We start from the raw sequence: 72089 nt of genomic DNA, 5'->3' as shown, positions 1-72089 counted from the left end.
TTCCATCCATCCATAAGCATTAGCTTATTTGAATCATCTTCTCAGGCAGAAGCTATCCCTGTTTGATTTACTGAAGATTTTTGTCACAGAAGTAGCGTATTCTCAGTCATAATGTAAAACAAAGTGGTGAACACAGCTTCTGTACTCTGCCTTTTCTGCAAGGCAATGCTCACTCACTGCACTGCTCGTATTTAGCACAGCCCAAGCAGGACTTGCGTCCCTTCTCACTGGTCTTACCTAAGATATTCTATTTTCTTTAACATAATTCTGATTTATTCTCCTTTCACTCCTGCCTGTACAGTCAGTGACACCAAAATACAGAGCTCAACAGCATTCGGTATCACACCAGATTTTCTCTAAGCAAGGTCACCGTTAGTCTTATGGGCTGCCTATACACTCTCAGACAAGCCTTATATTCCAAACACGTATTTCTTTATCTATAATTAGTCGAGGTTATCCTCCTCGATGCTGGGCATTCCCACCAGTATTTGCACCCTTTTGTAAGGACTTGAAAACTTGTTTTCTTACGTGAAGGAGGAGGCCCTCCCCTCCTTCAGTCAGATCTACTCTTCTCCTCTGCATTTTATAATCAAACAGAGAAAGAAAGCAAAACCTCCCCCATTACTTTAACTCTCATGAGTGGCTGAACTGGTAGCCCAGAGGAGCTATATAGTCTTCCATGTTAATAACATCAGCCCCTTTGAATACACAGAATAAGAAACGTGCAGTTTTCATTAGACTGCCCTTAATGCAGAAAATGTGCACATTCAAATGTGCAAGGTCGAATGGAAACCCGCCGCCATCTCTGGTGTGTCCATCGGTACAAATGAGTAAATCTGCCTCCCGTGAAAGCAAGCTGGTGACCAGAAAGATAAATACCCACTCAGTAAAACAAAACCAGCTCTAGAAAGATGCAAGGCCCTGAAGGAGGACTGAAATAGCCCCTTGAAAACAGTGAAGTAATGGGCTTACAGTTTTATGATTCATATAAAGTTTAGTGACTTCAAAATGAACACAAAGCCAAACAAGACTTGCTATCCCACTAAAATCTGTGCTGTAACTGAAGCCAGTACCCAGATGTTCTGTGGTAAAATCCGCCGCTTCACTGCATAAAAGCACCACATACCCTGACGTACAGTCCTGGCTTGCCTTTATCCAAACCTGCTTAGATTCTGGATTATTTTTCTAGCAATCTTTTAAACTGCCATGGGAAGCATAAAAGGTGGTCTCCTACAAACCCGTTTGGTACCAGCTTGAAACGTAACCATTTGCAGAAATAAATCAGGATTTCTTTTTAATAAACTGTTTATTACCAGCCTTTCGGAATGTAAATTGTAGAAGAAAAAGCAGGGTCTGAGTTTAGTAAACTTCTAATCTTTTTATACATATTAAGGCAGAACACCCTGGCACACTTCAGAGTGAAATGTTGGGCAAACAGGTCCCATCCAGCCCTTCTGAACGGCAGCCACCGCACTGCTGGAGGCTCAAAACTACATTGCGCAGCCAAGGTGAGCCCCTGCTCCCCTAGCACCAGTAACCCGCCAGTCACTGGCCTAGGGCACCTCCCAGGAAGGGCTTTATCCCTTCATTTTCAGGGGACCTCCAAGGTGGACAAACCTTAGGTGGACAAATTGGACCTGCAGACACCGTTTCTGCTTCTACACAGTTTTGGCATAGGAGCCGGGACGCTTTGGGGCAGCCTGGGCTCTCGCCGAGCCAGCCAGAAGCAGTGCGGCACCGGAGGAGGCCCAGGGCTCCAGGCCCAGGGCTCCAACGAGCAGGTCGTGGTGCAAGCGGAGCCACAGCACCAACCCTGACCGTGCTGCTGCATCCCCAGCCCAGCTCGCAGGAGGAGGAGAGGCACGCTGGAAAAACCGCGGCAGATGGGCCAGAGCTGCGTGCCGGCAGCTTTAAACATCGGATGAGTGTGGTGAAGGCATTCGAGCCGAACAGGGAAGGCAGCACAGGCGTTACGTGATTTTGAACAGCTTGCTTGACAGTTTGCACCATATTGTATTTATAAACATTGGGGAAACCTAAATGCTTTTCCTTGGTGTTTCCGAAGTAGTCATCCACAGCAAAACAGGCGTGCAGGGCGATCCTACGCAGCTCTGCCTCACCTCCGTGACAACCTTCTCAAAATTAGAAAAAGGCGCCTGTGTTAATCTCTGTGGGATATCAGCATCCCACACGTCATTCAAATTCCCTCTCCAACTGCACATCTGAGCACCCAAGCCCGAACTCCCCCCGGGGCGGGTCTGGGGCGTGAGGTGACCTGCCGGCCGATGACGCCAGCAGTACGTCACGCGTGTGCCACCGCCTGCCAGGTGTGGCTGCTGGTGCCAGGGAACAGCCAGCCCCTCTTGTGTCCCCTCGCTGGCAGGGCTGCCATGACACGCTGCGGTGCCCGCCCTCCAGAGCAGAAAAGTCTGAGTTTTCTGTCCGGGGCCACGCAGAAAAAAGGACAACGTGATGCACCCGCAGTCCTTCATCACAGAAACGTGACAAAGCTGAATGGATTTTTCAGACATACTATAAAGCTCTTTCAAATCAAGAGGGGCTCATTATCTGCTGACACAGAAAGTCCACAAAAAACAGGGATCGTTCATCTCACAACATGATGAAACACAGCCACAGGACCCCAAATACATACAGTACCCACACGTGATGCACTACTGCACACTTCTGCTTCATCACATTTTCAATGCTCGAATTAGAACGTAAGAGTCTCTCAGTGTTTTAAAAAGTCTTCTCCTCCTTAAAATATTAACCAGTTTTAAATCCCAGACATGACTCTAAGTACTCACAGAGACTTTTAGCGGTACTAGAAAGCTGACAGCGGCAGCTCCCCTCTTGCAGGTACACGTTTTGCTGTGAGGTAGGAGAGCGTGGCTGGGAGGATGAGGCATTCCTCAAAAGAAGCAATCTGAAATGCCATTCCTAAAATAGCTAAGAATCAGCGCTTTTCCAAGTAGCCTGAACAGAATCACAAAGTTTTTCTCCCTGCTCCCTCGCAGCACGGCCAAGGGTGCTGACGATGCCTAACACCCCAGAATTATTTTTACGGAAACCAGGTTATGGCCAAGCTAGCAGTGCCCCGCCAGGGTCACTAGCGTATAAATCACTCACCACCAACCGCCCAGGGAGGAATCCACCCTCATATCGCTCTTGTCTCTTCCAGTTTTACACAGATACAACTCTGCTGCCTTGACCAAGCAAGAAATCGGTACACCTAGGCTGGAAGCCCATCGAACGACGGTGCTGGATGGGGCTTCCAATGCACCCTGACGGCAGGATGCTCCGACGGAGACACAGTGCCACGCTTGTGCCACTGAACATCGCCTGGCATCTGCTCACAAACAACCAGCCAGGCCAGGGAGGTCTGTGTATTTATGCTGGGGACCTCGCCTCCCCTCTGAGCTCACCTCCTGCAGCTCAGTCAAGCCACAAGAACAGCGATACTGTTTAAGCGTTTTAATTAAAGATTGTAACTGGATGCTAACCAGATCCTTCGGTGGGGAGTGAAAGTCCAAGGGACGCTAGGAGCTTCACAACCCACGCCCCGAAACCAGCCTCGCAGAGGCTGCCGTGCCCACGGAGGTGCCCACTGGGAAGATTTCCAGAGCTGCCCAGGCAGCACTGCACGGACACGAACACGCTCAAACCTGGCACCAAGCTAACGGCTCTAAGGAAAGCAGGGCACGTTACCGCTCAAGTGATAAATACATCCAGAACAAAACCGCTCAGAGAATCACCACTTCTCAAAAATCTGCGCTAGCCTTTAACAGTGAACGTTTAAATGCATAAAAGTTATATCTGCAAGTGATTAAACAACGCTTTGTAGCCATTGTCTCTCCGCAGACGAAATAAAAAAATGACCCAAGCTGCACGTAGCAAATCTCAGCACTTACATCCCACCGTTGAGTTTTCCGTTTACTTTTTTGGGGTAGCCACTTTTTTTCTTTTTTGTTCTCACCCCCCCCCCCCCCCATCCCCCCGAAAAAACAAGTATGATGCTGGCGAAGACGGAGCCGTTGCCTACCCGGCACACACCCGCTCCGGGCGGCGGGGCGGCAGCGCAGGCTGCGGGGCACCGAAAGAGAGCAAAAACGGGTGGGGGGGAGGAAAACAAACCTCAGAAGGAAAGGGGGGACCCGGAGGCGAGTCGAGCTCCCACCGGCAGCATCCCGGCAAAAGCCGCGGCGGAGCGGGGCCGGGACGCGGGGCTGGAGGGACCGCGCCGAGGTGGCCGCTCGGTGCGGCGCGTCCCCCGCCCCGCGTTGGCCGAGGGGTCCCCGCTGCGAGGGGGGGGGGGCACCGCGCCCCCCGCCCGCCCCCGCCGCCCTGACGGCCACCGGGGGGGCTGCGCGGGCGGCCCCGCTCCCCCGGCCCGGTGCCGGTGCCTTACCTTGCGGCGTCCGGTCCCGTCCCGTCCCGTCCCGTCCTGTCCCTCCCGGGGGTGGAGGGCGGGGGGCTATTTTTTTTTTAGGGGGGCGGGTGTTTACCTAACCCCCCCGCTCCGGCGGGGACGGGCTGCAACGGGGATTGTGTCACGCACGTCCCTTCGCGCTTTATAGCCCCTTGCCTTCCCCACCCCTCCCCGCGGGAAAAAAAAAAAAAAAAAAAAAAAAAAAAGAGGAAAAACAATAAAAAGCAGGGAAAAGGAACCGGGAGCCCCCCCCCCTACCCCCCTCAGGGCACCCGCCGCTGGCCGGGACGAGGGCACGGCCCCGACTTCGCCTTCCCGGAGGAACCGCGGGGCGGTTGAGCGCCGGCAAAAGTTTGCCGGAGGGGCGCGGAGGGGCGCGCAGGGGCGCGGAGCGGCGGCGCCCGGCGCGTCTCGCTGCTGCCGCCGGGGCGGGCGGGCGGGCAGGGGGTGCCCCGCGGGCGTGGCCGCCCCGCCCCGCCACCGCGCCGCTCCGCGGAGGGGCGGGCCCGCGGGGGAGCCCCGGGGCCCCGGGGGGGAGAGGCCCCCCGCTTCCCCCAACCCCCCCCGCCCCGGCAGAGCCGCGGGGGGCAGCGCCGCGCCGCCCCGCTTTGTGCCGCGCTCGGCTCCGCCGCTGTGGCTGCGCGGCGAGAACCCGCTCAACATCCATCTTGGAAGTGGGATCCTGCCTGGAAGTGGGGCCGGGGGGACTCGGCGAGGGGACACACACACACGCACACGGGGGACGCTGTGAGAGACGGAAGGGAGGGAGGGCAGCGCTCCCGCTTTTCTTTTTCACGCAGCCGCTGCTTGAAGGGTTGCGGGAACGCTGCGGAGCATCCCAAAGGCGATGGACGCGGGAGAGAGGGCTGGAGGGCTGGTCAAGGATGCGTGAGAAACGGGACTTATTAAACCCTCCAGCAATTTAGCAAACGGGTCCCGAAGCTACATGTGCAACCTCTCACCTTCTCTCCCTCGTTAGGTTTGGATCACAGGCACATTTCAGGTTGGGGGAGCGAGGGACATTTTTCTTACTATTGCCTGGGAGCTGCAACGAAAAGGCAGAAAGTATCCTTTGCCATTTAAAAACAAACCCCCTCTTTTTTTTTTGTTTCTTTTTTTCGGCACATCAATCATAAAAACGTCAAGTGCTACACAAGCATTAAACAACTTATTAGCAATAGCAGCTGATGGGTAATTTCCCTGAAGGTAAATCAGTCCTTCCCTACTACTTCAACAGATTTGGGGAGCACAAACAAAACCAAACATCCCTTTTTGCAAGGCTGCTGAGCAAATCCGACAGCGAAGCCTCAGTGGAGGGATGCAAACTGTCATATTCTGTAGGCTGACAATCAGCTTCACTCTGTGAAGACACAGCCCCCAAAAGAGCTCATGTCTTCAGGGACACGTAGCTGTCCAGAGCTCTGCTAATTGCCATTAGTTACTGCCACTTACCTCCCACTCTGGCAGCTCACGGAGTAGCCGGGTCACTCACTGCAAGCCAGCGAGCACTCTGCCCAAGGGTCTGCTCGAAAATATAAATTCACCAAAAGAAACCAAGGATTAAGAAAAAGAGCCCCATGGGACCCCCCCATCCAGTTATCCTTCTGTTTTCACATCCCTGTTTTTTACATACTTCACAACTATATCGTTTTCGCAGAGGTTCAAGGGTAGGAGTTTGGGGAAAGGAGGAAATACACGGAAGTTTAGAATTAATTTATGCATGTTTAAGGAAAACCTAAAAATACCTGGTATTCGCACACAGCATCCCAACTTCTTCCTTTCTAGAAGATCGTTTGCCTCCAACTGCAACACCTCAATGAAAAAAAAAATCTCGGCAAACTACACGTGCCTCTCTTCTGCTGCAGAAGATGCAGAGATTCAATCATCCAAAATGGGAGAATCTGACTAAATAAGAAAGCCAAAATTAGTAAAGAAAACGCAGTGTATTCTGCCTAGTTTTTCCCCAAACCCTTGGGGCATGCAGGAGCCAGGAGAGAGGGATGTGCTCAGGTGAAGGCAGGCAGCTACCTTCGGGTACGATTCGTGGCACAACAGTACTCTGTAGAGCCTGCAAAAATGGCTGGCTCCGGTTTGAGGTCATTAGAGGTAAAATATTGCTACCCAGCCAAAGAGCTCTTGAGACTGTGTGCTTCACACACAGGCAAACCGATTATTTTTAACCCGAGGACAGTTTTAGTGCTATTGTTCTTAGAGGGTATTACTGTTTGTGATTCCAGGGGAAGCAGGATGACATCCCTGGGATATTATTTACTGAGGTATGTGAATACCAGCTCCTCTGCGTATAGATAACTCTTTTTTTTGGATGCTTGCAGTTCTACCTCTATCGCAACTGTAAATCTCTATCGTGATTTAAAGCGTAGCACAGAGCAACTCCCAGCCAGAGGAACAGTTAAAACACTTTCAGAACAAGATTCACAGTTCTCAAAATTTACAAGGTACAAAAAGTATTAAACACAGATATGGGAGGGGAATTTAGGATTCAGATGTTGAAAATTACTTGAATGTCTGGAAGCCAGTTAAATAGAAACCAAACAAAGCAAGCCCGAAAAATGGAAAATTCTTGCGGGTAGGTAATTCCTTTAAAATCCATTTAACTGTCCCAGCTACTATCACAGCATGTAGGCAATTGGTATTGGAATGCTACCCTCTGAATCCAGAAATGAGTCATGTTTGTACAATCTTTACAGGAACAGGTCCCAGGCATGGCAGCGTACAACACCCAGTGCGAGAAGTCGTTGACTGTAAAATGCTGTTCTTTATGCCAGTGTGGCAAGACTGAGAAACCAAAGGGGCAGGTGATAAGCAGACCTCTAAATGACTTGGCTCTGAGCACTCACCTTGTCCTTCCACCCTCTCAAAGGCTTCCCAAGAACTGACTTTTACCAGCAAAAATGGGTGCAAGAATTAATTTCAAGAGCTGCTAAATACTGATGCGAAACAAATTACTCGTTTGCATGCAGTCACAATCTTCGTCTGTAGCTGTGGATCATTTATGCAGGGGCTGAAACTGTTTTGACTTAAGTGAGCAAATTAATATCCAAATTTGGAACATCTGTAATTGGTTCACAAAGGCGACTGTAAACTGGGTAACAATTGCGCTCTTCACAGTTTCACCACGCTGGGAGACCCTGTTAGAATGGATGGATAGGTGCTACCAGAAAACAAGATGCATGTTATGTATTATGGAGAAAAAGAGGAGGAAATGTTTAATAAGCTAGCCAGTGAACAAATCTGAATAATAAATCTTTCCGAAACAAAAATGGAAATAGGCAGTTGGATATACTAGGAAGAGAGAAAGAGGGATAATTCATCATATAAATAATTCATTGCAAATTTTAGCACCCAGTGCTGCTGTGCATTTGGTGCAGAGGACAGATGACACTCTGTGTGCTTGCATGTGTGTGTTTAATTGCATGTATATATTGTTTTTTTCACCCAATTATGTGGTTCCCATTGTGATGCAGATCTGAAAGATGCACTATCAGTAATCCATCGTTTAACATTTGTTGTTAGGGAAAGGGTATCATTACTTATTAACCTCAGAAATGGAGATGCTAAACTGAACTTATCAATCAATTATGCCTCATAGGCCGTGATGGGTTTTAGTTATGCAGCATCACACAGTGCTCACTCTCTCAGAAGAGCAGTGGGCTGGGCAGCAAGGGCCTCGAGAGGCGTCTAGGAAGCATCTGGCTTGGTAGCTGCTGCTGTCTTCCCCAGTGGAGCAATACGTGAATGCCCAGGTGGAGCCCAAGCAGCAACAGCGAGCAGGTTAAGCGACAAGCTGAAATCATTTGCTGTGAGCACAGAGATGATGCTCCTACACTCAGCAGAAATACTGATGTTGTTTACTGTGTTTTGCTTGCCTGAGGCTGAGCTACAGATTTCATCTGAGTCAGAAGAGGTCCAGTTTTTCTTCTGCCCATTAGGCAACAAGTGGGTGCTGCTTGAAGAGTGACCTGTGTGAGAGGTGATGGCCTTTCAGGGCTGGGCAAAGCACGAGCCCGTGAGGACATCTTTCTTTCCCCGGTGCACTGCTGCTTTGCCAAGTGCAGCCTGGGCAGGCAGGCAGGCAAGGAGCAGCGCCCAGCACACTTCCACCAAAAAAACAGAGCTACCGCAACCTGCAGCACAGCAGATCAAGCATCCTGCACTCAGTCTGCCGGCTCCCTTCTCACCTCAGTTATGGTTTCTTGTTCTAATAAGAGATGTTTTCTTTACCCTATCTTGAGAAAAATCAAAAACACGTGCAGCAGTTGGCGTGCAGCTTGCCATTTAACTCAATTTTTCTCCTGTATCACTTAAAAGTGCTGGTGGGAGAAAGATAAAACAAGACACCTCAACAGCAGAGTGTGGTTAATACAATTTTGTGACACCCTGTTACATGCCCTCTAGGCTCTACCCAGCTGCAGTGTAAACTGACGCATTGCCACTGACCCCAAGAAATTACACATTTGGGTTGCCCTTAACTCATTACTTGCCCATTTTATCCAATTATGTTTTATTTCTTAAGCTAAACTTTAAAATCTCTTGGTGTTGACTGTTTTACACCTCCAGTGCATTCTTTTTAATCCTACTGTTTTATGAACTGATTAACAAGATTTTTTTGCTCCAACAGCACAAAAATAAAACACAAATCTAAACTATGGTCCAAGTAGCCAGCATTGGCATTTCCCATACCGTCATTGGAAAATACCTGCTGTTAGACACTACTCTAGCACTTGTTTTATTTTGCCACATTTGATATAGTATTATAAAAGCAGATTAATGAAGAGTGATTTTGCTGTAAAATCCCAAATCTGCATGTGAAAAATAATGACAAGAAGAGCTCTCATGCTCCAAGCATTATTTCTTAATGATAACTCTATTCTCCTGAGAAAAGAAAAATGCTGCTATTTCACGGAATTTAAATAATCTAATCTACTTTCCAGATAAAATTGTTAACAAACCACTGATTTAATCTCAAGTGCCCAACAGACCCCTTAAACTCTGATGCAAGATATCTATTCCTCTAATTAAAACAAATGAATTTAATAAAGGAGAATGGTATGATAATTAGACGTATTATTAAGTATGGGATACTTTGATCTAGAACACATACCCTTTAATTCTTAAGTGACTAGGTGTTCCCACAGACACAGCCCAGACCTAAGTTCCTGTTATATTCCTGTCTTCAAAGAATAAATGTTTTAGACATGTCACTGCAAAGTGTTTATTCAAGTCACTATTTTCAACCACAGTATTACACGCTCACACGGTGGAGCAACTAATTCTTTCCTTGGCAACAAGAATCAGCTGTTCAAAAATGGTACTTAAAAATTAACACTAACTCTTTTTAAAAGTTTTTTTCATTTAATACTTCACATGACCTAAACTTCAGCTATACATACACACACGTGGACAAATAATACATTCTGCTCCTCATAAAACCTCAGTGCAAAAGTAGTAATTGCAAGTTTTAGGGCCAATTTGAGGATGACTGAAGTACTTACTTGTGAAATACAAGAGATTTCAACTTACATGGCAAAAAACTAGAACTAATTTGAAGAACTGATTTAGGGTTTATCTGACGACAGCTGACTGAGAAGGATTTGCTTTCACACAGGACAGACAAGGAGAATTTGTAGTGTCCTAATTCCTTCCAGGTCACTGAAAAATCCACAGTATCAATTTCCTCCTCCTCTTCGTCGTCTTCTTCCTGACTCAAGGTGAAGACCAACCTTTGATATCCTCAGCTGCCATCTGAAGACCAAGACTTCTTCCCTTCTGGTTAACCAATGACAAGAGGAAAAAAAAAAAAAATTACAAACTCTGCTCAGCAGAAACACCCAAATCACCCTCATGACTACATTTTTCCCTTTGGACTTTCCCAGAAGATCCCAAGCTGAGTATAACATGGAGACGCTCAGTATTCTTAGCATTTTTGTACATCTACGGCACATAACGTTGCTGGGTGCCGTAGGCATGGTGCTCTCTTGCTAGAATAACCATGAATAAACATTGACCGATGTCACTAAGTGTATTTAATCAGCAGACCCACGATTCCTAGGAAATGGGAATATGCAATTTACTTAATAGATAGAAAATCCTGAGAAAGAAAGAACAAGAGGGAAATTGTCAGTCACTGATGAGATGATACCATTGCTGGGAGAATCTGAAATGTATCAGAGCTAAAATTAGATTCTCCATAATTATGGATGAGGACCAATGAGGAAACAACTCTTTATCCTCTGGGTAGCCTCAGGTTTTAATTTTGGTTAGATCAAGCATGGTGCAACATCTGGCTACTGTAAAACTACAACTAGCTGCCACACAGCACTTAAAGTATACATCCAGCTATGTTAACTCATGTATTCTCCTTTTTTCTTATCCAAGTCTACCCAACAGCACCCAGCAATTAGCAGTGATGTTTTGTGTGCTGGCATTCACTTATACAGAGCAGAGAAGAGCTCCAGGCAACAACAGAGTGGGATGGCAAGCTATAAAATGGTTCATCTAAAGGCATTATTGAAGGGAAGTTCATCCTACATGATTTAGAATAAAAGATTATCTGACAGTTTTTCATCTCATGAACCCAGAGATCCCATGGTACGAAGCAGTAGGCCGGCTTCATATTGTCTGAAACTCAAGGCCGAAAAATGAACGCGTTTTTCGGTTGGTTGGAGGAGCTTAATATAAATCCGATAGCCAGTGAGTCAAATTCAGCTTTACGTTACCCCCAGGAAATCCCCGGTGCCATCAGGATGGCTACGTTGCATTACGGAGAACAGAGGTGGTCTGAAATGACTTAACTGTCTCATTAGAAGGTAAAATTAGTAAGATCCATTAATTGGTCTTTCCCCAAAGAACGTGGCTTATTACTACCTCACACTGCATGGAGCAGGAACCAAATCTCATCAGTGCTCATACCACCCATGTTGATGATAAGCCTAATGCCCTCATAGCTAGAGTGTTTGTTTACATTGCTCTCTGATGTATTAGTGTAGTTGTTTGATTACAGGAATAACAAATGTGCTTCTAAAAATGTGTTTTTAAAAGCTTTTGAGGCACAAATCTGAGGGGTCACGTGCATGCCAAACCAGCATGGTCCTGGTGGCAACGGCATGTAGCTGGACCTCTGAATTCACACATTACGTCTTTCAGAAAACTTCACAGACTAAGACATGCTTAATTCTGCTTTGCCACACTCCAAAGTTTTATTAGCTGTCTTTAAGTAACTAAGTTTAAGGTTTAATACTTTTCCTTCTCACACCCCAGTCATACTTTTTTTTTTTTTTCCTCTAAACCATTAAGCAAGCTTTCCGGTGCTTTGATTTTATATGGGTTTAATAGCTAAGAGGTGTAATTATTATCATTAAATACGGGAAGCATGCTAAGGGACAGAAAGATTTGAGGGAATAAGTACTAAAACAGTTTCTGCAAAACAAGCTGGCAAAAGAAAGTAAAAACATCAGTGAAAGCTTCGAGCACTTCTAGCTGCAAGAACACGCTTCCTTTTCCAGCATCTTTAGCATCGAACGTTCCCTGTTAAAAGCCAGCGCCTGGGAAGCCAGGCTTGCTCAATTCAGCCCTGTTACGTGAAAAAATCCAATAAAAACGAGGTTTATGTCCTATTTTCTCCGCTGCTGCAGCAACCCGCCGCAGCTCTATCCCTCAAACAAGAGCTCCATCTGGTGGGCTTTCCCAAAACGTCGAAGCATCCAGCCAGCCCTCCCAGGCCAAAATTCAGGTGCCCCAACAATAGGTGGGAATTTCAGCCACGACTTACTTCAGGAGATTGATTTTGGTCCTCAGGGTAAAACCCAGAATTGCAAATTCCTCCAACAAGAACTGACAGGATCGGCCGTCCAGCATCAGCCCCTTGCCACAGAACTGGCCTTGCTTTGGTCCACCCTGAGTGTGCGTTCAGAGGACAGCTAACTGAAAGCTCACCTTGTTTAGCTGTTCAGCTCTTGCAGAGGAAAGCTGTAACCAGATTTGTGTCAGAGAGAGCCTCTGACTTTCTGTGCTCTGAAAATAACCTATGGAGTTGTCTTAAATGCAGTTTCTGATGTCAAGCCTTACAACATCCCTGTGCAACCAGTATCATGGTCTTTACTGATCGAGAAAACAAGACACAGGGAGACTAAAGGCTATGCAGTTTCCTGAAGAGGCACCTAATGCATTTCGAGACATCCCTGGGAGTCTTATTTGGCCGTAGCTGCCTGTACTGAAGGGCATAAGCCTCCCATTGCCCAGTACCGTATCTGCAGATGTTTTGGCGACCCAGTGGCACCTCAGATGGCACTAGGTGACTGTCAAACAACAAACTGAGCCAGGTGGGACTTGTGTCTGGCTGCACAGCAAACCAGTGTCAGGAGCTCTGATCCCTCAGCACCTCTTCCAGCTACTGCACCCAGCTGCATCGATGGGAATCAGCACAGTTGAGAAACAACAAAGTTCCCAAGTTTGCACTTTAGGATGTTACCATAGTTTTTAATTCTCTCTTATTAAACACTGGATCCTGTTAAAGATACTGTGCTGAGTCTAAGTAGGACATCTATTTCAAAGATCTAGAATTGTTTCCCATCTCAAGTGAATGAAGACCAATGCAGAAGATTAAAAGTTAATTGTAATAAACTGCATGAGCCAGGAAAGCAGAATTTAAAAACACACAAGATGGAAATGATACAGAATACAATTATGCAAAGCTTAAAGACCAGCATCTTATATAACAGCAGACATTTGCCTCTGACTAGAGAATACAGCATGTGGGAACGGATGTAACTTGTTTGCCTTCAGAAGCCCTCACTGTGTTGTCTGTAGTAGGAGCCTCCACAAATTGGCTAGTAGGATTCATACGGCCATGTGAACGGCTTGCACATAGCCTCAGACGTGTGTGTGAAGTCAACAGGCCTGACTAGTCAGTCTGTTTTTTCATAGCATTCAAATTTTGTAAGGAGCAAAAGGCACAACAGAGACGCTCTGTTTACAATTTTCTTGTAGCTAAGCACATCAGAGCTATTCAAAAGAAGTTATTTGTGACTCTTGATAAGCTCAAGGACTGCTTGTTAGAAGATGGGCAATTAACAGTAAAATGCAAAAAGAGAACTGAATGTCTGTGTGTGGTCCTCAGGAGAGCCCATGGGAGAGCTTGCCTCAAGACATTAACAAATCTGTGCAGATGAGCTTACTACCGAAGCTGTAAGGGCCAAGGAGGAATTGATGGGATACATTTATTTAATCTTTTCTCTCATTTTTACAACACCAGCTGGTGGAACACAGGGAAGCAACTAAATCAGAGTCAGAGTGGAAAGAGCACCCCTGAACTAAGTGGCTGGAAATACTTTCCGGGTATTACTATTCCAAATGGAATTGTTTGCTTAAAGATAATTATTTTTCTCAGCACTAGCTTTAAGGTTTTTTGTACAAGCCAATGAAATATTTTCCCATCCCAGTTTCTTCTTCCACCCCTCCACACAGAATCAGCATTTACTGTCTGTAAACACCATGACCTGCTGTGCTGGAAGGCTCTGAGGAATGTTGCTAAGATCACTGCTTAAAAAACTCCTACACTGAAGACAAGAAACATGCAGGCAAAAATTTCACAAGCTCCACGTTTCTTACAGGAATATACTTTCTCCTGGGGTCCATGGGTAGTTCTACCTTTTTATTTCCTCTTTTGCTAATGTTTCTGGAAATAATCAGAGTCCAAACTTGGAAAGGGAGGTCCCTGTGGCAAAAGTACCCCCTGAGAGAGGAAAGCGCTCCATCACACCATATACAGACTATTTGCACAGTGCTAACCAGCTAACACAGGTAGAGAGGGCAAAGTCATGCAGTGCCTTTGCATACAACCAAAAGCTGATGCTGTTAAAGGACTTCACCAGACTGTGGGTGTCTCTAGGCTTGCTTTATTAACAACTCAGGGTCAGGCCATCACCTCAGGAAGCGGCAACAGCTAACAAAAAGTGCCCTCTATGTATATAACATACCATACAAAGGATCTTTGGTGATTTTCCAGGAACTTTCAGCTCTCAATTCATCATGAATTTTAGAAGTCCACTGTATTCCACAGTTCTGACTAGTTCTTATCGTTCCGTTCCAATTCCTCTTTGGAAACCACTGCTCACTGATGCAGTCTTCGGTCATCATAGTTATTTATCTTCTGAACAATCTTCATCCTAATTCACTTTTAGACTTCTGAGAAAAGACTCAAAATATACTATTTAACATACACTTAATCTATTGCTAGCTTTTCATTACCTAGCTTTTTTAAGTTGCTTAAACTGTCAGTATTGTTCCTAGAGCACCTGTGCTCTATTAATTAAACCTATAAAACAATATATATTTATTAATTATTCCTGCTATTAATAATGGCCTAAGCGAAAAGAGTTTTCTAAAGCTTGTTCCTTTTACAGATGCTACCCATTGTTCCAAGGACAAGTCCCGAAAAATAAGGACACCCCCTACCTGGCAATAAACCCAGTGTTGCTGAGAGAACAGGTCTTTCAAGGGTGCAAGGTTGCTTTTAACATTTTAAAAAAGATTTTAAAACCAAGCAAAAGCCAAACAGAAAACATACAGCTTAGAAGCCACTCATTTTCTCCATCACCATCATAGTCTTTGAAAGCGGGATAAGGTGCAGCACATAGTTTTCAAGTGACATTTTACTCCTGTTAAGGGAGAAATGGGAATAATGGAGAACTAGAGGAGACAGCATTAGCACCAACTACAGTTTGGCACAGGAACACAGTGTCGCTTCAGTAAAGGACTGGCACTATGCACACAAGGCAGCGTCCTCAAGTGTTGCTTATTACATCTCACTTTTCCAGAGAAGATAGTGTGGTTTCTCTGTGAAACCATTAAGCTGATGATGATCATGTCCACAAAAATCCCATTGCTGAATCAAGGGAAGACCAGCATCAAAGCACTTCAGCTGTGCTAACTTCAGCCTGGCTTCATTTCCATTGACATTTCCATTTATTGAATAATTGAATAATAGATTAGCTGCCAGCCCATCAACTCATTTATCATGTACTATTTTATAAAGTTCTCCTGCTTTATTGATGACATTATAGATTTCACCTAAATTGGCCTGGATCTGGATTACAAATGTTCTACATTTTGCGTGCCCATTCCCTCTAGAGTCAGTAAAGCTCCTTCCCAGCATAAAGTCACATATGCAGTCGTTTGAAGAATTTTACGATCTGCAAAGCAGCGATGAGTCTGTACGGCAGTGACTATATTTTGATACCCTTATTCAAAGTTTCCGCTGATGAAAACAGACAGGTTGGACTCCATCTTTGGAACATGTCCTGATTTTTATACATACATACATGAATGTGCACAAATATTACTGACATTTTATGTTATTTTACTGCTTTGCTGACATACAACCTCATCAATGAATGACTACCAAAAATATAAAATATAAATGCCTCAGTTCCCTAAACAGAGGGATGCACCAGGCTTAATTTTATACATGAGGTTATGTTATTTTGGTGTGCACTCCCCTTGTGATATGTCTTCAGAGCGCTGAATGAAGATGGAGCTTTCTCTCACTGAAACACTAGTCTACAGGAAACACTGGAAAACCAACCTATCGTGTTACATGAGTGTAACTTTATGTAACCCTACCTTGTGTTACATGACAATAATGAAAATAAAGAAGATTGATCGCTCTTACCTTTTATGATAAAGCCTTTTATGGCTTTATCAGACAGCCTTCTGAAAGACAGCTGTTCCTATGCAAAATGAAAAGTATGAAATAAAACACTCCTACAGAAACAATACATAGATTAGAAAAACGTCTGTATGGTCTCTAGTTTAATCACTCATGCAGAAGGTCATCACATGCCTAACTGCAAGATTCAGATCACAGAGACTATAATATCAGGAAAAACATCATACTAATGCCATAATCATCTGAGCATACACAGTGCATAACATACACATCCCACATTTATTTGTTATGGCCTGCATCTCTCCCTCAGAAAAATCTCACCAGCTCTGCAACCTGTGGGACCAGGGATGGAGATCAAGCAGGCACCATGGCCCTGCGTCACTGAAGCTGGGCCTCCTAGGGACAGGTCTCACCTAACTAAGGTCCTGTGCAGATTCTCTGATGTCTAATCAAGCCAAGAGGTTCCCCTATCTTCTACTTGCCCACATCTAGGAAGCTAGCATCCATGAGACCTGCTGGCTTTCTATCAAATTTGACTGAAGCTGGCTAATATGACATTTCATAGATATTACAAGGTGTCTGGGAAGGCCTGGCAGACACATGCATGCACTCTCAGGTACATACATGCACGCAGGCAGCACAGCTTCATAAACACTGCTCAGTAGAAAATCAGGCAAAGAGCACAGACCTGTTCTGCCTGGGTCCCTCCCTCCCTGTGCAAGGGTAAGGCAGGGCCATACCTGTGTTTGGAAACTCCTGAAAATAATCCACCCCCTTTAACGAAGAGCTTGTGCCTTGCACAGTGAAAACCAGCTGAGTGAGGTGAGGGAATAGCCCAGGAAGCCTTTGGGGAAGCCAGTTTTTATACTGTACTTTCTCACTACAAGGGAAAGGTGTTTAAATTGCCAGGAGTGGTTTTTCAGCCTTGTCTAAAATGATGTAATTTTAGACAAATCCAGCCTTCCTCTTGGCTGCGAGCACAGCTCCACTGGAGTGGCACTGACCTTCTCCCTCCTGCTGGAACACCACGCGTGGCTAGGTGAAGGAGGCCGAGGAGCGGCAAGGTGTCTGCTGCCCATCGCTGCTCCAACAACGCTCACAGAGGTGCACACAAGTCGTGCCACCGCCTGCGGGCAGAGAGGAGATCGTTGTTTAGCTCTGGAGGCCCCTCATCCCGAAAGAAAACAGAAGTGGAACAACCGTATGCTTTTGTGAGCAGGACAGACTGCTTCAGAGCCCAATTAAACTGTTCTAGTAAAATACTCATATAAAAGAGTAAATAAAAACCAATGGAAATGCACTTTTCCCGCACCAGTGTATAAACAGAAAGCCGGTGCTGAGAAAGCAAGCATGGTGGCAGGGACCAGATTCTGCCAGCCCTGGATACAATGCGTTGTTAACACAAGCAAAGCTTCTCAGCCTGGAAAGGCTTAAAAATTAGAGCCTGGTGAAGCAAGAGCTCCAGGTTGAAAAGAAATCTTCATTTTCTCCTACTACAATGCTCCCCCCCTGGGGACACAGCATACTGACTCTTGTTATATGGCCAGGTTAAAAGTTTTAGCAATCCTGCTATATTTCTTTCCTAGAGGAAAAAGCATGAATATTTATATTTTTGCTCTTACACTCAAACCTTCATAGCTGAACACTTATTTTCTGTATGTATAAGTACGCACATAACGACAAACTGGGATGTGTTCATGTGGGCATGAGTGTCACCACCTGCATGTACAGCCCTTAGACCACCTGGAAGAACCTGAATTATCTACACACATTTTTCCTCTAGAGCAAGGAAAACCCATGTAATTTAGCAAAGCCAGAATCAGTCTGGCTCTGCGGAGCCCCACTGGGTTTCTGGGGACATTAGAGGCAGAAAGTCTGCAGAATTTCAGGGACTAATCTGTAGAAATTTAAAGTAGCCTGAAGAATTTAATGGAGATTTAGATGCCTGCAACCGAAATGTAATATTTTTGAGAATGATTGACCAAGATGAATGGCATCTGCTTAGCAGTCATGAAACATCATGTCAGTGTTATGCCCTACATAAATCAAGGTGCAATGTTTGCATAATTTTCTTCTGAGATTAAGAAAGGCTTACAGGCTTCATAAGATTAAACTGTTCTAAAACCAAAATGAAATACTGCTTGTAAACAGTGGTGATGTTTACATACAGAAGCCTAACAAAATTGGGCAGAATAGGCCAAATGAATCATAGCAAACAAGAAACTCATAAGGGATGTTCCTTTCTTATTAATATCCTCCCCCTCCCTGGTACTACGCAGAGTTTTTTTGTTTGCCTTTCCCACATCTCTTATCTGTTCTTTCAGATACAGAGAGCCTCTCAACATGTTACAGCTTGAATGTTTGCATTCATCAAAGTGAAAACTTCTATTAATAAGAATTCAATTATTTGGAAAAGTTCCCCGGCAGTATAGCACCATCTTTCTAAATTCACTTCCAATGGGAATTTTACTTTCCATAAACCTCGTTTGCCTCATAAAATACAAATAGATGGTTTGCTGTGATTCCAAAGTAAAGGACTTCAGAGGAATGAAAAGTGGAGCCTGTCACAAGCATCTGTGGAACAGTAGGAAGTTATGGTAAGCTTGTGAATAGTAGCACTGTCTAAGGCTCCCCACGGGAATACTATTAAATTAACAGCACATTCAGATTAATTGCCTTTTTTTTTTTTTTCCTGGGGATTTTTTTTTCAGTTGCCCAACAGGTATCTTGTAATGCAGAATTGTGGTTCATAGAGGTCACCCTGTAACAGTGGGTTTGATTTGGCGGTGAGGTTTTCTGGTTTTGCAGCTTTTTCTTAGCTGCGTTTCAACATCCCAAGTTATTAATTTATCAGACAGAAACAGAAAACCAGCTACAGAGCCCTGCCCCAACCACACCCAAATCCTCAGGGAAGTCAACGTCTCTTCAGAAGTCATGAACAGTGAGATAACAACATCACACACACGCTTTGAATTTTAATTGTAATTTAAGGATTAGGAACAATCCCTGTGAGCAACCAATTTTGCTGGGATTACTGAGCCAGGCTCAAGCCTGCTTTTAGTTAACTGTAATGCAATATTCATGCCTCAAAGCTGATTTTAGCAAGTTCCCTTCCCTTCTAGAGCAAGTACATCACTGGAGGCTCCAAGTCCCCTGTTTGGTATCCCCACCCTCTCTAACTCTTCACCACAGGGGAATTATAACAGGGAATAAAGTAATCCCTGCCTTGCTACTGCCAATGTAAGAGAATATTGTTATACTATTTCATAAGTGATCGTTTTTTCTCTTGTACGGCCATAATGTTCCTTCCTAAAAGAAGGCTGAAAATATGGGGAGACTGACAGCCCCTCCAAAACTGTTTTGGTGTCTGAACAGGTTATTAACACAAAAAGAATTTTATTTGAAATATCCTGCTCTTTGGTGTTCATGACCATGTTTTTCTGGTATCACTGCTAGTCCTTCCATTCAGCACAACTAGGATTGTTTCTTCTGACACTTTATTTCTACAGATTCTGTGCTGGGTCATGACTACAAAGGACAGGCTGCAAATCTGGCATTGCGGAGAAAGAGGGGAAAAACAGTAGGAATTACAAAAGGACCAGCTCTTAGTTCAATCTTCAGAAAATGCAAGTCTTTGCCAACTTTTAGCATGGGGAAATAATCTGACTGGTGCTTTCTGCCTAGCCTTAAGTAACAGTTTTAAGTGAGTGTTATATTTAGTCAGAGATAGCCGATTTTGTAAATAATTTGCAAAGGACCTATTCATGCGCCAGCTCTACAGGGTAATGCCATTGCCTTAAATGGATTAATTTGGGATTTACATGACTAAGGGCTGAGATACAGGATGCCTAAACACAGGAAGGCACAAAATGAAAACATCCTCCAGGAAAATTAAAACATATCTCTCTCTCTCTTCTCACCTAAATCAAATAATTAAAGAAACCAACCTGATAATGAAAATTCTAACAAAGGAGCTTTAGTCTTTGTCAAAACTGAAACTTCTCTCTTAATCAGGTCATGTGATACAAACATTAGCAGCACAGGTCCTGGTTTTGCTCCACAAGATTTCCCTTCTCCAAATGCTTTCCCTTGGCCATGGGAAGAGCCCCAGACCCTCCTTGGGGGGTCCCATTAGACCTCCCATTAGGCCAACAAAGTTGCAACCTATGGTCTCAGTCTTGAAAGATCTTAACTCCTACAGTGATCAACAGATTGTATCAGAACTGTGCCCCATCATGTACCCTACCTGCCTGCCCTCATTGCCCTCAGCCCTGCTCTCACCACCACCAGCCCATTTCACGGTCGGTGGCCAGAGTGGACCCTTTGCTCTCTCATAAGCAGCCCTTGAACAGGAAGCACCTGGGTGTTCCCTATTTATAGGGCAGGTGGAAGTGAGGCTGTCGCTGCCGTAAGTGAAAACACAGCATTAGCCAACATCCTGGCTCCTGGTGGGAAAGTGTTTTATTAATCAAAAAAATACTTTCCACCCTGTGGTGTCTTGCAGACCTTTAAACCTGCATCTGCAAAAATCAGAGAAATTCTTCTGTCATTCTCACAACAAAGTTAAAATACAGAAACCATTTTTAAAACTTGAGGATTTTTATTTTAAACAAGAGGGGGATCTTCAACCTGATTAGAAATACTCTCCAAGCTCAGCACAGGGTGGTATGGGCAAGGCAGAATTTCCAGCTCATTAGGGCAAGGCTGCATTCCCAGCCTATTTTAGGGGGAAGAGTAGGAGGAGCTGGAACAGCTGAGCTTGCCTGACCAAAAGGTATCATCACACACCACTGACCAAAAGGTATCATCACACACCACCAGCTTTTCTCATGCTATTCTAGACTACAGAAAGGGAGACGGGGATGAAGACCAGAAATTTTGGACATCTAATAATCCTACTTCTCCCAAAACATATTGTCATGTAAAGTGAAATGCTGACAGAGCAGTGACTGGTAGGAGGCTGGTAGTATCAAGTAGAGTTAATGAAGTATAAGTCTTTTGGTGCTGGTAAACAGAGCCAAAGCGTACAGTGCATCTTTCATCCACATCATTCACCATGCATTTCTAGCTCTACTATTTATATAATTTGTTTCATCTCAGGAGAAAATATTTCCATTGCTGTGTTCTTACTATAAATCATGAAACTATATGTAACCACGTAACGCTTTGCATTGCAGTGGATAACACATTAATTCCTTTTACAAGATTGTAGAATGGCATTCTTTGCCAGTGGATCTAGAAAACAAAACCCTGATGTTCTCCTAGATATTATTAAAAGACAAACAAGAATGGTATGCCAGAATTTGACAGCCCATTGCAAGTAAAGAAGGTTTAGAAATTAATCATGGAGAGAAGTTGCAAAGTGGGGTTACAGGAGAGATTTGAAGGAAGACAGAAGTGTTTCTGACAGGCAGAAGCTGAAGACTCCAACAGCAACATCATTTTTATATAGGACACAAAAGAAGTGCTCTGGAAGGCAAGAGGAAAGATAAGAAACTGGGAGAGCCTGAGAGTGTGAAATGTGACATGGGAGAGGAATGCGATATGAAGGTTTATTATTTGGACAAGAAATCTAATATTGGATGCCATAAAAGATAAAAAACTAGTGAATGAATTCAATGAGAAAAGTAATGTGATCCAGGATTTTGCCTGTAATCCATCAAATCATCCTCAGCTGCAATATCTAGCTTTCCTATTATAGGATAGCATAGGTGTGTATTTGGGGCATCCCATGTGCTTTGCCTACAGCATTATCATGAACCACTTCCTCTTGTATCCAGAGTTTCTAATGCAAATTAAAAAGCTTCCAGCTTTTACCAGCAATTTCAAAGTAACAATTTTTCCTTGCTAAAACAAATGACAGTTTGAGACTAACGAGCGATGCTACTTAGTGACAGACAACTTACCACCAATTAAATCTTCATGCCACACATTATCTATGTATAAGAGTAGAAAGAAATATCTATAGAAATAGAATAGAATAAGCATTGGTATAACTGTCACCAATAGCACTTCAGGTCTTCAAACGAGAAAGACAATCTTAAAAAAACATACATTTCTGACAAAACACAGAGCTTAAAATACCTGGGAAGTAAAGTAGTGGTGAATCAAAACAAAAAACTTCAAGCCAGCAAAAGGCTGATGTCCCATCTGTTAGCTCCACAAAAGAAAGACAGAAAGAAAGACAGAAAGAAAGACAGAAAGAAAGAAAGAAAGAAAGAAAGAAAGAAAGAAAGAAAACATGGCACAAAAATTCCCCAAAGACTCCAAGCTTTTAAGTACCTCATTCGTATTAATGACTCCGTGAGTTCAAATGTGTTCCTATTCTAACGTTGGTAATTACTGTTACGGTAATCAAAACATCATTTAGTGAATCCAGTGTATCGTGTTGAAAATAATATAAAGTAATATTGTAAGCAGATAATTTAACTTCACATATGAAGACTTGCTCTCATTCACAGAAATCAAAATTTCTCCACAAGTTTAGTATATAACACTGCAACCAATGGAAAAAGTTCAGTTTAGAAGAAAAGTCGACAGAAACCCATGCCAAAGCATGCATAAAATGTTCTCCAGAATTTGTTATTTAATAAAATTTTGTGTGTCTATTAGATGTCAAAACTTGCCATTCAGAATCTGTACAAACTTATGTCAACATGCATGCTCCCACCAAAACTAATGAGGCTTTCCAAGGGCTGATGGCAGCACATGCCCAGACCCCCTCAGCATTTTAACATGCTGAGCCTCATTAGGAGTCACTTCCTTATCGTATACCTAAAAGTTCATCACCTTGGAAGCATTTTTAATACTGCAGTTGATATAAATATATGATCCTTATATATGATATATATATCCTTATAACACAGTTGCACAGGGATATGAGTCAGGCGCTCCTGATACATCTCGCCTGGTAGGCAGGCTGGCCAGCATTGATGCAGGACACACTGGTCTTTCTGCTAGACAAGTGAAAACATCCCCTTAAACTGCTGAAAAGTTTTGGCAGAAAATCACTTTATGCTTGGCTTGTTTCCCCAAGTCACTGTGAGAGAGGAAATCGGGGGGCACAACCTGAGGGTGTAGCTCATTACTGCTGTTACAGGTTTGGGTATTCAAATAAGTGCCTGGTCTGGTACGAAAAGAAAGTTACTCTCTATATATGAACTGTTCCTCTTTCAATGTGTATAGAAATTTCAGTATTCCCAAACCCTGAGCAGCTCCTGCAAGAAAATTAAGGAAAAAATAAGAGGCCTTTCACAAACACATTAGCTCTTACTGTGAAATTGGTCCGCTCACTACTGATACACAGAAATAATGGAGAAAGATAAATAGAAAGAAACAGATTGGAAAATTTGGCAGGTGTTTGGAAAATGAAATATGTAAGAAAGACTGGAAAATGCCAGAAGGTTCTTTAAAAGGCCAGAGGAAGAACTGGGAGTGCTTATTCCACAAAGCTCGAAGAAGGAAAAATGCCTGAGTACTGCAGTTGGTTTTAACTAACATGACTCACCCCCTCAGACTTGTCTGGGTTACTGCAGAAAGTGTATCATTTGGGGGTGTTTGAGTCTGACAATGCTAACTCAAACAGATGACGGCACCTGCGTTTGGGAAATATATATCATTACAAGAATATCAAGAGGAAAATCAATAGTACAGGCATTTTATATTCGTTTTAAGTGATACAAATTCTCTATCATATCATACAAGGAATACCCCACACTTAGCATAATAAGGATCTGTGTGAGTCAAGGTTTACAGTCTTGTGCCCAAGACAGCCAAACATTAAAAGCCTGTGACTAAACAGAGGAAAAAAATATAGCCCTGCAAACTCTATTTTCTTACCATGAATGGCTCATGTTGAATCATCCGCTTGGGCCGGATAATGCTTACACAAGTTGTGAGATAATGAGTTAAGCACCACAAATGGAAGGCACAAACCTTCGTGGTTTACTTGGGGAAAACAGTGGCAATGAATGAAACGGGGGTTTGTTGCCTCTGCTACCAACCACACAGAAGCTCGTCTGTTTTAAGGATTCACAACATCTTTGAGTGCGGGGTGCTCTGCCCACAGCACCGGTCACCTGCTGAGAGCTCGCATTGAATTAGGTTACATTATAATTGGATTTTCCAAAGGCACCGCATTAGCATTTTCTGTGATCTCACCCTTATTAGCCAAATCACTAACCAGGAGTAGTGCGGATGTATTGTTTTCTAGTTAAACTATCTGCTGCTATAGTGTCTGTAAGCCAGCTTCAAATTCATGCAGAGAGAAAAATTCCTCTCTCTAACAGAGACTCAGGAGTTTATTCTGTACCTAATGTTAGTCAAACTCTAATTTTCAATAGTTCATGAAAAAGCATTTTCTCTCCAGAGGCCAGTTCACTCGGTGCTTTGCTTGTGCTCTTCTTGAGTCCATACTGTGAGTTAGGAGTGTCGTCTCTTTCATCAGCGTAGGCAAAATCAGAAAAATCCTTTCCCATGGACTGTCCCCCATTGTGTCCAAAATCAAATGCTGAACATGTTTAATCCTGTAAGGTTATTATTTTAATGCACAGGCCTTTGTATATTGACAGAAATGGAAATATCCGTTCTAAAAGAAGAAATGACACAGGCAGGCGATCTCGCAACTGATGACTCTGTCTTTGTACAGCCCAAAAAGCTGTTTGTGTGAGAACTTGAACTCAGATTAACTACCTCTGAACTACAAGGAAAGCACACAGGACATCTTATGTGGCCTTATGGTGCAAAAATCTCACTTCTTTCAGGTGGAATCCCTGTAGATTCGGGTACCTGTCTCCCAACAGCTGCCCTCTTAAAAGCCTGAAAGAAACAGACAATCTTGCAAGTAGATTATCAAGTAATGCTTGATGAACACCCATTCACCACAATTTTCTGGAAATATTTCATGGTCTAAATACAATTTCATTTAAAAATCCAGGTTTTATTCTCAGGTTAGAGGTTACACAATGATGTTCAGATTCATTACAAGAATAATTTGGAAATATAAAGCCATTTTCACTGAGAAGTTAAACCCATTGAATATTTCTACTAAAATTCTTCTGATACAAATAAGTAAGTACACACAGGAAAAAAAAAAAAAAAAGTGATTACATTTTTTATATATTTCTGGGGCCAAAACAAAAGGATAGCTTGCCTTGACTCAAAAAGGGGAGTAGGCACCTTCTACCTGGCGTGGCATCAGTGGTACCCTGCTTATAATTACACAGATGTGTTAAAACAATGAAACACATTTCCTTTTTACTAAACGATCAAGAAAGAGTACAGAATTCAAGATGGTATATCAACAAATCATTCCCTGGAATCAAATAAAAAATAAAAAAAAAAAGACTATGACTCTCAAACAAAAAAATATCACAACATTATTGGGCTTATAAGCTCTTGAATTCAAACCAGATGTGACTTGTCTCCGAATCCCCGGCAATAGCCACATCTTTTCTCATAAGGCTTTTTAACAGATTCTCATAGGCAGCACAAACAGCATCTTCAGAACAAAGGGCAAAAATGCTTCCCAGCAGAGTTTAACTGGATCCTGAGGATCACTAGCCTGTATGATCTGCTTTTCTATTGTCCTCGCAGGGATTTCACCAGGCATAAATAACATGCACTGAAGAGATAAGGAGCCAGGGGCAAAAAAAGCCCAGAAATAAAGCAGAGTAACAAAGTTGCAAGACTAGCTTGCAGCCTTCGGTCAACACTTCTCCAGGTCATAGGCTGTCAGTGATGGGCTCCCTTCTCTGAAGATGAATCTGCAAAAATAAATCAATACAAATTATTTTGACATTGAGAAATGCAACTTGCTTATGATTAATTTCCCTATATTTTGTAACACATACACATGCACCCCCGGAGCCAATACTGTACATCATTACAAGTCTGTAATCAATCCAATACAAATGGCAATACATGTGAAGAAGCAAAAGAGGGTAGGGTATCATACAGTGCACTAGTAGTCTCTCTCTCTCAACATTAATCTAGTCCTGATTGTCAGTAAGAACAAACAGTAGGGTCTAATGACCTAAAGACCCGATGTAAAATCTTTCAGGACCTCTACAAAGAACAGCTGATATTCAACAGTGCTCATAGGTATACATCAGCATTAGGTGCACCCAAGAGGGTAGGTAAGTATGACAGAGGAAAGAATTAGGTAGTAGTACCTACAGCCAAGTAGGTGTCTGTGGTTCAAAGATGTGTTTGATAGTAACTCACTCGAGCTAGGAAAACAAAATAAAATTGAAGAAAGCTGTAACACAGACTTCCTTCCTGAAGTTTCAAAAGATTCTGGAAATGCTGTAACACATCGCTAGTAGCACACACAAGTGCACACAGTATTTTGCTTACAAGAAAAACATTAAGAGTGAAATATTTCCAGCAGGGCTTTGAATTTGCCTATGAGAATTGCTCTGCAGCTGCTACACAGTAACCCCATCATTCACTTCCAAACCCACAGTGCTGATGATATCCAAATGTATATGAAAGAAAACTTGATCCAAAAGGTCCACATTTGTAGAAAGCAGCAGTACCATGAATCATAGATTTTGGTGACACCTTTTCCTTGCAGGTAGCATCAGAGCTAAAATTCATGTTATTTGTTCACAAAATCCAGGAATAGCAACAGTTAGCAGACTGGTTCTCTGTACAAGGTAGATAAATACAGATATTTGTGTGTCTGCTTCATTTCATGCAAATAGCCCCTTACAACAAAAAAAACAGTAGAAAAAAACTTTTCTAACAAGAAATGTGCTTCCAAGCTTCACATCAAATGTTGACATTCATACAACAATATAATTTAGAAAAAGGAAAGAGAAGACTTGGATATTCAGACATCTCAAGCAGCTATACAGTGGGGATATCCTTCAATTATTTCTGTTCCTTCCCAGTTCTAAGTCCCACTGGGACAACATTGAGATCATCCTGCTTATGACAAGATGCTTTTGTCTCCTAAAGTTCTTGCCCAGTTGGTGCAAACCAGCAGATACCACTGCACTGCAGGCATAGTCTGCCAGAGAAGAAAAGCTAACATGATAATATGTAGTTCCCCAAAACAAAGAATGCCTTTCACCTAGGACAGCATTAACCATCCATTTGAGCAGGCTTCAGAGCCCAGCACAGAATCACAGAATCGTTCAGGTTGGAAAAGCCCCTTGGGATCATCGAGTCCATCCATCAGCCCTACTCTGCAAAGTTCTCCCCTACACCATATCCCCCAACATCTCACCCAAATGACCCTTAAACACATCCAGGGATGGTGACTCCACCACCTCCCTGGGCAGCCTGTTCCACTGTCTGACCACTCTTTCTGTGAAATATTTTTTCCTAATGTCCAGTCTGAACCTCCCCTGTTGCAGTTTAAAGCCATTCCCTCCTGTTCTGTCACTAATCACCTGTGAGAAGAGACCAGCTCCAACCTCTCTGCAATGTCCTTTCAGGTTTCAGGTTTCTACTTTCAGGTAGAGAGTGATGAGGTCTCCTCTCAGCCTTCTTCAAACTGAACAGTCCCAGCTCCTTCAATCTCTCCTCAGGATTTGTTCTCCAGGCCCTTCAGCAGCTTCGTTGCCCTCCTCTGCACTCGCTCCAGCACCTCGAGATCTCTCCTGTATTGAGGTGCCCCAAACTGGACACAATACTCCAGGTGTGGCCTCACACACACACACTATAACAACAGTGCAGGGGGACTGTCACCTCCCTACTTCTGCTGGTTGCACTATTTCTAACCAAGTCAGGATGCCGTTGGCTTACTTGGCCACCTGGGCACACTGCTGGCTCACGTTCAGCTGCTTGTCAGTTAGAACCCCCAGATCCTTTTCTTCCACACAGCTCTCCAGCCACAGCTCCTCAAGCCTGTAGCCATGCAGGGGGTTGTTGTGGCCCAAGTGCAGGACCTGGCACTTGGCCTTGTTCATGCCGTTAATGTTGGCCCACCGATCCAATCTATCCAAGTCATATACTTGGATAGATACTCCCAGAGTACTTTTACACTTAAAACACATATAACAGGCAAAGGTAAGCGGACTCCATGTAACATGGGTAGGTGGCACTTCACTGCTACTTTAAAAAGCAAATGGCATGGAGTGAATTTTTACATTGGTTCCTTAGATGATCAGTGAGGAACTAAGGATACTTCCAGATACCAGACAGATGTTTCATCAAGCCACCAGGAAAGAGAATGTTTTAATGAAAACAGCCACCATGTCACCTAGCACCAGAAGACCACCATCAACGTCCCCTTAAAATGCTTTGATTCTTCCCTATGTTTCAATCTCAAAGGAAAAAAAAATGCCAGTGTGTGTGAAGCCATTTAAAATATAACAGGGACCGAATGATGAATTTTGATACACTGTTTCATAGAAATAAAATTATCAAATCATGCAGCTGTTTAAATTACATATCCTGTTCTTCACATGAGATTTTTCTGTCTGGTAGTCTGAAAAACTACAATGTATTCTGTGATCTTTAGCTCAAGCTGACTTATAAAAGCAACACATTTCTAAAAAAGTCAACTTCTCGTGTTCTGGAGTTAGAAATTAAAGGTGTGCTAATGGCCTTTTTGTTACACTGCATCAGCAGAAATCAAGTTGTATCAGTAAAAATCCTGAAAATAATCACATTTTCATTCCCAGTGGGGATGGCAAGCTGCTAATTAAATCTGTCTTGACTAGCTGGGAGCACTGATAATTTCTGATGTAATGTATACACTGAGAACACGCTAATACCAAAAATGTTTAGGATCTGGGATTTTTTCCAGGAAAATTAAGATGTCAGTTAATTGACTTTTTTCCTGTCTGGTTTTCATTGAAGACCTCCACAAATCCATTTTTTCAGTTTTTCATTTTTTCCCCCCTCCCTACAGATGTCATTATTTTCAGTGGAAAACCGCACACTTCTCCCCCCTCTTCTTCAATTAGCCGTAATTATAACAACATTAGCAGCAAAGTAGGTACCTTGAGGGCAAAAATCTGGAAAGCAGCAGAGTATGGGAGGAAACAAGAAAGGATACTATAATGAAAGTATGTGGACACACCATGCTTCTTCTGGGCATGTGTTCATCTGGGCATCCTTAGGGCTTTGCAGGTTGATTTCTGCTTTCCCTAGGCATGCCAAGACAAGGTGGTGACCAGCTGCTGTCACCTCTCCCTCCAGAGCTACCCCTTGAACTGAGAAGTATGCAAAGGGCTTCCCCCTGTGCCTGGCAGAGCTGAACCCAAACCAAAACCATACAGTTTAGGTCTAAGAAATCCAGTAGTTATATCTGATATTCTGAAGGAGTAACAGGGGTTCTTAAATGCATGTACCGAGAAGCTTTCTGCCAAGAAAAAAAATACTGTAAGATTAGTTTTGGAAGTGAAAAAGGCAATACATGCCAGCAGTTGTGGCATGCAAAAGGGTTCTTGCTCTGAGTAGGCTTTGAGCAATAAACCTCTTTTCCAGAGAATTTTTCATTAAAAAACTGGGTTCAGGGAAAATCTCCAAAATCAATCTTTTTTTCAACTGTCTTTTCAATTTTTCACAGTTGGATAAGGAAGGAAGTCAACATAGCTTGGCAAATAAAGCGATATTAAGTACACTTGCTGGAAATCTTTCTGCCTTGCTCTTGAAAAAGATTTTAAAAATAAAAAATTTTAAAAACAAACCAAACAACAAAAAACAAACCAAAAAAACCCCACAACCAAGAACGAAAAGACTGGAAACCAGTTCCAGGAGCACTGAGTGACAGAGCACTGAGAGACTTAGGAGCTAATATCCCTCCAAAGGAGCACTGCTGGTCAAACAAGGCTAAGCTGTCGGAATTTAAGCACAGTTTAGGACTAGACTTTCTGCACAGCAAAGTACCTGGGGAGGGAGCAGCCCAGAGGTAGGCAGAAAGTTATTCTCTTGGAAATACATTGCCAGTGCAGTGAGACAATCTCTCACCTCACCATCTTAACCTCGACCTGCCTCCCATTGCTTACCTTTCCACATTGCCCTTCTCTCTTTATTGTGACCTTCAAGGAAACCCCTTTAGTTTTTTGGAAGCCTGATGATTTCCCCTAACCCTCTTCTGCAGACAGGCGGTTGTCCTGTGAGGACTACCTGAGTGGTCTTTCCCTGACAGACTGTTCTCCATTATAGCCCACCTGCAGAGCATGGCTGGACACAAAATGCTCCTGCCCATCTCTTCACCCTGACTGCTTTCAGCTGGAGTATTCCATGTTTGGGGAGATAGGGAGAAGACATACTTATGTTCACAGACAAGCTGAACTCTGGTATGAGTTATCTGAGTTCTTAAGCAGTTTAACAAGAGGTGCTACATGAAACTTTCTGGATACAAATGGGAAGAAAATGCTAGTAAAATCAGACCAATAAACCTGAATACAGCCCACACCCTCGTATTTGCAAACCGCCTGTTGAATATTTCTGGATTAAGTTCAGATCCCAGTGGTGACGTGGAAAACTGAACTCTTGATTAGATTGCAGCATGAAAGAGCAGGAGGAGAGGAACCAAGTTAAACCCTCTCCTTCCTGTGGCCATGCAGATGTACAGATGGCAGGCAGCTGCATCCTGCCATGCAGCCTGGCAGGAAAGCCACCCCAAACCATGAGCATGCCTTTAGCACCTGTTGCACTGCGCATGAGCAAGGGTGTGGAATACACGGACTCACTAAACACATCATCAAGGACAGAATTTATTTTCCCATCCTTTTTTGGAAAATTATATTTTATGTGGTTACTAGTTCTTCACTGTCCCATACAACCCCTGACAAGTCAAAGTTGCCTCCATGCCTACCAATAGAGAGGCTGTTTTTTTAACCTATGAAACCTACTAAAACTGGTTCTAAGGTCCCAAAGTCATAGGGGCCTGAATGGTTCTTTGTTAACTTTGAAGTAAACTCCCTAAAGGCAGAGATAGGTTTTTAAAAACAATCTGAGTGGGCTTTATGCAGCCAGGGGGATCATCAACTTCTGGTTAAAGAAAGCAATTCAACAATAACTATGGGCAACTGTGGACAAATAAAAGAGTCGATAAAATAATTTAAATCTTGATTACTGAATCAAAAATATAAAGAAAGGCCAAGTCTTATCCACAGAATATCTTCCTGGATGCCAGATGTGTACATAGAGCCAGTAGGTTTTATTTTATTTATTTAGGCAAACAGAGAAGTAAAAAAGTTAAGTAAATATAATCAAACACACATATGAGGCTTGCTAGTCATGTTTGGTCACCTCCACATATTCCTACACACAGACTCCTACAATCACATTTCCATGCCCTACATGAACCACGGCAGGGATAAGATACTCGAGCATGCTGTTGCATCACACTCCGAACTCTGTGTTTGAAGGGCATGCTAATGTGATTTCACAGCTGAGGACAGATCTCTCAAGCCACGAAAGTCAGCCTGTGGCAGCTCTGGGAATAGCTGTCTCTCTCTCCAGAGCATGTTCAGCCTTATGCACCACAAGGTCTACAAGGCCCTTCTCTTCATTCAGATTCTTAACTGATCCATAGATACTTAACTGTAAAACAGAGACGTATATCACTAAAACCAACGCCTTATGGTCTTTTCAGTAGGACTAAATCCTTAAATGGCCCCTAGATACTCTAGCTACAAATCAGAGACACACAGATTACTTAAACAAGAAGCATAGGGTAGCTCTGAGGTGTTTTAGTCAAAGAACTGCTCAGCACATGGCTGAACCTCAATTAACTAGCAAATTTCTTGAGAAAAAGGGAGCTGACGTAGCCCTGATAAGTAACAAGTGGTGTTCACTACTCCAAACTCTGAACAGAAACATAAGGTTTTTGCATAAAGCCATACTTCATAGCTGTAATCTTAGCAGCCCCCTTGAGCTTCACTCTCTTTATAAAGCTAAATTGCAAGGATTTCCTTTAGATAATTACCATTGTCTTGCTACTGTGGAACATCTCTTGTTCATTCTCAGTTTGGAAAGAAAGGCTTAATGGAAAATAGAAGAGTTTTGGTTTTGTTTGTTTGGCTTTTTTTGTTCATTTTGCCCCCCTATTCCTCTCATCCTCCCTGTATTCTGATGAAGTTGTTTCCAGGCTAATTAGAAAGGGTTCAAACCAAAAAGTCCCAGATCCAAACCATCACACTATCATGAAAGTTCAGTTCTGGAGGCAACATTGCTCCTCAGACTTGTGCATAAGTAATCCTCTGCCAACTACCAAATCACAGAAGTGTGGGGAAAATGAGAGACTGGAGTAGGAACTTTAGAAAATAGGATCAAATAGGATTGATCAAATTTCTGCAGCAGATTTTATTTTTAATTTTAAAAATATTTCAGTGGTCATCCTATTTCTGTAGATAAAGGCAAAGACATGTTTCTTACAGAAAACAGAAAGACAAACTAGGCTTCACAGAAGCAGCAGTCCTTTAAGACAGCCTTTGAACACAGGAGCAGCTAAGAAAAGTGGTGCCAGTCAGAAGTACAGATACGGTTACACAAGAAACAGAAAGTAGGAGATTACAGCTGGTTACAGAAGGACCTGCAGAACCTAAGTCAAATGGCAAAGCACCTGGGTGCAAACAACTTTCTCCCTCACAAAGGAGGCGAGAGAGGGAGGAAAACACAGACTGGGTACATCTATACAAAGCTGCAGAAAAAATTCATAATTCCAACCTGGTGACAATATACCTCTGCAGTTCCAATGACATTATAGCAAAGTAGCTAGAGTTAATGTAGAGACTCTCATAGATTTCAGATATCTTTAAAACAGGCTTTTTCTGATGGCATATCATAAAAAATACCAGTTTTCTGATTCATTTCACTTGTGTTCAGCTCTAAATTTACAACCTGTGACCTGTATTTTTCAATTATTCTTTAAGAAAAAATACCCAGCGTCAAAGGAAAATTTGTTCAGTTAAGGAAAACTTAAGGGTTTTCCCTAGAAACATCAATCTACTGAAATAGCATTCCTAAAGAAAACTGCTTCATGCCTAAAAGTTGCTGCACTGCTGTTTTGTTTTTCTATAATGAAGCCCTATCTCAGAAGAGATAAGATTTATTGGTCAGTTTATCACCTAATGAGGAAACGAAAGAGGAGAAATGAGACTCAGGAACTGCTGCACATACTAGCTCAATTAAACCCACCATTGTAATTAGCACTTGTACAAAACAGAACAAAGAAATTGGAACATCAAGAATAATTTCACCACATATTCTTGGAGTTCTATCTTTGAAACCTTTCTCAAAACACTTAAATGCAGATTTAATATAGATGCCTGTATATAATATATAGACCCAGGCCAGTGCCTTTTAATAGTAGAAGTTGGACTTCTGTCTGATTAATGGCTACTAAAATAACCTTTGTCTTAACAAAGATTAAAAAAGTAAGAGCCCCAAAGATGTTAAAGCAGACATCCTACACAGCGTTATGATGGGACTCATTGTGAATTCCCCTTTATGGGGACTGAAGAAAAAGAGGGAAGGGAAAAGTCTCCAAGTGTCCTACTCACTATCCCGTTGAGAAGAAGGCATTTGGATGTTCTGGACAAGGAAAAGTAATAGAAAGACAGAGCATGGATTTTAAAAAAAGCTTTTTCAGGGAGCCAGAAGTCAAGCCATATAATCAAGCAGGATGAAAGAGCAACTCTTTTTCTTCAGATCCCCTAAGTGCTCTGCCCTGGACCACAGCTGCAGTTGGTGGCCGGACTCGTTTCATTCACTGTTATAAACATCCTCCCTGTGTTCTCTGGTGCAGTAAATCACTCTGAATTTAAGTGGGAGGAACTACAAAATTAATCTCCTGTCCTCTCTTGCAGTCACAGCACCACTTTCCCTACAACCACATCAGAACCCTCCAAACAGACACCATGTAATTACGGGAAGCTCATCCTCCATTTCGGCAAGCTACGTTCCCACCCTGCCCTCTCTTCTGTGCAAATGTGGATGACAATAAAAAATAGAACGATTCCTCTGTAGCCATCATCTTCTAGATGTTACAAAACAGCTTTTGGTGATGAGTCCCTGCCACCCCATATGGTACCCACTTGCCCTGTGAAATGGCAGACCCACAAAGCACACAATCCCACAGTGCTCACCAGCAAACTTCGCTGGTCCCACTGCAGCCCAGGATGATGTTATCATTCATCTGAGATGGTATGTCCACAAAAGAGCCACGAGACATGAGAACAGAGCAAAACACAAAAATTTAGGTGTCATAATTCTCAACCACTTTTCAGAGAAAAAAGGTGGCTTAGGGGAGTTTGTGAAGGAGAGGATCTGGAGGGGCAGATTCCTACCCAGAACAATGTCCCTTTTTCCTTGTGCTCTCTGGCATTCATTTTTTGAGTGGTCTGAAATAAGCACTTCAAAACACTCTGGAACTTGTCATGATTTCAAATCCAGGAACAACCAGGTGGCACTCCTGGTTTCCAAAAGATAGTTTGCACTGACACTTGGGCAACTAGTTAACTTTGTCCATTTACATGGGTTTATTTTCAGAACAGGCACCTTGAACTATCAGAGCAGGTCAAGAATAGCAAAGGGCATTTTACCTTTAAGGTGAAACAACACCCTAAAGCCTGTATTGTGTTACCAAGGGCTTCTAAAATCTGCCCCATCTTGGCCCCCAGGTTTGGCACATCCTTTAATTTAGTCTTAGCTGGAGCAACAGAAGCTGTAAGGACAACTTTGAGAATATATTTTCTTTAGGACTATTACTAGGTGTTTAATGAGGCAAATGTGTTATCCTATAATGTGTAAGAGAGACATTTTATGAATTGCAACAAAGTTGAAAGCTGTAATATAGATGGTATTATATTAGAAACCTCACCTGTGTCACACATACACCAACCTCGGCTCTCCGAGGCAAAGCTGTCATGTAAGCACTCAACAGATAAATAACAAGGTTTATTCTACATCCCTCAAAGACCCCCACTTTAAAAAAGTGTATTTAAAATATGCTCTGTACAGCTGTTGTCTTACCATTTGCCTTGTGCTGCACATCTGGCGGAAACTGGTCAGGAGCATACCACTGATAGTCTGGCTGCACAGAACAATAAAACATTATTACAGCAATATGGACTTCATAGACACTTCAAACAAAAGAATAGTGACATGATAAGAATATAATTGTGCTGTGAAGGTTTTTTATTAGTCATAAAAAAGAGGTTTACAAAAAATCTTCTATTTGGCTTTATATTTCCACTGCTCAAGTCTTTCAGCTTGCTTCCTCTTTTATGACATGTTGATTAGATGTTGCACTGATTAGAAATATTGGTGTAAACCTTTCTAGATGCCACAAATCAAAAGAAGTATTAACGGAAACAAATCAGATTTTAAAGGGGCTAAGGAAAAGTGCACCAGAAGACACTAGCAGGCATCACATCCCCAGTACCAAAGAACTGCAGAGAAACCTGGTACACATCGACCTGACAGGTGAAGCTGTTCCAGTCTGAATACACGTAACATCTGTAACATGTTTCAGTGTGACAGGAATAACCCATTTAATAAAGTTCTCTCCCCTCCTTCCTTCCCCACAGGTTAGCACTGTGTTACTATAACATTAGCTGTTATCAAATAACTTCTTGAAAATTCTGTGGATGGGAAAAATTCCCACCTTTCTTATAAGAGGAAGTATTGGGAAGGTTATGTCCATGCAAATATAGTTTTGTCTAGGGAAATCCTGGAAGAAAGAAATACTGTATTATAGTTTATACCACACACTGTGGTAAATGAGTAGCAAATTACCACCAGAGAAAATAATTTTAGGACCAGACATTTCAGCTGAAACTATATTAAACTGTCAATCTGGTTTAAGTAGTACATGCAAGCTTGTCAAATTCCAGGTAATTGCTGCTTAAAATTAGTTAAACTGGGAAAATAATTCTTGTTTTGCAGAAACTACTCTGACAAAATCACGAGTAGTCCCAAGGAGACTCTTAGAGATTTCAAGTTGTAGGGAAGAAATTTTGTAGACTTCTAAAGAAGCTTTGCCTAAATTGCGATGGCAGGATGAAGCTGTAGATTCAGAAAATAGATTTAACTTTTATGTATGGTGGCATTCGTAAGTTACATAACAGTAATCACTCTCATACACTGTCAGGAAAAAAGGAGGTAGCCTATTTTCACTTAAATTATACTATCCACATCCACAGGTATTATTTACTAATTCTGTGCTTGTGAGCAAACAAAATAGGCTTTGATACAAAGCAAGACTGCTTTGGTTTAAGTACAGGTAGTTTTTCCACTTATGGCTCAAAATACACTTATTTGCACTGCTTTTCTGAGATTCTAATGATTTTTCTGTTCTCCGATCTACTCTTCTCTTTCACATGTACTTACACTATGCAGACTTGAATGAATTTCAGAAAAGAGGTTTATTTCATGTCAGACTAAACAAAATGTTTCTACTAACAATGTAAAAAGGAATGAAAAGGTGTAAGATATTAAAAGAATGAAAAAGCAAAAGCACAGACTAAACACACAGGATTACGTACTTTAACTCAGGACACTCATTAAATTCTAACACCTTTCTTCATTGCTAACAAATTGCTCAGGGAGGTATCAAAAGCTCAGAGCAGCAACACTGCACTCACACAAAGAATTTCAAAGAAAACTCCGAATGAAACTGGGAGTTACAAAGCAACCAGTCAAACTGACCCCAGCACTCCAGCAGGAATGGCAAAGTTGTAAACCCAGTGATCCCTCGCAGAATTAGAAACCCAGATGATGAAAGTTCAGGGAGAAGAGCCAAAATAATCTGGGACAGAGTCCAAATTGCAGTGAAAAACATTCTGCAATACTTCCAACTCTGATAAATAGGCAGATAAGCACACTCCTGAAGCATAGAAATGACTTGTTCGACCACAGCTTTTCTGCTGGATTGCTACAGTCTGAAAGACTTCTATGCATTTTGCAAAAATTCAGCTCTAATTTCTCAAATAATGAGCATCTTTCCACATGTGACAGCTTTATAACCAGAAACAGATATTGTGTATTTAAAATTACATTCACCATGTTTAAATGTATTCTCACTAGATTTGAATAGGCACAGCTCACTCATATAACCCAAAGCACTTCAAAAATATTATTCTTTGAAGCAGTATTTTCCTTGAAATGGGTAACTCCCCCTCACACAACCTGCCCTAGAGCAAAACTATTCTTCAGGTGGAGCAAGACAGGACCCTGTTGTGTGCCAGGAAAAGAGGAAAATTTCCCATTGTGTTAGCCACACTCAGATACACTTCCACTTCTATTGATTATTTTTATTTTTTTTTTCAATACACAGGCTTGCTTGCGAAAATTGCATTCCTAAAGAATTCACAGTCAAATGTCCTAACTCTCAGCAGAACCTTATGCCTTACGTAATCCTGTTTCACAGTAGCACACCAGAAGAAAGATACTACTGGGTACGAGCAACAGCATCTGGGATTTCACCCCCACAGTTTAATAGCAACGTTGTGAATCCTGCCCATAGCTTGTCTGCCTGCCCCAGATGGAAACCTGGGATAGTGCAGTCTGGCCTCAGCAGCATTGCCTGATGGCAGGACAGTTACACTACTTATGAATACAGAAGCCATGAGTGAAGAAGGAAAGTCATTTTCCAAAGACAGGGCCGGAGAAAGAAATACCCAGTGTAAGGCATGGAAATGAGACACATTAGTGAACAAGCTTTCTTAGACTGAATAGAAGGAAGAGACCAGAATAATGCTGACACAGCTATGTTTTCATTTTTGTCACTACCATTTGTATTGAAGGTCCACAACTGGGATCCAGAGAGCAGATCCATATTTATGAATTTGGGTAACTACATAGATACAAAAGGCTCTGAATGTGTATTGTGCAAGTAAATTAATCTAAGAAATCATCAAGAGTCTAATCAAACAACCTTATTTTTTTAATTAAGAAATGACCACCAGTATCACTGAAAACAAATGTGAAATAATCCCCTTTTTCTTCTTAGTGGTATTGTAGATAACTAGTATTTGCCAAAGTATAAGTATATAATTAAAGTATAACTCATCAGCCACACATTTAAATTTCTGCAATTTTTCCTCTTTATGATCAGATTTCTGTTGGTTATGCTTTGATTTGCACGTGGCAGCACTCTGCAATTCAGTACCAAGGACCCTGGAACAGCAAGGAAGAAACAAACAAAACTATCAAGAGAAAATTCAGCATTTTGGGGCAGGTAGTAAGGGAAGTAAGACTGTACAGAGATTACCAAGACTGTTCCAGACTAGGGCTAATTCTAAACCCAGCACAAAATCTTGATCTGGAACCAACAATGAACTAGGAAACAATAAATATGGTTACTGGTGAGGATGGCGCTGTGATAGCGCGAGGTTATTCTCCTGTGGTCACCATGCTGTGAGAAAATCACTGCCCTTGTGAAATGAGAGACAGTGGGAACCTTACTGAGTGCTGTTGTTGCTCATGTGCTCTGCGAGATGCTGGATGTACTCGAGGATCTTGATAGTGAAGAACCAACCCACAACGCCCATAATTAATGCATGGTGAGAGGAAGAATGGAGGTGGGTAGCTGGGCCTCTCAGACTGTACTGGGAGGTCTTTTGTCTGTCAAAAAATAAGAAAAGCAAGAATAAATGCATTAGCAGTGGGATATGATGACCAACAGGATATTCATGTACAAATTCACCAGTAAAAAGCAATGGGGAAGCAACCCTCCTCTCTCAGCACTGGTCGCAATGCTGCTCGTTTAGCCCCTTCAAACTGTTCATGATTTAAAAAATTATGTAAGAAAACTGACTTGTGCCACACCAGTCTTTTACATTTTTTGTGAGAAAATACTGGTGTCAAGATATGGCAAGCACTTTTCTGGGTGTTTTCTATTTTCAAAAAACATTACTCACAGTAGCTTTCAATAATTTGAAGCAGAATTACATGGACAGGCACTTGCATAACAAGAAAAAAAAATAATTTTGGTAAAGGACCAAACTTGATGGCCTCAAGATTTGGGTATGCCTTTTCTTAGACCCATTGTGTCCCAGCAGAGTCAACAGGAATTTGCCTAAGGACAGAGCAAGGAGGGGTAAAAGCTGACTAACGTTCTATGATTCTATTCTGAGTCTATGAGTCACAACTAAATAATTTGACTTAAGAAAACAAACTAATAAATATTCTATACGGCTCCTCTCAAGTTTAAAATCCTTCACAAGCTCTGCCTAATGAAATCCCAAGGCAGAAAGAGACAAATAAGATCCTCTCTAGTGTAAACTGCCAGTGCAATGCAGGGACAGTCAAGCTGTATATATTACACAGCACTTGTACAGCCCCTTGGGCGTGTTGTACATCTGCCGTGCTGTTGGCATTCCTCTTAGTTCAGAGCAGCCGGGGAGGAGTGGGAAAGGCCTTTTAGCCCCATTTGTAGTCCCCCTTTTCACTGTCACTGCTGGGAGAGGTTCTCACAGCACCCATTGACTGGTTGGGGTTGTGCAAGAAATGTATGTAGTCTTTTACAATCTCTAGGCAACGCAAAAATACATAGGAAGAAGGTGTGTTTGAGTACTCTGTCTCCTACAAAAGGATTTCTTTACCTCACTGACTCAGGAGTGGGCTGGTGGGTGGGGGAAATATACCTGAAAGTTACCGCATGCAGTGCTAACAGATTTGTCCAAGGTATTTCTATATGCTTGGGATGGCCTGAGTGGCAAATCATGGCATTCCCTCTGGCATTACTATTTTTACACTTGCATGAAATGCTTCCAAGCACCCGTAAAAGCACTGACAAGTCTGGGGCCATACTGCAGCAGGGCCCAGCACTGGCCAGGATGCCCAACCTGCTCTCCACTCCCACTGAAGCTGATGGGAGTGAGGGGTGCTTGAGAGCATCTTGCCTCTGGTACTATTGCAAGACCCTACTAGTATTGATGCATAGGTTGGTTGAGAGTAAGCTAATACTGAAGTTTCTGTTTCACAACAGTGTTGGGGAGGACAATAAATCATCACAGAACATTTTGGTAATCGGCCATTCTTCTAAAACATTGCACAATTTTGTCAAGACAGGAAACCTCAAAATTTCATCATTTTTAAATGGGCATTGAGAAAGCTCAGAGTTTTGCACGCCATGATTTTACTATGGCTTCCTGAATGTCTGTGAACAGAATACTGACACTACTGTGGAAAGATAAAAAGGATGTTGCAACAAAAAATTATTGCAGCGACTGTTCAGCTAATTTGGATGGAGACAATTTTTTCCCTCAGTGATATTAACATTACTCTGTAATTCCACTGCAGAGGTCAGGATTAATTACAGAAGCTTTTTATTTCAAAAGTTGGTTTGATGTTAGAACTCTTATATCAAGTGCCAGTGAAACAATCAACAGCTCCCTGGATTTGTTTTTGGTTCAGCCCCCTCCATTTCAAGATACATTTAAAGAGTTTTCGCAATAAATACTCCCTTCATCTACTTAATTTGGAAGTCATCTCTAATCATTTCTCATCTTCTTACTGCATTACTTCAGAATGATTTCATCCCAGGTGGTGACCTTATATAAAATCCAATGTCAATTAATGGAAGCCAGAAAGCCTTGGGTTGCATGGAAAGTGAGAAAATAAAAATAGAATACACATGTTCTGGCAATGGTAACTTTCTTTTGATTCATACCTGAGAGTTTAGTTTATTCAGTTGTGACTGTAATCTCTCATTAATTTTCTGCAATTCTTCCTTCTCCTCATTAAGTCTTTCTCTGTCAGATCTCTCCTTTCTGAAGTCTTCTTCATATATTTGTACCTGCAATCATTATAACCAAGCATGTGTATTTCAGTAGAACCACAATGGAAATTTTCATCTGCTTTGTTGTTTCATTGCTTTTTAAACACTGGCCAAGCAGCAGGGTGCTTTCCAAAGGGATCCGTCCTCTTCACAATCCTGCAATCAAAAGTTTCCCTCATCTTTTTGTGACAAACACAAAATGACAAGCAATGGCTATTCTCCAATGGCACCCATCAATCAAAGCTGTCTACAGCTTCAGTATTCATAGATCTTTGTAATTTAAAAGGTGGATATCGGTTTTAAGTATTATAAATAAGAGAGCAAATACTAAAGACATCAACCTTTTTAAGAGATAACCAGGTGCAGGACAAACACTTTACCAACATTTTAACCTAATTTCTCTTCAATTATGAGCACTTTTAACTCCCTCCTGTATCTCAGATGCAAGCAGTTAGCATCCTGGTGGAGATGGGAGGTGCTAGCACAGTACAAAAAACTGACTTCTAGCATGCAGTCTGACAGAACGTTATCACCTTATCCAACCTAAAGATGAGCCACTATCATGAAATAGCGCGCTGCCTTTTCATAGCCCACTGAACACAGTTGGCCTTGAGCCTGCTTTGCTTTACGCCTTGTCATAGTTGTCTGCAGCTTTACCTTACCCGCTGTTAGGTGTCTAACCAAGGTGTGGCCCAAAGGACTAATCTGTGAAGAACAAGTGATAGTATTTAGAGCTGTGGACACATAGTAATGACCAGAAGCCTTGGACTAGTCAGGACTGTCAAGGAATTTGGACCTTAACTAGAGCACTGTAGAAGAAAAAAAAAAAACCTGTAGGAGGCTATTGTGCCCCAGAAGTTAGCAGCTGTCTGTGAAAAAAATAATTGGCCCATGTGCCTTTTGTCTGCAATATAGGATCTCTAACTCATCCTCTCAAACTGCAGCCAAAAGAACCTATCCGCCCCAGTGTAGAGGCAGAGGGGAATGTTACACACACAATTCAAAACGGAAATACAGAGGTTTGACCTTGTTCCTAGAAGATAAACTGCCTTTCAAATATTAAAGAATGCAGTGGCTTAGCTCTTTTTACATCGCCAGGAATCATAATGCTTCATCCCATCAAAAAATATCTGACCACCCCAGGCACAGGCACTGAGCGCACAGATTCAGAAGCAAAACAGAAGTCTGTAAATTAATTGGTGCTAAGCTAACTGGCTTAAGTCTTCAGCTAATGGGCAGGCATCCACCTGGTAAGAAGTTCATGGCACTTCTACTGACAAATATCAGCAAAAGCACTTTGAGGTGGGAACCGCCACCACAACTTTCAGAAGTCCTTTCATGTCCTCTTGGTCGGTCACTAAATCCCGCTGACACTCTATTCCCAAAGAACTTGCTTGCTATGGCTTATGTGGCCCATCATACAGATCTAGTTTTCCTTTTGCTGGCAGCAGCACTATGACTTCATAGGACTAAAGAAACGTTAATACCTCAGGGGAAGAAAAAAACCCGACGCAAAGTTCTATAAATTATTTTTGCAACTTGCCTGTTGCAGCTAATTTTTGCAAGGGTTTTTTGGACCCGTCAGTGTTCCACCCTATATATAACCCTCTTCCTGAATAACACTGTGTAGAAGGAGAAAAGGCTTTCTGTGTGGCCATGTGGGGACTCAGCTCCTGACCTTCTGAAGCAGAGGCAAAGCTGTCACTTGCAGAAATCTAGGCCACTTGTATCCCTGTCCACCTACACACTTCTCTCCTCAGTATTTCCTCATTTCTTCCCTCCTAATACCCTCTCTCCTGTCCCACCTCCCTCCCACTCCCCAGCTGCACGATCTGCTGAAGCTGCAAGGGAACCACTTTGTCACACTTTTGCCATATATTCTTGTTGTCCTGAGAAAGAGGGAGACACCTCCCAAGGAATGAATGCCTTCATCTCTTCTGTCGTGGCCAGGGATGGGCTGATGACAGCCAAGCTCTGGTGAGCCTCTGTCACATCACTGTTTGTCCCAAGAGTCCCTCCTCTGTACAGTTAGAGCCTTCTGCTCCATTTCGTGCAGAAGGAAGTCTGGACTCACTGTACTGATTTATGCAACTAGAAAAAGACATTCATAAAATGGATACCCCATGAGAATTCTGAAAAAAAAATTGGTTTACTCTATTTTATTGTGTAGAATGAAATAACTCATTACTGTACAATCAAGTGCAGGATTTTATTCTCCAGCATGTGGCAAGCATTACATTAGAGAGCAAAATCTGGCTCTGCTGTCAAACGTGACAGAAACAAGTATTTTATTCCCATTGAATAAAATTCCCATTCTGATCACATCCATTTGTGTGTCAATAATGTTAACCCTAACACTGTCCAGGATGACAGACCTAAAATGTAAAATTATCTGAAAAGTATCATGTTTTTAAACAGATTCTTTCATATGGAAAGAAAAAAAGTGCACAAAACACTTGAACTGCTCACAACAAAGATTTTTAAAAAATAAATACACTTCTCTATAATGATTGGTATGCAGGTTACGGATGCAAATGTTTTACCTCACTTTGAAAAACTGCAATGCCAACACTAGTTTTCCAAGACTAGGATTCTTAGATAATTCACTAAACTTTCAACTTCTGAGAAAAAAAGGAGCAGAAGACACAATCAGTAACTCATAAAATTTAGCATTCCCTCTGGATGAAATTCAGCCCCTAGCAGAGAGCTGACAGGGCATCTTCAAGAGTCAGAAGAGACATTCTGCTACTTCGAGTCCTACACAAGTCCTTGCTCCAGTCCTTTGGAAGGACTCAGTTTCACTTCATGGACACTGTTGTGATGACAACATCTTAGGAAACACCATTTGAATGGGCTACGGCTAAATTGGTTCTTCCTTTCAAAAGCTCTACATAGGAAGTCTACCAGGCACAATTCTTGGGACAGAGGGCAAAATAATGCTGTATAAAAGCCACCCAGGCTTACTTCCAGCTGTTCTCACCTGTTGTCTGAGAACTTCGAGTTGGGTTCTCATGTCCTCAAGGCTGTTCCTGTCACCCTTCTCTGGAGGAGTCCCAAGAACCAGTGAATGCTGCTTTTTCAACACATCCACAAGGGCCTGCAATGTCAAAAAGCAAAATTACTCAACAGAGATTCACTATCTAAAAAAAAAATCCTCTAAAATTAATAGAATGTTTGCTCTCTAAAAAACAGATTAGAGTGAGTCACAAACTTGGGGAGGGGTTCCCTTCACTTGCAAATGCTTCAATTATATACACTGGATATAAAGCCCACGGATAACACATATGCATGACTAGGTCCAAATTTTCAGAGTCCACACTACATCCATGAATTTGAGACAGTGCTTTTACTCATAACCATGACCAACATCTACCTATGGAAATCACAGCTGCAATTCCCATTCACAAACACCATTTCCCTGTGCAAGTCAGAATTTGAGAAAACAAAAGACAGGTGTCTGAAGTCAGCTGAGGCCAAAACCAAGCAAACAAAAAATCCAAGAACATAACATCAATATTCAAAGATGCCCAAAAAATGTGACTACAGTGAAGTCTGACTGAAACTTTTTTTGCACTAAGAGTACAAATTTCTTCAACTGGAACTGAAGTAAACCCTCTGATTGAGAGTTATGTAGTCTCTATAGCTTGTCACTAGAGGGAGTTATGAATACATACTAGACTGGCAACGTTCTTACTCTATTTCTCAATTTCTGCCATAGTTCTTTGCAGATTTTATTATTTTTAACAGTATTACACAGCTCTCCCTTGGAATGGAATAATTTTTAAATCACTCTTACACCTCTCTGTCTATAATCATACACTACACATATATACATTTTTTTACTCTAGAACAAATACCATTCAGTACTTTTAAATGTCTCTCACATAAGATTCAGACTCATCTAACTTCATCCATTTTATAAAGTTCGATTCCTGCTAATGATCCTCAGCTCTCCCTTGCTGTCACACTCTATTCATGCCAAAAGGGAAAAAGGGAAGATAATCTGGGGGCAGAAGACGCAGAGGGGGAAGTGGCCAAGCAGAAGAGCCAGTATTTAAAGTAACCCAAGAATTAGTATTAATTATCAGGCCAACAAAAAAATAAGAAAAAAATTAGCACTTTCTATAAAGAGCGCAGAAGAGAAAAAATGGAGGCTTTTAATCTGATGAACTACTGTCCCTAAGAATTACACAGAAGAGAAATTGATGTAATAGTGACAAAGTTCATGTGCCATGTCACTACATAAGTAAGGTTGAACATAAACACGTGAGGATGAAAATACAGATGCCTTACTGATTAATCCTTTTGACCCTTTGAGCCACTGCTAATCTGTTTTAGGTTATGACTTTGCAGTGCTCTGCACAAACAGTAAAACAGTAAAAATGAGTTTCACATCGGCATTTAGATTGGGCATGGATCACCAGCGGCATCAGGAGTCAGTGAAGTCTGACAATATCGTGGTACGTACGATACGTTCCTTGGCTGACTGCAACCCAGATCCTTTCCCAGGCACGTGGTTTTTTAAGTGTACCGCTGAGGTCAAAGATGAGTGAAACACGCTTTTCTTCTTCTCCCTGTCTATTCAAGACACATCTCAATCTTGCTGACAACCACAGAATCACGAGACTCATTTGGGTGGCAGGGGAACTCTGGAGCTCCAAGTCCTTGCTCAGAGCCCTGTCAGGAAGATCAGCTTGCTCAGGGCCTGTCAACTGAGTATTGAGCACCTCCAAGGAGGGTGATTTCATGGCCTGTCCAGACAGCTACTTCTAATATTTGACCACCCTCAAAAACAAAGGGCTTCAGACGCCCTTAATCAAAGATAACGGAGTGTTCTTCTTCCTTCACAACATGCAATTTTCCCAGTCATCTGCTGCACCCACTTCTTATATGGATCGGTCTTCTGTTAAAACTCTTTCACTAGGACATATCATGGCCACCCTGACGTTAACATATGGTAATGCACCTTTACAATTTAAGTATGTATATTCTTAAGCTGTTGATGCTTCTCCTAATTCTTGAACAAATGACACTATATTGACTATTTTTCTTGCAGCTCACTTCCTAGAATCACATCATGATATAGACATTAGGCAATTCTTCAGGTTTTTTTTATTTGATTGGGTTTTTTATGATTTTTTTAAACTGCATTTGGAAGCAATACTGTGAGACCCCATTTTATCATTTCAAATAAAGTAAGAAACTTCAGTATGAACAAAGCTGAATTGGTTTAGGGTCATACTAAAACCAGATCAAAATCTTTGAGTAAAGATTGTAAGAGACATTCTGAGAAGTGCTAGGTAAGAAGGGTGGGGGTGGGGGGTGGGGAGAAACATTTTGTAATGTTGCTATTAGATCAATAGCAAATTTTTGAGAATTACGTCATTATAGGAGATTTGGGTTCCCAAGTATAAGATGGAGACTAGACACTACTAAAGCTAATACTCAAAGATATAACTGGAGTATTTTTCTTTCAAAATTCCCATCACTCTGAAATGACAAAAGGTGGGGCTGTTTTAGAGTCATCTATAGAAGAAATTAAGATATTACTGTTCCACTGGTTTTAAAAAACAACTGAGAATAAAGTGATCATGAGACACTTGAAATTTAAAGTAAATAAGCTATTTAAAATATGTGACTAAGATTGTAATTTCAAATTAGAAAATCTGAGAAATGACAAAGAATTTATAGGCAACTTCTATAATTGGTCCTGTACACAATTTTTTCAGATCATTTGGTTGTTCCTGCTTCATTAAAAGTCAAAGTATAAAAAACCCCAACCAAACAAACCACTCCCCTGCCCCGCAGAAAATCATATCTGAAGGAAGCTGAAAAAATTGTATAGGAAAATGCTCAAGCGACAGCTAGATGAATAATTTCAAGAAGAAAAATTAAAATGCCTTTAGGGACTGGAGAAAGGATTTCATCCAAACAAAAGCTACCACTGTGGCAGTAGCAGGATGGCTAACAGCAAGGAAGATGTACCAGTGAGAAAGAAGTCACAGCTCACTGAGTTAAACTGATCTCAACTTAATGTGGTGTTAAATAGCATTCATTCAGAAATACTGAGAACTGAAACCTGAAATTGCAAGACAAGGAGCACAGAGGTTTTCTGAATTTTTCAACATCAAAAATGGAACTGTATGACTGAAAAATAACACTGCTTGGTTTCCAAAGCTATGAAAAGGGTAAGTGGTTCATGCACCTAGAAACCTCTTAATCTAACCTCAGGAGTGTGTTAGGCTTGGGAGGAAATTTTGAAGAGAATTGCCTTATAGACATAAGAAATGGGATTAAGTAAAGCACTTTTTAATCTGATGTCTTTCATAAAAAACAGACTTTCTTTTCAGAGGAAATACATTAGAGCTTATTAGTCTATGTTTAAATAACAATTGAGATGGCACTGCAGCAAAGTTATGAAATAAATCTGAAATTTGGCTTGTACTTGAACTCTATAGTGAACAAGGAAACAGCAAGGAAAGCCAATAATCTTGGGATACAGGGTTGCAAACTATTACAGCATTGCAACATCCCTTTCATGCTGCAGACATCAAAGTAGTATCAGATCAGACTCCATACTTTGGATACTGTGGGTATTGGATGAAGCCAAAAGTAAAAAGGTCAATGTACTTAAAGTAAAAAGGTTAATGTACTTAGAAACAAGTAATAGTATCTTCCATAAACTGAGAACTAAGCGATTTAAAATAACCGAGATGAAAAAACATGCACATTAGTAGGCATAGTTGTATTTTAAAAGACCAGAAGAGCTGGGTCAACTTCGCTAAATTGTCCTCCAGTGAAAATGCAATTGCGTTCTGTACCTATAGGGAAAGAGCAAACTCCCCTGAGAGCAATTGTATTTTCACTAGAGAACAGTTCTACTTCACGCAAGGAGTGAAGCAAATCTGTTCGACACTACTACCAGAAGAACAAATGACTATCATCTGGCCAGAATAAATTCAGCCCAACTGAAACAGATGAAAGCATCTAATGAAAGAGGGATTTCAATTCCAGAACAGCCTTCCAACAGAAACACAGTAGAAGGAGCTTAAGTATTTTTAAAGAAAAAGTTGTTTGATTTCAGAGAATTTGTAAGAACTTCAAGTCACTGAACTTGCAATAGCAGGGGACTGTACTTAAAAAGGCACGGAGGGTCCCTTCCAGTCTTACGTGCATTCATGATACAAAATTTGAAGGATGCAAATACACAGAAGATCAGTAAATTACTCATGGGAAAGATTGTTATATGAAGTTGATGTTTCATTTAAAAGAATGGTTTATTTACCCATCTGAATTAGTTCCAACCACGTCATAAGACAGCAAAATAAAATACTGAAATAAGTCGTTTTACAAACAGGACCCTGAATGAAAGTTACACTGAGGGTTTGAGCAAGTTCTGTCAATGCATTTCAAAAAGAGCTAGAGATCATATGGTTTTGTCAGATTTTTTAATATGGCAACATCACTGTTTTGCCTTGACTTTAGCACATCATGGCCCTTTAGCTTGTGCATCAAAAAGTTACACAGCAATGGTAACTGCAGTGCATTTCCTCAGGAAGTGTTTGTGGTTCACCATGAAATACAAAATTGTTAGAAAACACCCACTGCTTTATGTGATCTTTTGATTAAACAAAGTTACATTTATTACTTTCCCTTGTTAAAAAAAACAACAAAAACAACAAAAAAAAAAAAAAAAAAAAAAAACAACAAAAAACAAATCCCATTTAGCTACTTTATGGCAATTTCCTCAATGAGACATATATACACATAAAACTTATATATGTATATAAAAAGATGAGAGTATGTCTTGTGAAGAGAAGCTATTATTCTCAAACACAGAATATATGTAAAACAACAGTTTTTAAACTGTCTGAATTTTTTTTAATCACAGTGTTTCACTGGATGCAGATGAAAGCATCTCTGTACCATTTCCCTTTTGTTCTAAGGAGGGAGAATGTACAAAGAGCTTAGCACAGAGAGGTTTCACAGGAGAAGCCGAAGACCTTCTTAACTTTTCTCTTGACAATGCAACCCTACTACCTGCCCAGAACTGCATGCACAGGTATTAGCTAAAGTCAGTTCTTGCTTGTTTCCCCAGCTCCCGAATGGTGATCATGAGTTTGCTACCATGGACAGGTTGTTCACCCAGGATTGAAAAAATGGGCAGCTGGTAGTGTCACTGCTTGACAACAGAGACCTTAGAATTAAAGGAAGAGGTCCTGCTCAGTGTCTCACTCTTGTTCATACCTTATTGAGACGGCTTATTTCACACTCATAGTGTTCTTTCTTTCTGATCATTGAGGCGTTCTTCTGCTTCAGGAGCTTGTTCTCTTCCTTCATTTCCTGGAGAGCTTCCCTAAGGGCCTTTGTTTCTTTCTGGGATGCAAAAATACAGAGAGATGCTGCTGAAATGCAGATGGAACCATTTTTCAAGAACAATTTTCAGAGTATCCGCTGTCTGGCAGATGTGGTGCTTTTTTGTTGTCCCAAACACAGCTGGGAAGGGAGGCAACAGGAAGGCGGATGGTTAGTAAAACCCAGATATGATAAAGTCTGCTGAATTCATTTTGACCACTCACCATATGATGAGACAGAGACAACATATCAGACTAAATCTCAGCTTTCTAGTCTGCAGTTGCACAAAGGCATGAGAAAGCTGGCAGGCCAAGTAGGTCAGTACCATACAGATGATTAGCCCAGACCTGCATTACTCTTATGTACTCCTAGTGTAAGGCCGGAGCTCAATGCTGGAGGGGCCCCAGTCATTCCCAGTGTCAGACAACATGAAAGACAAAACCACATCTCAGTACCACATAATTTGAGGGCCTTTTCTACTACACAAAAGACTGAGGCAGGTCTCAGCCTGCTCAAGAATTACCAAACCACAAACCAAGGCCTGAAAATCCAATTTCTTTGACCCCATCACAGTTGTTGTTGACTTGAGCTTGACCCTTCATGGTGCATGTGCCTACATCATTGGCAGCCCATCAAACTACCAGAAAGATGTCCCTACTTGCAACAGGATTTACACAGTAGTCTTTCAAGATGGTGCTATAGGAAGAATTAGGACAGGTTGGCCAAACTTTAAGTTTGATTCTCTTCTATCGCTTTCAGCATGGCTATTTTCAATTTAATGAATCAGACCCTGAAGCAAATGGCATTGTGTAAGGTTCTCTCACAGGGTAATGCATTCCTCACTAACCCGCTTTTGCCAGACTTAGACCAAAGTTCTCTAACCATATGAAACAGAATGGCCTATTCTACCAAAAAAAAAAAAAATATTTCATATATTCTTCTGCAGCTGCTTTATAGGATTAAAAAAACAAGATCCAACAATCACACGCACAGGACACCATATGAATCCTTTTTTCTTCTGTGCAACAGCCATATCTCCATGCAGTCAGCTACTAGGCATTTGTGGTTTGAGCTCATGAGAAGCACATCACCCGTGTGCTGAGCCAGTGAACAACACTCAAAAAACTGTTGCTTAGACATGAGGTAGCTTTATTTTAATTTGTTCTAAGTTAGTTGGAACATTCAATTTTCTCCAAAAATTAGGCAAGACTAGCAGGGTATCTCTGCATTAAGTATAGAAACTCACTCTGAAGCTAGCTCAGGCTGGCATGTGCATGTATATTTTTAAGATATTAAAGAAAAACAAAACAAAACACTAAAATACAAATAGGCTTTTAGCTATGCTCTTCTCACCTTTGCCATCATCTTTTCCTAGTTCTGGCACACATTCTTTTTCTTGGAGGTTGACACCTCCAGGAACATGACCATTTATAACTAAAAAATTCCATTTTGTTCAGGTTTTTGAACCATCTGAATTTTTTATGTCTTATTGCTTCTTATTTGACACTGAATCTTAGGTGTTATGGCACCTAGACTTTCCAGTGACTGGGTTGGTCTTCGATTCCTGTCTATGGGTATATAGTCATGCCCAGATGGAACAAAAAAAAAAAAAAAAAAAAAAAAAATCACCAAAACAGTCAGTTTTGCTCTGTGAGCCATGAAGGACATGGAGACAGATAAACACAACATTATCATTCTGTGAGAGCCATACCTCCAGATGCATTTAAAAAAAAAAAAAAAAAAAAAAAAAGGCAGCTGTGTAAGACTGCAGCAGCATGTAATCTGTCTTAGGGTTGTCTGGTGCTACTGGTTTTCCTAAATGGCTCAGCAAAGCACCCAGAGAACTGCCACTCTGAGTAAGCAAATTTAAAAGGTACTGTCAGGCTGCTGGACTAGATAAGCAAGTAGAGAACAAAGATCTTAGCACTTTGCTTTGATAATTGTTCTGTACAGCCCATTCCAGCTCCACGGCTATGGGCGGGGTAACTAAAACATTTTAAAAAGAAAGAGTTGTTACCTTTCAAGAAAAAAAGAAAAAAAGAAATGTATACACACACACATACATAAAACCAAATGCAGGTAATGAGGAATGTTAGTTGCTGCACAAAAAAAAAACCAAACCAAACAAAAAACAACAAAAACAAACCCAACAAAATATAAAGCCCTAAAAATCTAATCTCGGTAGATCTGTCATCATGGGCCTCTTCCGTATCTGCTGAACTTTAAAGCAACAAGCCTGCTCACATGCTTTCAAGCTGAATGTATATCTTTATGTATTTTTCTGAATCATCCCTGGGTACTGTCCTTCCTACATCCTGCTCCATGGGCAGCATAGGATAACCTGAGTTAGCACAGCTGCCGATATGGGCACTACAATCCTTGTTGCTCATCCAAAAATCTATACTTTCAGGAGTTACCTATGCAAAGGTGTAGATCTCCTGCATTCCAGCATGACATCCAAAAAGGAAAGGAATTCAGCATAAATAGAAGCACTTACTGGCTGAGTCTATAACTTGTAAAGAATTACTGATCTAAGGCTGAAGTTCCATGTAGGTTAACCTGTCCCCATAAGAGATTTTTGGATTATACAGTTAATTAGTTCGTTATTCATGAATGTAGTAAAAAAAACCTGGAAGTGTACTGCTCATCCTTACCTTTTCAACAAGGTAACTAGGGCTATTTTTCACAGCTACTGTATATTAAAGAGCAGGCAGTAAAAACCTTAGTAACATGAATAGGAGGATGGATTGTCTTGCATCAAATCCACACTTGGAGCAAATATAGGCAGTGATTCAGAAAATACATAACAACATCATTTGCTTTATAACACGTAAATGGTCCTATTGGTTGGAAACCGAGCACGTGCTTAGCTAAGACCATACCGTAATGGATAAGTAAGATGAATGTTCTGCTTATGAAGATAAAAGCTAAGGGCTTTGCATTTCTTTTCCTGTAGCAGCTAACTTCCAGGCTCAGATAAGATGTGATGCAATTGCCACTCGATTTCAGCTTTGTTTGACGTTATCAAGTGAATAGAGAAGCCTGGCTTCAGGTGTCAGAGCACCATCCAGAAACTCTTTACAAGAGTTTATGACGTGTGTGATACCACGAGGCAGAATGAGAAGAGGAAACACCACTCTAGTGCTTGGAAAACAGCGCACAAAGTTTTGTGTATATGTTGGGCATACATATGCCAGTCACTCAGGCTGGTGGTTTTACTGTAGTGGCATTTTAGCTTTCGGATCTAACTGCGAATGCCTACACAAGAACCAGGGCCTAAGGAGTCCTGAGAGAAGTGCCGAACCACTCTCAGGGTGAGGTGAACGCTGCTCTAGAGCGGCTGATCAGTCCAGGTACTTTCAGCCCTAATAACTGCACCAACTACATCACTAATATTTGTGGGGGAGCTGAGATGGCTAGCACACGTATAAAAGCCTATACTGTCAATACCAAAATGTGGGTGTCTGGAGGTGAACTCATTCCCTCAAACATTTATTGTCAAGCACTTCGTATAGCATCTGCAATGACATTCCCATTCCATTTGAAATCACCACAGCATTTTTGTTCACAAAGGAGTTCACCCAAACTGAACAGCAAGGAAGGAAATCTCTGCAGTATTCATATCAATCTGCTCTTTACTCCCCCATGCACACTAATGCTGTGCTCTCTGCCAATTTCTATTGAAATGACTCACTCTGTATGCATAGTTCTCTGATCAGACAGATCAGCCACTGCCTTGGGGACAATATTCAAGAGCACTCAACACCACAATCTCATCTCTCGGCTGTGCGACAACCCACGCCCTGCCGTTTGCGAGAAGAGAAAGAGGAAAGGCAAGACAGCGTTCAACACCGAGCACAAACGGGGTAACAGAGTGCACCCTCTTACCATTTCCTGCAACGGCCTCTCTCTGCCCAGGACTGGCAACCTCTCATCTTCTGGACACTGTCGATGTTTCTCTTCCTCAAGCTCACTGACTCTTCTCTCTGACATGTCCAGTTTTGCTTTCATTTCTGCCAGCTGAAAAGCAAGCGACAGACCACGGTGGGCTGACTGGGGATCCTCGAAAGTGCCTTCAAATCCTTTCAGCTCTCAGCAGACTGGTGTAAATGAGTGGATCTGGCTGTGTGTAAAGTCCCCAGCCACTGACTTTCCCCTCCCCACCTCCAGGCTCCACTGCTCTGTCTACAGTGGACACTTTTGACGATCCTGGGCAAATTCTCTGTTGGTGTTAACCCAGTTGGGTCTCACACCGCTTTGCTGCCAAAGGACAGCTACCATGGGTCTGTCCCTCAACATTAATTTTTCCATTTTAATGCTTTTTCTTTTTTTCCTTTTGAAATTTGGACCCCCTCTGCAGTAGTGCACATCCCATTGATCTAGCCAGAGCCATAAAACAGTCCTATATTAAATGAGGAAGAGCTATTTCAATTCTTCTCTCTGGGGAAAGAATCAAAAAGAAATCCAAGAAATTATCCAGATCTCAGTAAAGCTTACTGGAAAATATTAGACAGAAAATTTTCCTGATAAGCACATAAGATCATTCTGCAACTTCCTTTTCATAGAAGGAAACAGGAGACGAGTAGTGTTAATCAATGAACCAACTTGGGTTTTGGAATACCAGTGAAGCAGCCAGCTTCACTAGGTAGCTGATTATGTCTGCAGCAAGGATACCACACAGCCACAAGCAAGGAATGAAAGTTATGCCAATGGGATCTTGACAAAAAAGGAAATAAAAAGTATTTATTTACTTTTTTTTTTTTAATAAGAGGTTCTGTAGAGAGCAGTTTCTCAAAAGCAAAAAAGACTTCCTGCTTATAGAAGCCAGCATTCATGGAGGATTTATGTGAGAGCTCCCCCATTACAGGGAGCCCCAGTAAGCTTCAGGGCTTCACAATCCAGCCACAAGAGATGGGACAAGAATCAAGAGATATGTGATAATGCAGATCAGCGGCTGGGCACACCAGGAACTCCAGGCTAATTTTCAATTAACTGTGCTCTGAAGTATGAGCAATTTTTATTACCTCATGTAGGGCATGAAGATCTCTGCTGTCATGTCCACCCTGATCCCTACCATTTTAGAGATGCTCTGCTTCTCCAGCTATTTTGTCCCACTAAAGACTGTACACAAGTTAGCATCACTTTTATGTGATGAAGCTTTTTTAAATTTGTGAGCTAAAGACAAAGGAAACATGATGCTTTCTCCCCCTAAGATATTTAGTATAGCTATGGCTGGTTGGTATTTATGCACAGACTTAACTATCAGCAGGTGGCATACATACTCCAACAGAACTAGCCAACATTGTTACCTGTTTTTCATAAAGCTGTTTCATACTTCTAAATTGATGATCCCATTGCTTGTTCACCTCCAGAAGCTGTAATTATCAGGAAGTCACAGTAAATAACCCCTATTTCAACACTGTCCATAAATTAAAAAATACACTGGCATTCTAATCCTCTAGTTATGAGTGTTCATAACCTCTTCATTATCTGGCCAGTTCATTTCAGAAAAAGCAAGTTTAAGGTTTGGCAAGCTTTACAGCCCATCTGCCAGCACTTTTGTATTTCACTTAAAGCACATGAATGTACAGGAAATGGTCAAGAAACATGCAAATACACAATAAACTACAGGTGAATCACTTGCAACGCTGTACTAATCCCGAGCTGCAACTCCTAAATGGCCAAGGACTTTCTCGTTAGTTCCATAAATGTATTTCCAATTAGAAAGTCTCTGACTTCAAACAAATGAATTGAAGACTCCCATTGGCTGCGAGTACTACTGGGTGCAAAGCCCGCTTGCCTTTCTGAGTACCACTAAACTGAGTGTAGTCATGCAAGATGGGAAGATCGGCTAACACCACACATGTTAAGTGGTAGGAGTGAAGTCAGCATGCATGTATTTTTATCGGAGAGCACCAGATAGGTCCCTCTGAAGCACTTTGCTTTGCAGGATATAGGGTTACTCTTTAGGATGCTCAGCAAAATAACAACTTCCAGCTTGCTGCTACCTCTGACCAAGACACCACTGGGTAGTACTCAAAGTGGTTCCCTGACCTATACAATAGTGATCATTAAGAAAATTTGCCCTTTGTCCCAGATAAATCTCTGCTATTTTAGAGTCACAACCACATTACAATAAGTCATCGTCTGTTTTTAGGAACAGTTCTCCAAATATAACTCTGCCTAGCTCGGTAGAGAGAAGTATGACTATAGGAACTAGTTCAAACATAATTTTAAGTGCTTGCACACTTTGGGCTCTGAAGAAATGCAAAGCAGTAATCATCCTACAAGAGTGCAGGATGAGATTCCCACAGGAAAAATATAGGCCTTGTAGACTAGACAGTAGAACCAACTGTAGCTTAAACACAGTGTAAGTGATAACACAGTGATTTCCTGCCCTGGACATATTACTGATATCGTAATGTCTGTCTTTGAGGTTGTATCTGTAAAGGTTAAACTTAAGATTACCTCTCGTTTCTGCCTTTCCAGTGAGAGGATCTGTTGTTCCTGAGAACTGGCTGACACGGTCTTCTTTTTGGTCAGTAATATGTGCCTTAACTGGAGAAAAGAAATGTCCAAAACTGAATGCTTTCAGCATCCTCTCTTCAAGTCCTGATTATCATATAAAACTTCCATTCACCCTGCCACGTGCATGCAAAGAAACTGAAACAGCAACATTTTCTTACATTGTATTTATATTTCAATACCTTTACACCTGCTGACAGCAGATTCTGAAGTGTACATCTGCTTTAACCCTGCTTAGTCTGTTTTAATTGAAGCATTACGCAAATGGACACTGAAATAAAAAAAAATATGTCTATTTGTACCATCTGAGACATAGAACACAAAATAGGATTTTAATTACCTAACATATGGTAATACAAACTAGTACAAGCCACAGAAGTTGAGCATAAGTTGAAGTGGGCGTAAGTAATTCCCTTCATTTACAAGCACGAGAATAATTAGTAGCATTGCCCCTGGTAAGTGCTTGCAGGCCCAAGGCAATAAACTTTAGCACAATGGGTTCAAAACAAGCAATACAGAAAATGAATAGGCCATTTGGAGAAATTAGGAAACCAGTCTGCAATTGTTCCATTTTTTAAAGTATGGAGTTTTGCCCATGCAGGACAACAGCAGCTAAAACCAGTCATTCTTATAATGGCAACGTTGTATATCATAATTCCCAAGAAGTTTCTATGGATTGTCACGAAAACAAACATGATCTGTGAGAGAGAGAGAGAGAGAGAGAGAGAGAGAACTGTACTGGAAAAAAATACATGCTCATAAAACTAAAACATACTGTTTTCAGAAACCTGGTGAGGGATTTTTTTTTTTTCTCCCTAAATTCTCAACCAATATATAAGAAACTAGAATAAAAGTGTGGGCACTTCTGAGGTCTTAAATCTAAAATAAATCTATTTTCTTCTTTATTTTCTAGATTTAAAGCCAAATACCAATGAAGAAGATCAAAGAATATTTTTGTTGAGTCTTTTCACAGGCAAAAATCCTGACCATGTAATTGTCACATGGCCAGTCCTGCTGAGCTCTGATGTGGAGCAGTTGACTTTCATGCCAAAAAACACTTAATCCCTCTTCTGTAGAAGTTCATCAACATGTTTAACTTAAAGTATCTGAAGCAATTACCTTGCAGTCAATGGAGTCATTCATGTGTTGAATTGTTTTCAAAATCTGGGCCTTAGGCATGTACTTAAGTACATATGTAAAAAGTCCTATTGAAGGGAATAGGACACCTCACAAATCTAACAGCTATACATACACTTGGCACCAACTGATCCGAATACTGCTTACAGACGTTATTGGGTCAGTAAAATGAACCACTTTCTACCCTTTGTTTAACAAATTAAAAAATGACCAGATACTTCGGGGTGGGGCTGGGGGGGTGGGTGAACCTGCTAGGGAAGGTTTTCTTTCTAAGAATGCCATATCTAAAAATATTTCTAACATTTCCTTCTACTCTTAAATAGCATAAATCATTCAGACACATCTACCGGAACACACAAATGAGCCCATAATTGTCACTCTACAGAGTGAAACGCATGATACCTCCACCAACTCAAGCCATTGCTGTTAATCAGACAGCACTTCAGAGGACAGCCAAAACAGTCACTTACTTCCAGGGGGTCTGCTGGGGCTTCCATGTCACTCACACCTGCCCACATGCATCCAAGACGGCCTTCAGCATTTGTTTCACCACAGGTCTTTGGAAGAAGAAGGACAATAAAAGAGAAATTTTATGCTGGCTAAAGGAACGGGAAGATTGTATTAAGACCCAGAACATCCACAAGCGCTGCCTGTGGAAGCAGCCGAGGTTCAGAAATAAGCAGTGGAATTTTGATTTTAACCTTTTCCTTCTTCCTGGCCGGGGCTTCCCAGAAGGGCTGAAGCACACTGCCTATGACTAATATGCCGGGCAAGGCAGTACTCTGCTTAGTGTGCATGTAAATCACAATCAACTGGCCAGTTTACCCCAAGAGAGGAAGTTGCATGTATAAGGGAAGAAAGGGCATGTTTTTTTCAGTAAATAAGAAGACAGGGTTTTCTATCCCTGCTTCCAGTTATAAAAAAGGACTTACCTAAGTATGACAAATATTAAGTGACACTAAGACAGTGTGAACTATCCTGATAGAAAAATTAGTGAGACATGCTTATAAAGGAGTAACAGCAAAGCCTGTTAACAGCTATGGGGAAGAGCACACCCGTACAAACCCCAAGATATTTAGGGGAAAACCATAGCTGGAAAACTGATTTACTTCCCCTGAAAAAATGCTGCACAAAGATGAAGAATGACAGGTGTTGTTATTCTTCTCCTAAGGACACTGTATTTGCAGTTCTAGTACTTACCTTATCTAAGCATGGATCTAGCTTCAAGCTACTCAAGTCTTTGCTTGAGTACTCAAGAGACCCAACATTACAAACTTGTGTCTTAGTTTCCTGTTTGGAAAAAGAGGTTAACCTTACCAAGTTAAACTCACAGGAAAGACTAACAAAGAAAAGGTTTCCACATACTTTACATACAAAGTCAGGATGAAACAGAAAAGTGCAAAGTACTGTCATCTTTAGTCTTGGAATTCTGAATGATGGAGAAGGAAGCATGAAAGAAAAATCATTTTCCTTACTGTGGAAAGATCCCTGTGTCTGAGGCTTTTTGAGTGAGGGCAGAGGTCACTTATTTCCTTTTCAAGGAATGGAATGAAAACTAGACTGTAAAATTTGATACACAATAATATAAATCTCTGGGAGTTCTTTCAATTTCCAAAAAGAGATTTAGATAAAGTAAAGGAATCCTGTGAAATGCTGGAGTTTAACAGCCACATTCCAGATCTCTGTTTCATAATGTGTGACTAAGCAACTCCTCTCCTGCAAGATAGAAAACACAATTTGGAAGAAAACTACCACTTTATATTTGCATATGAAACATATCCTCCCTGCCCTGAGGTTCTTTTTATTTTTTCCTGGTTTATGGAGCGGCTGAAAAACTTGTGGGGTATAAAGAGAGAAATTTAAAAAAAAAAAAAGTTATTTTAATAAAGACATTTTAGATTCTATGTAAGAGTCATCCTACCCATCAAAAAATATAAGAATTTCATCTGTACCTATACCAAAACTAGTCCTTGAGCATGCCAGGTACACACCTGCCAGGTACAGCATTAGTCTAAAGAGGAAAGAACTACTGGCTGATAACACCACAGCAATTTCCACAATTGCATTTCTTGATCTTTCTATAGTGATTAAAATATTGTAAGAAATACAAGCCAGTAACTCTCATGCAATGAAACAAAATAAGCCTCTGTACCACCAAATCAAGGTTGAGTGAAACAGGAGGCCATCCTTCAGAAAATAGACATTCAAGAAGACCAACTTCAAAAATGAATAAACATACTGTGCTACCTGCAGTAATAGTTAAAACTGCAAAATCCCCATAGTGGAGAAGGAATAGTAAGTACCAAACACTTTAGAAATAAGACCAAGTATTATAATATTATTAAATGTTTATGTCAAATGAAAGCCTATACCTAATGACTTCAAAGATCTTTGCAGAAGTAGGCAATAACCCTGTGATACACGTAGGGAAACAGACCAACTGAATGCTAAAGGTCATCCAGATGTTAGTGTCAGATCAGAGAATGATGACGTCTCCTTTCACCCACAGTCTGTCCAGCTGTGTCACAGTCGCATCTGCGGCATGCATTAGCAGGCTGTCACTGCATAATTTTGTGATCTGACTGTACTAAGTTAGGGCACATGAAGAGTCAAAAGTCAGCTGCTGAAGGAGAGGGCACACTAGCCACAAATGACCCTAACGGCAATAATCTATCACCTTCTTACAATGTCCTACTACCTTGTGCTGGCCTGCCACAGTCCTATAGATTATAAACAGAGAACGGAGTCTGTCTCTGTCTATAAAGTAGCAACACTGCTCATCTGATTCATAAAATTACAGTCAGAAAACTTCCACCCTCCTTGTCTGCTCTTGAGGGCAATGATTCTCAAGCACAGACACCTTCCCTTACCCCACCTCCAATGCTCAGCAGTCCCATCCCCATTCCAGCAGCAGCTAAGCTTTGGGATAAAGCTGAGGTTGAACAGCTGCTTCTTTTGGTCTGGCCTGCTAAGGTAAACCAGCCCCAGTTTCTTGTTTCCTCACAACAGCATGCAGTCCCTGCAGCAGGGACAGAAGAGCGAACCCCAGGCACAGCCCTACTCATGAATCACAGCTTCCACTTGAAAGATCAGTGCTCAAATTACTTTGAAGAGAGGATGAGGCTAAGACCCTGGAGTACACAAAGTTGTTACCATGATTTAGTTCAAAACAGTTTCCTGGAAAACTGAGTAGTTTCCTGAAAAGCTGGGCAGGTACTAGGACACCAAGTCCTTTGTTGTTGGTATCTTAATGACCATATTAACGACTGAAAGGGAATAATTCTCTCTTGAACTGGAGGATTTGAAAGTGACATTTATAGGGATTTTAACTAGCTGCCAAACAGTTCCTTCCCCCCCCAGTATGACACTGTGAGAGCTGCAGAGAACTGAGGGAAAAGGTGAAGCTCCTAGAAGGGTAGAGGCTAGAACAGCAACAGCATCTCCATGTCTCCCCACTTCCATGCTAAAATGACCTGCACACTTGTCCATTTTCACTCTCTGTGAGCCTACCAGAGTGACTGAGCAGCAGTAGCCATTGCCCTTCCCCACACTAAGGCTATGCATAAGAGTTTTGAGTCAGGTTTAGCCGTTTGCTGAAATAGCTGTTGTGTGCATGCAGTCTGGTACTGTCAGTGAATGTCATTTATACTGGACTCCTTTACTGGGCAAATCTTTCACCTAACATTACCATCCTGTTTGCAAGACACATTTCATTGCTCCCTGCTAACAATCAATAAGCTCTGAGCTAGACATGCTTGTGCGGAAGCTCTTAGATTTGTTACTGGCCTTCCACCAAATTTTCTTGCACTATCTTAGCTATTGCTCTTCCCTACAAGTATTTTATACAAAATATGATGGAATAGAAATGACATTAAGTACTCTTCAGTGCCTAGCCAGGCAAACTTAGCATTCATACAGATAATGCTGCTGATGCCCCTTTGCACAGTGCCTAAAATCAGAAAATATATCTCTAGGAAATACAAGCATTAACGAAAGCAAGTGCTCCCCAGGAGCTGCCTGAGCCACTCTTGCAGCCAGGGACTGAAATGGCACCTCAGATGTGGCAGTACTCCTGACTGCATACATGCTGGACACTGCCATGCAAATTAGCACCATCTCTAATGCTGCAGTAAAGGGCTTGTGGGGAAAATCTAGTCACTCTCTTGTCAAAGAATTAAAAATCAGATTTCACCACGGTGAAATCACACTTAATTTAGCCACTAACGTGCAAAATCAAGACTTGCTAAATGTGATGTGACAAACTGGTCAGCAAGTTTTATGAATCTCAGTCTAATGCTTGGATGAATCTTAGTTTTGCTATTTCATCTCTTCCTCTTCTTTAAATTAACAAGTCAGTCTGTGTCATGGTATTTACTGGTCACACTAAAAAAAGAAATCATGAGAAAACAGATTGTAGGGAATAGTCTCTGAGTGGAGAAATAGAAACTTGGTAATCTCTTACAGTAGAACTGCTTCTGACTTCTCCATAAATTCACGTAAAACCATGTCACAGTCTGCAGTGGACAGTCATGTTGCTTTTCATAGCCTCCCTAAAATATACAGACATACAGGCTTTTATCTAGCTGAGGTCCATCACACATTTTAGAGAAAAAGTGTAAGTAACTCACGTTATCATTTCATTCATTTCTCATCCCTTACTTCCAATCTCTCTCCAGAAAGTCACTGCCTTTGCGCATTCCTTCTATCCATCCCAAAAGAGGAAACATAACGTCATTACTCCTGCTGCTGGGCTGTGACATGTAATTGTAGCATCAGCCACCACTGACTATAACTAAACTCTTCTTTACATTCGAGCATAGTTCAAGTAAACATGGAAAACAAAGGGGAGAACCGAGCAGATTCTGCTCTCCAGAAGAGCAAATGAAGTTCACCAGCTTAAGAAAGTGAAGTTAATACAAGAATGAACACTTTCTGTCTTTGGAGAGCTTATCAGATCTGGCTCCTCTGACAAGAGTGGTTGCTAATTTCTCTTTTATGTGTATCATAAAAATACTTCCTTAATATCCACATGAGCCCTTCTGTTCATTGGCTTCCACTGCTCTATCTTTATTACAGTGATTGATCAAAACATGATTAAATGTATTCAGAAAATATTAGTGAAGAAACCTGCACTTGCAAGTTTGACTACTAGTCTGAAAAGTTCAGTAATGTCTGTGAATCATAATTTAACGCATTTAAATTCTCTTAATCAGCATGAATTCTTAGTAAGACTTTTACCCAACTTTCTCTCACTCTTCACACTCCTTTTTTTCTCCCCATTCATGCTCATATACTTAGCCTGTGAAGCATTATCCCTGGTATTTATCATCTTTGTCCATGCTATCGCAATGGTGACAACGGAGAATCAGCCACGTATTCTTCAAAACTCGTCACGCAGCTCTGATCACTATGACAGATGGTAACCTGTTTTATCTTTCATTTTTGTTCACAGCTGTCTTGTATTACTTTAAAGGCTGAGGTGAAGGGGGAAACATCATCTTCCATGGCAATCAGTTTGAGCACACTCAGGAAAGAAAGTTTCAAATAGCTGGGAGCATGGCTGCCAGGAATTCCTGGCAGGGAGCTGGGAGGCAGAAGCTTCTATAGAGACTGCTGTGTTCTTGCTCCAGCCCGTCATCCACCAGACATGCAAAAACCTTCCCAGGAAGTAAATGGGACCAGGCAGTATTTGTTGCCCCTCAGAACTCACTGAGTTAACTCGCAAGTGGCAGCATACAACCCTGCCTGCAAGGGCAAAAGTGGGCTGAACCGCTTAGAAGCCTTTTATTAACATCTATTCTATTTCTATCATACGCTGTAATTTCTATGAGTAGCAGCTTTAAGGTTGGGATTTTTTTCCCCTGTTTTAAAATAAGAATTAGTTTGTATTCTAGGAAGACCTGGCCATTCTGAGTGTAAAAGCTTTTTAGTCATCTTTGGAAGCATGCAACAGGAGAAAAATTAAAGCCTTGGAGCTGCAGCCAACACTGAATTCTCTCAAAAGCATGAGCACCACAGGAAGATAAAAGTTTTCATTTTCAGAGTGCTGGATCTTTATTCTGGAAGAGGCTTCTGTTACAGTATTACAAAATAGGCACTCACAAATTAAGATAATGAAAGCCACTTGTCACTTCTGAAAATTCCGTCTGTTCAGTGACTGCAGTGAAATCAAGAATCATTAAAATGCTTGGTTCAAGTAAAAGTGAATCTTTCCTTGATGATGACAAAATCCTCAAATAATCTTTTTTCTTTTTCTTCCTAGCCAACTAGGTATCTATTGTGAGATTTGTTGGGGGGGTGGTGTTGTTTGTTTGTTTGTTTGTACTGTTCAGTTGCAGAATTGTAGAAGCTACATTTATTCTGAGATTATTTGTGTTAAAATTTGGTGGCTTTCTAGGGAGCCTCCTGTTTGCTTACAGTTAGGTTGAGCTTTACTTTTGGCTTTATTCCTGAAGCTGTTCTTATGCCAGCAGTGCTTGCTACAATATTCATTGCAATCCCTTTTCTCATTCTGGTGCACATGGTGAAATGGTAAAAAGCGAGATATTTTAGTCAAAGAATAAAATCAGCTCTTAAACCAGAATAATCTACCTCTTCCTGTCTAACCTGGTCCACATGCTTCACCGCAAGAAGTGTGCTAGAAAGGGATTTTCCCTTAAGTAAGTATGTCAGCCTCAACCTTTTGTGCTGCTCAGTTAGGTACTCACTCTGACAGAAAAATATGCGCAGATGCAAATGTGTGCTTTAATATGTGGGAAACAGATAAAATTAGAACAAGATGTGGTTTCAGAGGAAGTAAAATATAGCACAGGCTTCTGTTTCAGGATTTCCTTTATCCACTGTTTTCCATCATCGTCAATGAGACTAATCGTTAAGGGCATGGCTATTCGAGTACCTAAGTATATTTGCAAACTCAGGACTGATGATGAAAATCCCAGTTTCATGGAAAATAATTGGATGATAATTTGTAACTGTAGCAAATAGACTTTCTGAGTTTTACAACATAATTGTTGCAAGTACAGAGAAAATTTTCATTTAAGGGCTATCTTTCTCACTTCACACCCAAACCAGTTTATTGTGGGTTTTTTACTAATTGATCTCATAAAATATATCATCTGTCAACTTTATGTTGACACACCATTAATTATTTTAGTTACTATTCTTCCTTTCCTATTTGATACTTTTATCCATCCTCACACACACACACCCCCCCCCCCCCCCGGAAAACATCCTTCTTGAGTGTAAAAACTTAATGAAGCCCTAAACATACTGAAAACACTCTGCATGAGTACTTTTTAGTAATATTTGTATTTCGATTAATAATATTTAGTCTAGCTTGTCCCAGTTGAATGTAATCAGCTTTATTCTCAAATTTGAAAAAGGAAGCTGCTTTTTTTATGGTAAGAAGTATGTTTCTTCAGTTTCTTATATTAAAATAGCAAATTGCTTGATCCTTCCAGCCTTCAGTTTCTCCCTCTGTAGAAGACAGAACAAGGAACCCTTCCTTTCCTGAGGCACGTTTTGAGGACAGGCATTTTCACAGACTATGGCCTCTGTAGGACTGGGGCTTGCAATCCTTCTTGTTCACATAGACTCCTGCTGCACATCGCAGCAATAAGTGATGTTGCAGGACACAGGGGAACACATAAGTAGATGTGAATTAGAAATTATCAATTGTTCTAATCAGTAAAAGTTTTAATTGTACATTTCCCTTTTTTGGTCAATGTCGCTAGCATAAATAAACACATTACATTAAATGTGCAAGTTAAATTTAAGAGCTTAAATCTGTGTAAAATAATGGTGGCACACTAATGTGTCACCTCTCATTTCGGCCTAACACTTACAAAAACCACAGACAGTTTGCTCACCTAGACAAACTACATGCAGGGAACAGACACTAAAGTCTTTTATATTAGATCAGTGAATGACATGTGGGTGTCAGGGACCTGAGTACATCAACAGGGTCTAACTGCTGTGACCTCCCTGTAAGGATGTTTCTCTGTAATCTCCTCCCTCTCCTCCCTCTTGCAGAGCAGGGGACATAGCATCGTGAGGAACTGCAATTAAAGTACTACAGATCAAGTAATCACAGGCTGCAGGATGTGTTGAGAATTAGTTCATTCTGCAGACCTACATTTTCAACCTCTCAAATATTAGCCTTTAAAACCACAATTATATGTTTTTATGGAAAAAATTCCTGGTGAAAAAGGGAATTTGTTTCCAGATGCCAGTCTCAAAAATAAATTCAGAAGGAAATGTCATTTTGCAGCATGCAATTTATACTCTTCAGAAAGTAAAAGTTACAGAATAAAAATGACTTGTTGGGTCTGCCAAATAACCTCCTGATGAACAACCAACACTACAGGGAAAGGTACACTTTTGTTTCATTATTAACTTTTTCCTAATTTTCCTGATCCCTAAATACAGAATTTCCCCTTAATTTTAAATCGTTAAGTATAAGTCAGTCTTTCATTTCACAAACTGACATTTTCTGTTTGTCTTTTTAATATTTTATAACATTCATAAATGAAAGTATACTAGTCTTTTTTTAAATACTACCTCCTTTTCCAAAACACGCAATCCAATACACATACTTCTAGCATCTTCTACTGCAACTGCTGTTCTGCCCCGTAATTTCATAGCTCAGTGCTACTTGATTCTGCACTGACTTCTGTTTCACCATGCTTATCCCTCCCCTGGGGCTGGGAATCCCCGTTCCCTCCTGTGGCTTCTCTCTCACTGTTTCTAATCCTACTAGTCTCACCCTGGGACATCTCCTCAGGCTCAGCTCAGCTTCATGCCCCAAGGCCATGAGTCATTTTGGAGATGGCGGTTTACATGTGAAAGGAGCTATGTGTAATTTCAGATTTCATAGAAGAGTCATCTCTAGTTTACCTCCTCACCAATTTCCTGCATCATGCCTGGGGTGCAGCCTTCAGAGGTTTCTTTCCCCCACCCCATAGTGGAGTCTCACAGTCAGGTGTGTCATCCCTTGCAGTTGGATGGCATTCATGGCTTAATCACTTAACTCCTCTGCACATCTCTCTTCCCTTTCCCAGTTTGCAGAAAACAGGAATTCCCTTTTGTCCTCCTACTGCATGATAAAAAGCAGCTTGCTATTTCAGGGGACAGGAGGGAAACTGAGAAGGAAACCTACAACAAGTTTCTGTCATGCTTGTTAACCGCTGCTTCACTGCAAGTAAAGACAACCATCGTGGCAGGTGGCTTACAATTTTCTGTTTGTAATACCACAGAAGTGTGGGTTTGAATCATCTTTTTTTTTTTCTTCTTTCTTCCTATTTATCTAAAAGCCTTTCTGACACTCCCAAAGATCTTTGTCTCCCCCACCTCCGCTCATCCCCAATTAAATCAGAACTACCAAACACAAGAACCTAAAGAAATGTCAGTGCTCTTGGGGTATACAGTTTTGTGGCTCTGTGTTATCCAAAACGCATAGCTGGCTACAGAGGGTGGCACTTTGGATAATCAGTGGGTTTAGCTGACCTTTTAAAGCACTATAAAACATACCTTCTCACCCAGTCTTCCTCATAAGAGAAAACAGCTGTATTGGGAAAAAAACATGCATGTAGCAAGTTCATTGCATCATTTCAGAAATCAAAAAGTTTCATGCACAATCCAGTCACCCAGGGAACACGGCCTGAACGTTCTTTCCTGGCAGATAAATGTTGCAAAAGCAGACTGCATTTACCTTAAGGGAACACGAAGTTTTCTGAGAGTTTGGACTCTCTTGGGCAACAGGTTTGGGGTCCTTGCATGACTGGTAAGTGTTATTCTTCTCTATCAGGTTCCTTATTTCAACATCAAGCTCTTTGCTTTCACACCTGCTTAGAAAGAAATAGCAATTTTAAACTTTACATCAAAACTTGAAGCACAGAGAAGGTAAATTTTGTCAGCTGTCTTCTGAATGTGACAATGCAGACAGCAGAGCTCGTCCTGCACTGAGCTCCTCCTGCACTGAGCTCCTGCTACCTTCCTTCCTGGTATGCAGAGAGCACTAGAGCATTGTCACACAAGCAATCTCCAAGTGTTTTGTGGCAGAAATTAATTTAAAATATCTAAACAAGCAGTGTTTATGAATTTTACTACCTTCTGTCTACAAAATTCAAGTCAACCTTTTGTGGGATTATATGAAGATTGCCATGTGCTCTCAACTGCACCCACCCACCTGCAGTTTCAAGAATTTTATATTCAACTTTAACAAAAATGCAATCAAAATGTTTAAATTGGTTTCGAACTCCAAAACCCCAAAATCAGATGCTCAGGTCACAAAGTTTTTTGATGGCATATTTTGTTTTCTGCAACACTTCATAATAGATACCTGACGTGTATTTTCAATTCTTTTTTCCTGAAAGTTCCTTTTAAAAATATTCGTATCTTGTAAAAATTGCTGTTGTGAACACTAAAATTATATTTGTTTGGTGGGAAAATTCTTCTCTTTCAGTCTCTCTGCTAAGGACACACAGGACTCACATGCACTTAAGGACTTGCTCCAAATTCCAAAGTCACAGGACTTGCTCCAAATTCACATTCACTAACAATCAATTAGGGCTGTTCACCTGATACCTTGTAACGGTGGAACGTGACATTCAGAGAATGCACTGAGGCAGAATTAAAACAAACCCCAAAAGCCCTATACCCAACCCAAGTCTTCAACAAATACTCATGTCTTTTGCAAACTCAGACCTTCATTTCCTAATCAGCTTAAACAAACTCGAAATATAAGTAATGCATGCCCAGAAAGCAAACTGCAAGGCTCAAAAGTATTACCAACCTGTTACAGCAAGATTACTTCTTGATTTAGTCAGAAAATACTAAACTCTTCATTTTGACTACCAGAAAACTGAAAGCAGTAAGAATTTATCAGTTATTGCAGTTTACACAGACAATCCACAGGGATTGCACTGCAGGTTCTGAGGAAAGTCTTGAAGGGCAATTGATAAAGTTATCGAATAAACAAACCCATCTATCCTAATCATAGGAGTAAATAAGCGTGGTGAATTTTGTGCTAATAACATAAAATGATTCATTTTATTCTCATTATTTACAACACAGACTATAACAGAAATGTAATTTCATTACGCATGAACGCAAAATCATTTGCAGAGGTTCTACAATAAAATACCAACGATAGCAAATAAGAACAACTAAAACTCAAGAGCTTTTTTTTGACTTGATACCTAGTAGTTCAACAAGCTGGAATTTCATGGAAGTTTCAGAGCTGCCATGAAGTCTACCTGCACCAAAAAAAAAAGTTTCATGGCCGAAACAAGATATTTGGATGTGTTTTGAGAGCTAAGCCTATGGCACAGGAATAGGTCTTTTACACAAGGAATCAAGACCAAGGGATTTTAGCACTGGAAGGTCCTGAAGCACTAGAATACATCACATGATTTTTTTCTATGCAGAAAGATATTGCTTCATATTAACGTTTTGCCTTTTTTTTTTTTTTTTTTTTTAATAACCAATATAGCAACTAGTGCAAGTTCAAAGAAACAGAGTACCCAACTGAAGAGAGTGATCTTTTGTTAGACCACTTTAACCGGCCATAACTCCCTTTCAAAGCCATGACTATTTAAGAGGAAGACCTTCTCGCTGCACATCTTCATCAACCTCAAGGCGGTGCAGCAGGCTGCAGCTGCTCTGAATACTCGTGGCAGTTTTCAAAGCCTCAGCTGCGTGTGGGTGGCAGGTGAGCCCCAGCAGCACAGGCACCGCAGGACAGCTTGTGAAGAAATCTACAGAAGGAAAACAGCTTGCGAAAGAAATCCAGTCCTTTTCTGTCTCGATAGATATTGCAAAATCCTGGATAGACCAGTGTGAGTGGCACTTTTTTAAGCAATTCTGTGTTAAGGTTCCCAGACAATAAATTCTCAGGCAGCAGTATGACCAAGCGCTCTGCTAGCAGCCTTCATTTTTAATCAGCTACGTAATGCAAACTTTGCACGATAAGTAGCAACACCCCTTTTCTCCCAAGTGCACTTCCCTAGAAAACAGCATCTTCAGCTCATTTGGACTCCTCTGCCCAACCCAGCCTGAGATTGCTTTGTATAACAGAACGGGATATACACTCTGCAGAGCACTCGGTGCTTTTGAGGATGCTTGGAAGAACTGAAAAATCACAGCACATAAACAGTCATTCATGGTGCAGTTTTAGGTAAAGTGCATGCAATTATATTTGCTCAGTAAAGGAGAAATTATTGCTGCAGCCTCCTTAGAGCCCCCAGAAATTCAACGAAAGGAAGGGAGGGGTTAAGTAAAGTGAGGTGAAACATTACTGAGATATATTGAAGTATTTTGGACAGAGCTGCTAAAACCGCAGGCCAATACTTTCAGCCTGAGTTTTCAAAATTTCAGGTTTTTTATCTGTGCTTGGGCAACCAACCAAAGGTAGGCTAGTTGTTCTCCTCTTTTCTTGCTCCACACACCTCCTTTGTGAGATCAGAAGAGCAATCAGCTTACTGCTTAGCTGAGAAAAAAAACCCTCTGGCCTACAAGTGACTTCTGGTAAAGGGTATTCTGCTCATTGCTCAGGCTAGCAGTCACACATCCTGCTCCAGCTGCAGCAAAGCCAGCAAGAGATTAACTCCTCTACAGCCCCAACCACTTTCCATCTTCACTACCTCTCTACTGCAAATTACTATCCCCAGCTGCCAGCACAACTCACTCACCTGGCCTTGTCAAAGTAGTCAAGGGTTCTTAAAATCTTTTAAGTCAAATAAAGCATCTTAGACTAAAACAACTGTTCAAAATAAAGGAGCAGTGTCTAGGTGCAGTCCTGAGGGCAGTAAAATACGGGCAGCAATCTCTGGCAGGAGTGCAGCGGCAAATATTTAGGCAGCCTGCATTCATATCTGCTGCTGGTTCAGCCACAGTGAGAGGAGATGTATGACCACAGACTCCTGAGATCAGAGCATGAATCAAGCTGGAAAATACCCCCTAAAGACGGTGGATTGGCTTTAAATATTTCTTTTCAGCCAGGAAGTGTTCATTCCTCTGCTCCCCACAGTTTGTGTAGTGCTGTGTAAATGATGTTCACCTCTGGCTGCTTCCACCCTGTCTCTCTGCATTCTCCTTTCTGGGTTTAGGAGAATCTGGACAAGAGCAGGAGCCAGCTGTACTTGGGTAAAAGAAAGGGAACTGCAAAAGACTCAAATCCCTACAAATTAATTGCTGCTCCATAATATCTGTGTTTTGACATCATCATGAAAGTAAAAAAATTACTTCATTGACTGGATTTCTCCATGCATTTGGTTCTCTCTCAGTTTTTAAGACTCAGGTCTTCAACCAGAAACTATTACTCTGTTTATCTGTATTTTAATATTAGCCACTTTGTTAACTGGAAGGATATATTTATTGTGACATAAAACTTTAATCATACCCGGTGCATAGATCCATTTTACAGTCCAGACTTTCAGAGCACACAGATGATCCGAGTGCTTGAATATGTCTTCAAGATACTGGTGATTAGGAGCTACCCCAGGACAAGACAGTTCTTGATGATTACCTGAGCTTCCCCTGGTGAGCTCTAGAGGGCACACAGCATTTAGCTTCTGCAGAAAGCAATTTTTTTCACAACTACTTTTGGTTTTGTGAAGTTCACGGGTATGTTTCTGCACCATTAATATCCTTACTGTTCTACGCTGTTGCCAACATTTTCTAAAATTAGGTATTTTGGGCTTTAATAATTAAATTATGCAAATAGGTAATCCCTGCAGAGAAAAAAAAAATCAGAAAAATTAAATCCATTCAAATTTGTGAGATAGTTTTTTATGTTTTGTAAGATTAAGCATCAGAGACTACTAAAAGCATTTTCATGTGGTCATGTGCAAAAGCTTTCTAAATATATGAAGGTATAAAACCCACACAACTCATCCTACTTATATGGCATACTATGATTAATGCAGAAGCCAGTAAAAGATTAGAATATCAACTCATCTTTGTAAACTTTGATTTAGTTGCTAAATTTCCTTTTTTTTTTTTGAAAATTAGGATATTTCACTTGGAAGCAGAACCTACAGATGTAAAGAGCGAAACTGGTCTCCCAGCATAAATTTTATCAGCTTTCAGATAGAGGAGAGATCCCAACCTTATGCAATTTCTATGTCATATCTGAAAAGTAGCAGCCAATATTCTTGTAGCCATGTCATCCAAGAATAAGAAATTAGGTTTGTTTGCTTTGGTTTGCAAGCTGCCATATCCATGCAAGATTTCATTGCTAGAGACTAAGTGTGCGCCTCGTTAAAGAGATTTTCATTTCTCCCATATATTCACCTAGCTGCCTTTAAAATGGTTTTCATTTTTTGCTCCTTGGTATATCCTGCACCATTTCAATTTCTAGGTTCTATCGGCTTTTTATAGTTAATTATTTATAAATGGTTGCATGCTTTTTACAGCAATTCAGTTTTTCAGCTGGGAGCCAGAACAAAAATTGTGCGCAGCACATGCTTTGTATGTGAATGGGACTGAAATTCCCACACAGATCAATCCCACGCAGCTAAATAAACCATGCTGGTCTGTCTGTCCTCACAGGGTTAGGCAATGAAGTGCCGGTTGTACATGCACAGAGAATTGCGTGTAACTGAAACAAAGCAAAACCTAGTTTTGGCCCCAAACTATCCCTAAAGCCAGAATATGATGGCACCAGAAAGGAAGTGTAAGGTGTGGACACCAGTGGCTTCTAATAGCATCAGGGCCCCCTCCTTACAGTCCATCTCTTCCTGGTCAGGAGAAGAAGCAGAGAACAGAACAACTCCCACCAATACACACTTTCATAATGGTGCAGCAACCAGTTCAGCTCCTGATGGCCTGCCCCATGTTCTTTTGACGAGCCACACACTTTGGGCTTGTAGCAGCATAGATTGATGACCAAGAAATACATGTTTATCAAATAGCCACATACTAGCCCCAGGCAGAGTCCCTGCTCTGCAGCTGGTACCATTTGTGAGCTCTTGGCTCTCCTTGGCTTTCACTGGAAACTGGCATTATTACTTACTAATAGCAGTTATGTGGCAACTATGGACATACCTACATGTCCCAAGGCATTTATTGCAAAATGTTAGTACCAAAGGCATATAACTCTGTTTGAAATAATCATTTCAAGGCTGTTGTGCTGGGATCATTCTGCTGTTATTGGTGAAAGCACAAATACACACCATAAACAATTGTGAAAAGATTTTAAGCCAGGATTTACAGCCAGACGCCAACACCACAGAGTCATATTTTGTTGGGAAATGAATTCCAGA

At 41.3% G+C, this 72089-nt stretch overlaps 2 protein-coding genes across 6 annotated transcripts in view; both read right to left on the bottom strand.

Moving 5' to 3' along the window:
• Window positions 1-6536, bottom strand: part of NDNF (neuron derived neurotrophic factor) — a 26472-nt gene extending 19936 nt beyond the window's left edge. Inside the window, exons 1-2 of one of the 5 annotated variants that reach the window (XM_074905148.1) lie at window positions 6458-6536; window positions 6175-6334 (exon numbers count right to left, since the gene is read on the bottom strand). In XM_074905148.1, the coding sequence (XP_074761249.1) occupies window positions 6175-6194 (20 nt within the window). In that variant the 5' untranslated portion in view covers window positions 6195-6334; window positions 6458-6536. Of the gene's footprint in view, window positions 1-3129; window positions 3391-4408; window positions 4590-5881; window positions 5952-6174 lie in introns of those variants that run through there. The other 4 variants (XM_074905150.1, XM_074905146.1, XM_074905149.1 and 1 more) reach the window with 4 other exon arrangements.
• Window positions 6537-25271: 18735 nt separating this feature from the next.
• TNIP3 (TNFAIP3 interacting protein 3) lies at window positions 25272-67433 on the bottom strand. The gene is made up of 13 exons (XM_074904393.1): window positions 67411-67433; window positions 66536-66668; window positions 57297-57383; window positions 55633-55722; window positions 54474-54539; window positions 53053-53184; window positions 49057-49185; window positions 43790-43906; window positions 40702-40827; window positions 38493-38651; window positions 35058-35118; window positions 34172-34221; window positions 25272-25879 (listed from the first exon to the last, which is right to left on the bottom strand). Exons 1-12 carry the CDS (start codon window positions 67431-67433, stop codon window positions 34214-34216), a joined length of 1131 nt encoding a protein of 376 aa, XP_074760494.1. The 3' UTR covers window positions 25272-25879; window positions 34172-34213.
• Window positions 67434-72089: the final 4656 nt, after the last annotated feature.

This window comes from Athene noctua, chromosome 4 (assembly GCF_965140245.1).
Source record: "Athene noctua chromosome 4, bAthNoc1.hap1.1, whole genome shotgun sequence".
Taxonomy (NCBI): Eukaryota; Metazoa; Chordata; class Aves; order Strigiformes; family Strigidae; genus Athene; species Athene noctua.
This window is presented reverse-complemented; position numbering and strand designations above follow the sequence as displayed.

Bases quoted from the DNA above. Each gene is read 5' to 3' on its own strand.
- TNIP3 (XM_074904393.1), bottom strand. From the start codon at position 67,433: ATGTCACGTTCCACCGTTACAAG. The intron at 54,540-55,632 runs GTAATCTTAAGT...TGATAATTACAG, and splicing joins TGGAAAGGCAGAAACGAGAG to CTTCTGGAGGTGAACAAGCA. The intron at 53,185-54,473 runs GTAACAATGTTG...CTTGCTTTTCAG, and splicing joins AACAGCTTTATGAAAAACAG to CTGGCAGAAATGAAAGCAAA.